This window comes from Emys orbicularis, chromosome 18 (genome assembly GCF_028017835.1).
Source record: "Emys orbicularis isolate rEmyOrb1 chromosome 18, rEmyOrb1.hap1, whole genome shotgun sequence".
Lineage (NCBI taxonomy): Eukaryota > Metazoa > Chordata > Testudines > Emydidae > Emys > Emys orbicularis.
The window spans coordinates 20565337-20636627 of NC_088700.1; the positions used below are offsets into that span (position 1 = coordinate 20565337).

Sequence of the window (71291 nt, forward strand, 5' to 3'; positions counted from 1 at the left end):
TTTTCCACTGCTAACGAGTAAGCCTATTTTCCCTTATCTCAAGTACTTGTGCAGACAGCAGTCTTGTGTTCTGTGTCTGGGGCCTCCAGCTTGCGCTTCAGCGGATGACTGTGATGTGTACATATGCCACTACGAATTCAGTACAGGACTGGTATGGAGTAACAAATGTTGCAACATCTGGAATAATAGCAGACGTAACATTTTGACAACAGACATTTCATTATTTGGGAATTAATCTGACCTAACAGTTATAATTAGGGTTGGAACAGGATTAGATTTTTATCAGTAAATGTCTGCAAATATCAATTTCAATGTACACAAACTGACCAATATTCTGATCAATCAGCATCAAAATGTACAGATAGGAAAAGTGCTGCTTGAGAACTTACCAGTTTGCTTTAAGGCTATTTACTGTGTATGTTTTGACAGTTTGTGTTTTGGCCTTTATAAAGCTTTAACTTTTTGAATCTCAACATCCATGGTCATTAAATAATTATTGTCTGACCCTCCCCAAAATCTCCTACAACTGAAAATTTAAATTGATAAAAAAAAATGCTTAAAACAAACACCAAATAAATACATGTCAAAATTAAAAGAAAATAAAAATTGAATTCTGCCCAGCCTAATTATAGTTTAAAAAGTAAACAGAGAACTCTATTTCTAACCCATTTAAGGTCAATTTAACTCCTCTGCTCTACAGTTCCCATGTGGGGAGCTAGGAATCCTAGGGGAAGTTTTTTCCTGACTTGGTTCTTTTTCTAGCTGCACATGTTAAGGCCGTGCAACCTGATTTTCAGAGGTCCTGAGCGCCTACAACTCCTGCTGCAATGAAAGGGCATTGTGTGCACTGAGCACTTGCGAAATCCTGTCCATTTCTCTTTTGCGGTCCAAATACACTTTAGGGCGCCTGGCTTTATACATTCAAGTTGGGGGGGTGGCCTAAATATCTCTCTCCTAGCATGTTATAAAAGGGTATGTGCCATCCCTGCACACCAGCTCTGCAGGTCAGCCCCACCTTACTTTGCCCCAATTGGGGCATTAAAATATTCCCTATAAAGGATCTAAGCCAGTAGAAGCCAAAACAAACCAAAGTAAGTATGGCTCCTTTAATAAGATTTCAGGGAAGGAGCAATTACTACAAACTGTTCCTGAGGATCCTTGTTCAGGTCTCCCAATCAAAGTCTCTGAATCTGGCCAGGTTAGTCTTCCTGAACCAGAAAAAGAGCTCACCATCTCTTGTAGACTGGATGCCTTTTCATCCTCTCTCCTCGGCCTCTCTGGCTTTGCAGGTTTCCCCAGGTCGCCTTGTTACACCTGCTCCTTCTGAGCCCACTAATCCTTAATGACAGCCCATCTAGATAGAGAGTATCTGCACCCTCATCAGCCGCAGCTGGTACATGCCCAGAGCGGATGGGCCCCAGGCCGCTGGCAAAGGGGCAGTGTCTTGTCTTGTTTAATCTAGTTTCTTTTGTTTAACAAAATGACTTAAGTGATGTGTGTATCAGCTCCAGTTACAATGAAAGAAATGCAAAGTAACAATTCTTCAGGCAAACACAGCCCGACAAACATGCCCTTAGAGTTCCTTCAAGACACAAATCTAGACCATAGAGCCCTTCTAATTTGTCCAAATTAAATTCACGCCATCACACGCAGTCTCTCCCTGTTGCTCAGAGAAGGTTCAGAGGCAATCTCTGCTGGCATTTACACTGGTGTAAAGCTGGAATTACTCTGCAGAGCTCAGAGGAATTAGCCCACATTTACAGCAGTGTAACTATGAGCAGCCAGCATTTGACCCTTAGCATCTGATTGTGGTATTGAGTTCTCACACTGCTAGGACTTTTACTGATACAACATACGCTACAGAAAATACACAGGTCAATTCTCATTTGGCTTGTGTTCAGTGGGGCAGGAAGGCAGGGTGACCTGTCGAAAAGGGGCCCTGGCGGCTCCAGTCAGCACCACCAACTGGGCTGTAAAAAGTCCGGTCGGCGGTGCTGTGGAGCTGAGGCAGGCTAGTCCCTACCTGTCCTGGGGCACCGCGCTGTGCCCTGGAAGCAGGCAGCAGGTCCGGCTCCTAGGCGGGGGGCCATGGGACTTCGCACGCTGCCCCCGCCCTGAGCACCAGCTCTGCACTCCCATTGGCCTGCGGGCGAGAGCAGCGCGCGCTGTGGAGCCTTCTGCCCCCCCCCCCAGCCCGCCACCTAGGAGCCAGACCTGCTGGCTGCTTCCGGGGCGCAGCACGGTGCCCCAGGACAGGTAGAAAGTAGCCTGCCTTAGCCCCACTGCACCACAAGCCGCCCGAGGTAAGCCCGTACCCCAACCCTGAGCTCCAACTCCCTGCCCTAGCCCTGAGCCCCCCCAAACCCGGAATCCCTTCCTGTACCCCAAACCCCTCATCCCCAGCCCAGAGCCAGTACCCCCTCATCCCCAGCCCAGAGCCAGTACCCCCACAAAATGTGCTGCTTTGTTCAGCTAAGTAACAATATAGAGAAACTCCCACTAACTAAAGGGGCAGGAGTGGAGCATGGCTCCATCCCATAATATTCAGTTAACTGCTTTGCTACAAAGCTAAAACAAAAATGTGACCTGCCTCTGCACTGCAGGTTTCCAATTCCAGAGACAGGCGGATGAGTGGGTGGGTTTTTTGCATGACTGGAATTCCTAGAAAGGTTTTGGCAGCTGGCTCTCTGAGTTCTGGCTAGGGAACAACAATATTCATGTGTTAACAGCTCATCAGACCCTCGCTGGATAAGAGAGTCAGCTGGCAGCGAAATCCCTAACCCAGCTGTGAGATTCCACACACATCTGGGCACCCAGCGTTACCGGACAGCTCAGCTCTGTCTCTGGTTCCATTCCTTCCCCCTGCCCTTCCCTTTGTTCCTGATGGCTCCCTCCTGCCTCCCTTAGACTTCAGATCCAGAACTCCATCCTAATCCCTAAAATAACGAGGAGTACTTGTGGCACCTTAGAGACTAACACATTTATTTGGGCATAAGCTTTCATGGGCTAAGGTGGGCTATTATCAGCAGGAGAAAGAAAACTTTTGCAGTGATAATCAGGATGGCCCATTTCAAACAGTTGACAAGAAGGTGTGAGTAACAGTAGAGGAAAAATTAGCATGTGAAAATAGTTTTTAGTTTGTGTAATGACCCATCCACTCCCAGTCTTTATTCAAGCCTAATTTAATGGTGTCCAGTTTGCAAATTAATTCCAGTTCTGCAGTTTCTCGTTGGAGGCTGTTTTTGAAGTTTTTTTGTTGAAGAATTGTGACTTTTAGGTCTGTAATTGAGTGTCCAGGGAGGTTGAAGTGTTCTCCGACTGGTTTTTGAATGTTATAATTCTTGACCTCTGATTTGTGTCCATTTATTCTTTTGCATAGAGACTGTCCAGTTTGGCCAATGTACATGGCAGAGGGGCATTGCTGGCACATGATGGCATATATCACGTTGGTAGATGTGCAGGTGAAGGAGCCCCTGATGGTGTGGCTGATGTGATTAGGTCCTATGATGGTATCCCTTGAATAGATATGAGGACAGAGTTGGCAACGGGCTTTGTTGCAAGGATAGGTTCCTGGGTTAGTGTTTTTGTTGTGTGGTTGCTGGTGAGTATTTGCTTCAGGTTGGGGGGCTGTCTGTAAGCAAGGACTGGCCTGTCTCCCAAGATCTGTGAGAGCGAGGGATCGTCCTTCAGGATAGGTTGTAGATCCTTGATGATGCGCTGGAGAGGTTTTAGTTGGGGGCTGAAGGTGATGGCTAGTGGCGTTCTGTTACTTTCTTTGTTGGGCCTGTTCTGTAGCAGGTGACTTCTGGGTACTCTTCTGGCTCGGTCAATGTGTTTCTTCACTTCAGCAGGTGGGTATTGTAGTTTTAAGAACGCTTGATAGAGATCTTGTAGGTGTTTGTCTCTGTCTGAGGGATTGGAGCAAATGCGGTTATATCTTAGAGCTTCGCTGTAGACGAGGGGTCGGCAACCTTTCAGAAGTGGTGTGCCGAGTCTTCATTTATTCACTCTAATTTAAGGTTTTGCGTGCCGGTAATACATTTTAACGTTTTTAGAAGGTCTCTTTCTATAAGTGTATATTATATAACTAAACTATTGTATGTAAAGTAAACAAGGTTTTCAAAATGTTTAAGAAGCGTCATTTAAAATTAAATTAAAATGCTGATCTTACGCCACCAGCCTGCTCAGCTCACTGCCAGCCTGGGGTTCTGTTCACCTAGGCCGGCAGCGGGCTGAGCAGGGCCTGCAGCCGGGACCCCAGACCTGGGAGGGGGTGTTTCAGGGGTCAGGGCAGAGGGCTGGGGGAGGGGGTTCAGGGCAGAAGGCTGGGGTGTGTGTGGGGGGGGTTCAGAGATCAGAGCAGGGGGCTGGGGGCTACGGGGGGTGCAGGGCAGAAGGCTGGGTGTGTGTTGGGGTGGGGGGGTTCAGGGCAGAGGGCTGGAGGTGTGTGGGGGTGCAGGGCAGAAGGCTGAGTGTGGGGGGGGTTCAGGGCAGAGGGATGGGGCTGTGGGGGTGCAGGGCAGAAGGCTGGGTGTGTGTTGGGGTGTGGGGGGTTCAGGGCAGAGGGTTGGGGGTACAGGGCAGAAGGCTGAGTGTGTGGGGGGGGTTCAGGGCAGAGGGATGGGGCTGTGGGGGTGCAGGGCAGAAGGCTGGGTGTGTCTTGGGGTTGGAGGGTTCAGGGCAGAAGGGTGGGGGTGCAGGGCAGAAGGCTGGGTGTTGGGGGGAGGTCAGGGCAGAGGGCTGGGGGGGATGTGGGGGGTTCAGGGCAGAAGGCTGGGGGTGTGGGGGGATTCAGGGGTCAGGGCAGAGGGCTGGGGGTGTGTGGGGGTGCAGGGCAGAAGGCTGGGTGTTGGGGGAGGTCAGGGCAGAGGGCTGGAGGGTGTGTGGGGGGGTCAGGGCAGAGGGCTGGGGTGCTCGGCTCGTGGGGGTGCTCCCAGCCCCCTGCCCTGAGCGGCTCAGGGCAGGGGGCTGGGAGGGATATGCCCTGTTCCACTCCCTTCCCCCAGACTCCTTCCCTACCTCTCTCTGCCTCCTTTACGGAGCTGTGTGCATGCTGCCGCTCTTCCCCTGCCCCCTCGCTAGGGCCATCAGCTGATTGGCGCAGGGAAGGAGAGGAGGAGGGGCAGGAAAGCACCGCTGGGGGAAGAAGCAGGGGTGGGGGGAAGCTTGGCTGCTGCAGAACCAAGCTTCTGCCTCCTGCCCCCGCAGGGGAGAGCGGTGGTCAAGGGGGCTGGGGGCCGGGACCGCGGCAGGGAGCTGCGTGCCACTCAAAATTGGCTCACGTGCCGTGTTTGGCACGCATGCCGTAGGTTGCCGACCCCTGCTGTAGACTATGGATCGTGTGATGTGTCCTGGATGAAAGCTGGAGGCATGTAGGTAAGTATAGCGGTCAGTAGGTTTCCGGTATAGGGTGGTGTTTATGTGACTATTGCTTATTAGCACAGTAGTGTCCAGGAAGTGGATTTCTTGTGTGGACTGGTCCAGGCTGAGGTTGATGGTGGGATGGAAATTGTTGAAATCCTGGTGGAATTCCTCAAGGGCCTCCTTCCCATGGGTCCAGATGATGAAGATGTCATCAATGTAGCGCAAGTAGAGTAGGAGCGTTAGGGGATGAGAGCTGAGGAAGCGTTGTTCTAAGTCAGCCATAAAAATGTTAGCATACTGTGGGGCCATGCGGATACCCATAGCAGTGCCGCTGATTTGAAGGTACACATTGTCCCCAAATGTGAAATAGTTGTGGGTGAGGACAAAGTCACAAAGTTCAGCCACCAGGTTTGCCGTGATATTAATCGGGGATACTGTTCCTGACGGCTTGTAGTCCATCTTTGTGTGGAATGTTGGTGTAGAGGGTTTCTACATCCATAGTGGCTAGGATGGTGTTTTCTGGAAGATCACCAATGGGTTGTAGTTTCCTCAGGAAGTCAGTAGTGTCTTGAAAATAGCTAGGACTGCTGGTAGCGTAGGGCCTGAGGAGAGAGTCAACATAGCCAGACAATCCTGCTGTCAGGGTGCCAATGCCTGAGATGATGGGGCATCAAGGATTACCAGGTTTATGGATCTAGAGTAGCAGATAGAATACCCCGGGTTGGGGTTCTAGGGGTGTGAATGTGCAGATTGGTTCCTGTGCTTTTTCAGGGAGTTTCTAATTGATTAGTCTCGTTAGAGTTGGTATAGCAACCCCCATTTTTTCATTCTCTCTCTCTCTCTCTCTCTCTCTCTCTCTCTCTATATATATATATATATATATATATCAGGGGTCGGCAACCTTTCAGAAGTGGTGTGCCGAGTCTTCATTTATTCACTCTAATTTAAGATTTTGCGTGCCAGTAATACATTTTAACGTTTTTAGAAGGTCTCTTTCTATAAGGCTACACTATATAACTAAACTATTGTTGTATGTAAAGTAAATAAGGTTTTTAAAATGTTTAAGAAGCTTCATTTAAAATTAAATTAAAATGCAGAGCCCCCTGGACCGGTGGCCAAGACCCGGGCAGTGTGAGTGCCACTGAAAATCAGCTCGTGTGCCGCCTTCGGCACGCGTGCCATAGGTTGCCTACCCCTGCTCTCTCTCTCTCTCTATATATATATATATATATAATCTTCCTACTGTATTTTCCACTGCATGCATCTGATGAAGTGGGTTTTAGCCAATGAAAGCTTATGCCCAAATAAATTTGTTAGTCTCTAAGGTGCCACAAGTACGCCTCGTTCTTTTTGCGGATACAGACTAACACGGCTGCTACTCTGAATCCTAATCACTGTGACAGGAAGTCCCAGGAGAGCCTGGCCAGGAGCTGCCTTTGCCTCTTGCTGGTTTACCAGAGGGTGGTGCTGGAGGAGGCCAAAGCGGGACGGATGCTACAGATTCAGATCTCTTTAGTGGGGGAACAAAGATTTTTTTCACTGAAGGGGATTGTGAGATTGGGGGACTGAATCTGCACTAGAGAGAGAGAGAGAGAGAGAGAGAGAGAGTGTGTGTGTGTGTGTGTGTGTGTTGGAACTACTGATGTATTCTGCTATAGACACCCAATACCTAGAATACCTCTCTGCATGTACAAATAAACACTGGGCCAAATTTTAAAGCCTGTATGTAGCTCCCAATCACCTCCTCCTGTGAGAGGACCCATGGGAGGGGGCTAAAGGGGACAAAAACTCCAGAGGGTTTTAATCATGCAGATTTCTCTCCAATCATTGAGCCCCACGGATCCCCTAGGAGCCAGTGGATCCCAGGAGATAAGTGGGAGGTCAGGGCTTCCACACCAGCTCTGTACCCTCGGTGGCAGCTCTTCCATGCTCTCTGGCAGTGCAGCTCACAATTTTTCTGGAAAGCAGCCCTACTGATTTCTTACATACCTCAGTTTTGCTAATTTTTAGGGCAAAATAGGCATGCAGGGCATTCCCAGAAAGGCAGGACCACCAGGTGCCAAAGGTAAAACACAGACTTGTCAGTTTGGGTTGGTGAATGCCTTAGAATCTTGAGTTCAGACAGCATTTGCAACAATCATCTCCCATGGTCCTTAGGGGGGTCGCTGGGGGTAGAGAGAAGACAGGCCATAATGAATATAAAGGGGATTCTTTATTCCAGCTGCTGGACACACACTGGTTCTGGGATTCTCTCAGTCCATCTAGCTCCCAGACTGACTAATACAGCCTGTGTGGATGCACATGCCTAGCGTGTCCACAACCCGTTGGCCACAACAGTGACCCTTCCAGCCTACTGAGCCGTGCTGCTGGGCTCCAGTTACAGTTCCATCAAGTCCTCCATGGCCAGAAGGGTGGGGATTAAACCCGGTGCTCGGGGCGGGGGCAGCGCGCGGAGCCAGGTGGGTCCCCCCCGTCTAGGAGCCAGACCTGCTGCTGGCCGCTTCCGGGGTGCAACGCAGTGTCAGAACAGGTCGGGACTAGCCTGCCTTAGCCGGGCAGCACCGCCGACGGGACTTTTTAACGGCCTGCTCGGCGGTTCTGAGCAGAGCCGCCGCGACCCAGTGCCTTCCATTCCGCGGCGTAGTACTAGGTCGCGACCCGCAGTTTGAAAACCACTGGGTTAGCACATCTCTGCCGCAACACTATTTCTGATACAACTGGATTGATAGGTCCACATTCAACATTAAAGGCATGGTTGCATTCTCAGACTCCTAAACAGGGCTTGAGATTCTGCAGGGCTCCTGGAAATCTGAAACAATCCCTTGTTGCTGGGATAGAGGAATCTCACACACAATCTCTGCATTGGTTCAGTGCTCTCCATTATGAAGCCTCCTAGAAGAACCCCAGTGTTCCAGTTCCATGACATGATGCAGAAATCCCAGCCTTTCAGAAGAGTGGTTTGCAGATTACCATAAGCCTATGCAGTAACTCTGCTTACATTTTTCTCGTAGGACACTACGAACTTCAGAGTGACTTTGAAAACATCGACTACTTTGCCAAGTATGATTCCATCAAAATTTCAGGAGTGTCTGAGAAAACACAAGGTGATTCTGGGAGATTTTCTTCATGGTAATACCAGTGAGTTACCGGATCACAGAGGAGTGTTTACCAAAGAGAATTTCAGTGATGTTCAGTATTCACAACATACTCTTCCACACGCAAAATGCATTTAAATTCAGGGACCTCCATTAATGCAAAGAGGCAGCAGGAAATGCAAAGATTAAGATGCTTTTGTGTTAATTCGCATGCATGATACGGATTCTGGGCAAAATTTTCAAAATTCTTTTATTCTATGTAGATTCTTAAACCGTGCTCATCACTGTAGTAACCAGCAGATGTGCAGTCAGGTTGCTTAGCACACTGTCATGTGCTGCTTGTTCTCTCATCCTCTCCCCTGAGGGAGAAACATGTGTAGTGAAGTGTCTTGTTTTGGGCTACTCCTGCTGCTTCTCTGCTGGAGGGAGGGAGGAAAGACTAGCTGGAAAAGCAGGGACCCAGCCCCAGGATCTTCTCTTGCTCCCAGTGGCACTGATCTCATGTGCGGCCAGCTGGAGCTCATGAAGTCATTTAGGTGCTGTTGAAAATTGTATCCTGTCTACAGCAGAGGTCCCAAAACTGTGGGGCACACCCCCCTAGGGGGGCACAGAGGAACGTTCGGGGGGCCCAGCAGGCCCAGCCAGCCCCCACGGGGGGGGGGGGGGCGCGCAGAGAGCACCACCCAGCCCCAGTCCCAGGGGGGCAGGAGGGGCACAGACAAGGGTAAGGGGGGGCATAACCCTCAAAACTGTGAAGGCCACTGGTCTACAGCCTGACTAATCATCCAGTATACTAAGTACCCGGGTTAGGTTTTTGCTCTCATTTACCCCTGCAAATCCAGAGTAAAATGCAAAGAGAAATAACATTAGCCTGAGAACTGTCACTTCTGCGTTTTCTCCTTTTTTAAAAATTTTTAATTTGCAGCTTTAGTGTGGCAGCCTTGTCGTTTTTGCCGGTTCATTTCCATGGTACTTTTAAACCACCGGAATACAAATGTTGCTGAGCCGGAGGTGCAGCACAACGGACTCATTTATTTTGTGCAGCACTTTACCCTGCCGCGTCGTGTTTGATACGCAACCCCCACCCTTGGATCAGCGGAGTTACACAATTGTTTCTCCATGATGTGGGGTTTAAATGACCCCACCCCGCCAGTTGCAGGAATGGCTAGTTGTAGCATTCTGGAGTGCCGCCGCAGCAGCTGCGCAGTGCCAAAGAGGCTGCATCCATGTAGTTAAGAGCAACATTTGGTCCATTACCTACTTTAAAATGTTTCAAGCTTATCAAGTAGCTGGTGCTCAGGGAGGACCAGAGGATTAGTCACATAGGAGATGACAAGTTTTAAAGTGGAGCTTGAGTTCTTTGTGCATATATATATATATATCCTAGTAAATTGGGAGAAATGGAGCATCCCCAGGAACAGAGGGTGAAATCCTAGCCCCATTGAAGTCAATGGGAGTTTTGCCATTGCAAAACTTTTCACAAAAGGTCTGTGCAAAATTCTTAAAAGGTAACGGTGCTGGAAAACCCACATCTGCCCTGAGCTACCCCCTCTCCCACTATATGGGACCTCAGAACTGTAATTACCACAATTGGCCACCAGATGTCACTACTTCTCCTTCAGTGACATTTGGGCGTTCTGCTGTTGGCTTCCAATCCCAATCTCATTCAATGCATTAGCAAAATTCCCCTTTTCTCCAGCAGGGCAGGATCAGGCCTTGGGTAAATCATACTGCACACAGGGGTGGGGCCTTTCTGAATTCACTGGAAAGTAGCAAAGCTATGGGGCCAGATGTGACACTGGTGTAAACTGGGTGATGTTCCATTGACGCTCATATGATTAATATTAGATGTCTCTAATAAGATAACATGACTTGATTCACACACACTGGGACCCTCGAAGGAGAGCAGCGATTTTTCAGGTGTCTGGCTGCTGCTTACTAAGCTAATCATAACTGTCCTATTGCTACCTCGTGCTCCCCAGTCTGTCAGTTGGATCCATCTCTTGGCATATACTTAGATCGCAGGGACCATAATTTCATTATATACGTGTATAGAACCTACGCAATTATTTATTATTATTCCCCAAGAAGAATTATGTGGACTAGTTTCGTGGCCTAGGGCTGAGATGGCTGGTCATATCGCTGACCACTATGGTCTTATTATTTCTTTGCGCTCCCCCTTCTGTTTGTCTCCACTGATCTCTGGTCTTAAACTCAGATGGGAAATGCTTTGTTCTGTGTTTGTTATGTCTAGGACTCCTATGCACTACAAGTAATCACCCACCAGTACTTGGGAACCTGATTCTGCAGGGCCTGGAGGCCCCCCTGCGCCTTGACCCTTTTCCAGGGCCCACGACAGAGATTAACTACATCCTTGGGCCCTCTTCAGCCTGCATTCACTAGACCCTTCCCAGAGAGAAGGGAACCTCTCCCCCAGTTCTCCTCTCTATGTAGGCCTCACTGCCCCTTTCACAGCTGGGGTCACTCATGGTAATTAAGCCACCCAATTAGGATCAGCTGGGGGTTAATTGCTAGGGCACAGGCAAGTCTGAGCCTGACTCCCCTTCACGCGTCAGCCTGCCTGCAGCACACCCATAACCACTAAGCAGTGTTTAACACTGGGCATGGAATCCTCCGGTCCAGACAGCATCGAAACCCAAGGTTGCCCCCACGGTCTCTTTCACCTGCATCACATCCCCTTTAAAAGAAGCGTGCCCCAGAATCACTCATCAGTTTGTAATTCTAGCTCTCTGGGGCCCAGCATGTGGCTTTGTCCCCACCTTGGATCAATTTCACCCCCAAGCAACCATTTCCATCCTGCCATAGCTCGCCTGGGAAAAGCACCGGCCCGGAAGAGAACAATAAATAAATAATCCCGACCCAGCCACTTCCTCAATTAGCACTGCAGGCCCTGCCACCCGCTCCTCTCCAGCGCCCGCAGTGTGTTGAAACTGCCTCTTCCAAGCAAGAGGAGAAAAACCCCTTGAAGCATCTGCAGCCACGCTCTGAATGCAAATGATGGGCAATCAGGCTGTGGGAGACACCAGGGGGGAAGAACACCTCTGACGGCTCCCTGAAGCGGAGTCCAAGAGTTGCAGCAGGCTCGCACGGGCATTCCCGCTGTGCTTTGACAATGGCTGCTTCCATCACGGGGAAGCTGTGAGCTGATCACAATCTTCTCCCGGCCCCCAAAACAGGCCACAGGAAAACGCTGGCTGGTGTGACCCACTGGTCAGCGTGTGTTTGCGTCGCCTCTGTGCCTGATCAATGAAGGATATGGGTCTGCTACAGCCCCCGTGACAGAGCCTGGCTCTTTAGATCAAGCTGTAGAGACCTATCCCTGTAACTCCAGAGGTCCTTGGCTTTGGCCAAGACAGCAGCCATCACATAAACAGGGGCTGGGCTGGGATTCAGACTCCCATGAGCCACAGATGCTTGGAATAAGCTTCCTATGTCCAGAGGTGTGTAACCCCCTGTTCAGTGTATGTTACATGCCCCAACCAGAGAGGGTGAGTCTGTTACAGCTCGATCTAAAGCGACAAGGGTCTCCAGCTGAGGGCTGTCAGGCCCACATCCTGGGTGCATCGGGCAGTAGCACACCCGCACCAGTGGGTAACATCTCCACGGCTTTCCAGCTGCAGGATGGTGAGTGGGTTACTCTAGTGATGTAGCAATTCCCGGTCCAGTGTTAGCTCAAGAGGGTTTCACTCACTCGAACACTGAGCATTCCTGGTCTGCCTGACTCTCCATTGCCAGGGCCAGATGCTGGGCCTCTCTGGAAGTCAATGAATTCAACGGGACCAGCATTCGGATCTAAAGGTTTAGGCCAAACAAGAGCCTGATGGGAGCTACCAGGTGCTTGGTGGTTTTGAAAAGGTCACAAAGGGACCCCACCATCTAGTCTGACCTCCTGTCTACTGCAGGCCACCAACCACACCCAGTACTCACACATCAAAGCTAACCACTGAAATTAGACCAAAATATTACAGCCAGGCTGGAGCTGTGTGGAGCAGAGCTCTGGTAAATATTTTCAAACCTGCAGGGCAGAAGCACCAGGGCCTCCCACGGGGCTGAAGCCCCAGGAAATACTCTATGAGAATTTAAGCCCTGATTACAGCCCACCAGAAATATGACTAGATACGTAAACTAAACAGACCAATATGTGCCACAGGCAGAGAACAGGAAGGACCAAGATGCACCAACACCCGAGTCCACTGCAATGGCAGGGAAACAATCGAGTGAGATAGACCCAGATGCGTGATCGTCCTGTGATCATTTGCATTTAGAAAATGGCTGCAGAAACATCAAAGGGTTTTTCTTCCCTTGGTTCTCGGCTCCTCCTTTCCTGCACTAGAGTTCCTTTACACAGCTCTGGCAACTGGCAGGGTGTAAACTCCTTTCACTACTACTTCACCATACTGCACGAGTGGTAAATGAGAATCAGGTGCTTTAAAATCGTGGTCTTCTCCACTTAGCCCAAATGATCGTTCTCATTGGCGAGGGGGGACTGGAGAAGTTGGTCCAGGGGGCTGCTATACCTCCACTCCACTTCAGTTTTGGCTGGAGACAGGAGAAGCCTGTTAGTCCATAACCTTGTGGCAAAACAAAACACATCCTCCCTCTGACTTTACAGGGTGTTCTTGTGAGGGGGCTGCATCTGAGAAAGCAATTAATGCTGCTGTTTGCCATGTATGAGTCAGAAAGCATAAAATAGAAATGTGATTGGGAAGGAAAATCATTTTACTGTTGCTGGGTCCGTTTGGATCAGCCCGGGTTGCCAGGATGGAAGTGTCGATTTGATTTTCTTGGCACGTCGCATGTGTTGTTTTCTTGATCTTCTATCTCCTAAACTAAAGCGAAGGGTCTGATTTAGTGCAGATCGGCTGGCCCCATTACAGAAGGATGAACAGCGGAAGATCTGGCCATCTCACAGTTAAAGCTGTTTTGCAAGTGCAATTTAACTAAAGATTTATAGCGTCAATTACACAGATAAATAGAGCATGAACCATGTGTTTAGATGCCATAACTGACTGAGAGTGGAAACACACAGACTTTCTGTGACACTACTCCATCAACCCAGGAGAACAAAACACACACAAGAGCCTAGGATTGTGTGGGAAAGAAGCACTGGACTTTATTCCAAAGCGGCATTTTTTAAAAAGGTATCGTGATAGAAACACACTGTCCTGTTGGATACCATACATACCCCATGGTCTGCGCCCTCGCCCGCTTCTGTGGAGTGGAGAGTCTGTCCGAGTAGAGAGAAAGGGAGCTGCAGGAGTGGGCTCCTGCTAGGGAACAGAGGTGCTGAGCCTGTGATTAACTGTGACTGGGAGGTGAGTAATGCGACCCGGAGGACAACAGCAGAGCTACCCAGATCCCCCAGCATCATGACTCCCTGATTTCAGCTGGATGTTCCCAAAGAGCAGGAGGGGGGATCAAAGCCAGCTTCCTAGAGACAGATCCCAGCAACGCTCTTCACATCTGGGGTGGACATTCCCCAGGGTGTTCAGAAACAGGGTGTTTGCTTTGGCTCATCTCTAGCTTTAACTCTTTAAACATCTGGAGAGAAATCCTGGCTCTATTGAAGGCAATGGCAAAGCTCCCACTGACTTCAGTGGAGCCACAATTTCACCCCCGATGTCTAGAAAGGACCTGGTTGGCATCAACTTCTCCCTCATTCAGCTCTCCAGAACTGGCTGAGTACCATGATCAGCTCCCAGCCACAGCCGGGCTAGCCTTGCACTCAATCCATCTGATTAACCCTCCCAATGACACCAGCTGGACACCTCTGCTTTGTACAGCCTCAGTGTGTACAAAACATATCCCTTTAACCAATGTACTTCCTTTCCAAGCATCCATGGAAAGACGCTACTGTTCAGAACAATACAATTAAAAGTAGTCGACAATACTTTATTAGACCTTCAACAAAGTTTCCATTCACTTTGTAACTTTCACTGTGGTCAGACCGTGTGCTCCTGACTCTGCAGGAACAGATCCGTCCCTTTCACTTCTATTCCCTTCTCTGGTCTTCGTTTCATTGGGTGAGGGGTTGCTGGGATGGGTTGGGTTGCAGTGAATAAGTGGAGAGCGGGCTCACCTCTGTTCCAGCCCCCCACCGAGGCGCCAGTCACATGGAAAGTGGGCACTTGGAAGGACTGAAGGAGCAGACTGCCTTGGGTGGGGCACACCTACTGCTAGAGGATCATTCATCATGCACCAAGGAGGTTGTTCCGGGAGACGAGGTTACAGGTGTGAGAATCCTGCCAAGACCACCCAGCACTAGCACTGCCCATGCAGCCAAGCCAAGGCAAATAATACAAAGCAACCCACATCCCCCTCTGCTCCAGATCTGTCCAATCTATGGAGCAGGGCCTCCAAACTCCACCCAGTCCGGAATTTAATTGAACTTGGGCACTGAATCCCACAAGGGCCTTTGAAAATTGCAACCTGTACCTTCAGAAGCAGGCCTGTGCCCATGCCCTGCAGCACTCCCAATTAGCAGGGACCAACCTCGTTTTAGACCCACATGTGCCTTCCTTCCATGCCAAATTGGATTCCTCTTATTGTTATTGTTGTTCAGTATTTGCAACAGAGCTCACGCAGCTGGGATTCCAGATGCTGTGGAGAGGAGGCAAAGGGGAAGGTCTCTGCTACTGTTATTAAAGCAATCGAGGGCCTGAACCAAAGCCCACTGAAGCCAATAAATACATGGGGAGGGAAGTGGGGGGAAATCCCAGGGAAGGAGAAGAGCTACCGAAGCTACAGGACAATTTCAGCACAAGAACAAATGGGGGTGAATATTTAGGCTGGAGATCAGAAGAAGGCTTCTGCCCATCAGAGGAGCAAGGCTGTGGCACCGCCTCCCAACAGAAGCAGCATGGGGCAAACGACTGAACTGGTTGGAGCTGGAGCTAGATAAGTTCACGCAGGGGATGATGCGGTGGGGGTGGCCTGCAAAGCAGGGGACAGGACGCAATGACCCAAGAGGTCCCTTCCAGTCCTATGCTCCATGGGACTCTGATCCAATTACTTCAGTGGACTTTGGATCAGGCCCTACATCATTCAGAGCTCTCTACGTTATGACATACCCTGATGTCCCTCCTGTAGGGTCCAGTCCAGCTCCCACTGAAGCCAATGGGAGTTACACATGGACGTTGGATTGGGCGTGGGTCTTGCTCCACAATGTCACCATTTCACCAAATGAAATTAATAGGCAGCAGGTTTAAAACAAATAAAAGGAAGTTCTTCTTCACGCAGCGCACAGTCAACTTGTGGAACTCCTTACCTGAGGAGGTTGTGAAGGCTAGGACTATAACAATGTTTAAAAGGGGACTGGATAAATTCATGGTGGCTAAGTCCATAAATGGCTATTAGCCAGGATGGGTAAGAATGGTGTCCCTAGCCTCTGTTCGTCAGAGGATGGAGATGGATGGCAGGAGAGAGATCACTTGATCATTGCCTGTTGGGTTCACTCCCTCTGGGGCACCTGGCATTGGCCACTGTCGGTAGACAGATACTGGGCTGGATGGACCTTTGGTCTGACCCAGTACGGCCTTTCTTATGTTCTTATGTTATGTTCATACTTGGCCCTCAAGAGATCAAGAGGCACATCCCCTGCCCCCCAACAGCTGATTGTACAGCCTGGCTGCTTTGAAGAGGGCAGGGGGATTCCTCAGCAGGTCTCCTCCTTTCCCACCATGCATCACCTTTGAATAGTTCAATGCAAACCTAGCTATTTGCCTTCTACTACCCTGCACTTTGCTGTGACACAGACGATGCTTGGCTCACACCGAAGATACACAGTGCATATCAATGCTGTTTGTACTGCCAGGCAGTAAAACACAAGCTCCTGTAACTTCCACTCAGCTGGTACAGAGACTCCAAATTGGGAAGCAAGTCAAAGAGCCACGGTCTCCCTCCCAGGCAGAAGAATTAGGGAATCTCACCCCGCTGCTCCTCGGAGCCCGCTGCACAGAAATCCATATTTGCTGAGCATATTGTAACTCTTAAGCAAGAAGTCCCTTGTGTATAAACTCGTCAGCAGCGACACAGAGGAAAATGGAGCCACAAATAATCGTCCAGAAACATGTACGAACTAGTAAATCTCTCGCTGTATGGTGCATCTTTGCTGCATTGAGTATATTTCTTGCAGACTTCCAAATCCTTGCAGTCCCTTGAGAGAATGCAAAACCATTACAACGCTGCCCCTTGTTACCGCAGACGTTCACTTGCACAGACGTCAGTGCCCTTCCCTTTCCCCCCCCCCCCCGCCCCCAGTTGTTTGTATTTCACAGGACACAGAATCCGCCAGCATTTGAAGTCTCTGCATTCGAGGTGCTGCCTTGTTACAGCCTGCAGGGAGTTGCCAGAGCCAAGGAACAGCTGAAAACCCTCATCAGGACATTTACCGTGTGAAACAGACAATAAGAAATGGCTGTGCGTCAGGTTACAGCGCATCACCGCAGTGTGTGCATTTCCCCGCTTGTGCTTCATCGTTTGTATGACGGCCGCGCCTAAGGGCGCCATGCGGGACTGAGGCCCCCGTGTTCAGCCTTACTGTAGAGAAAGGCCCTGCCCCAAAAAGCTTACAATCTAGGGGCAGGCACTTCAGCCGGAGTACTGGGGTGTAGCTCCATGCAATTCAATGGAAGTACACCACTTTAAACCCGTGGTGGAGCTGGCCCTGCTGCTGAGAAATCACTGGTATACAAGACCCTACCATGTGTTAGGAGAAGCCCAGCTCCAGTCAGATGCTGGATTTATCACTTGCCTTTTTTTTAAGTTTACTCTAGAAAAGCGTTTCTGCTAGTTAACCCCTCCCCCTCCTGCCCCTAATTTGGAATCCCTCCCATCTCAGCCCACCCCAACTCCTCCAACTATTTCCCTAACTGCATTTAACCTCCTCCTGCTGGATCCGATCCCAGAAGAAAATAGAACACTTAGACCTTGGCATCCGCAAAGCACGTTAGCCCTTTGATTCACGTACACAACACCCTGTGAGGTGGGTCAGTGTCGTCGCACACAAACACCCACACACGAGGAGATGGCTTTGCACAGGGCATAGATGATTGGCACAGTCTTCATTTCTCCTCCTGAGCCCACAAATCAGATGCTCATGAATCCCCACAATGCCTCAGGACTTGAGCCTGCGCAAATTCCTCCTTCGCTTCGGGTGGGAATAAGCTGTTTCGCTGTGGCCAGACTTCTCTAACCAAAGCCTCCCCATCCCCGACTAACAAATCAATGGGGTCCAACAAAGACGGCTCTTGTCCTGCAGCTCTGCAAAGCACGCCTCTGTCTCCAGCATCGCGCTGGCACGGCCAGTCCCCATACAACACATCTGCCTGGAACGTTCGTTCAGAAACTGCTACGGGAGGGTGCTTTGCAGAGGTAAAAGAGACCCCAGAGTGCTGGGCCTGCATGAACCTGACGATGGGATCCCATTCGCAAGGTTCAGGACACTTGCTTAGGTGCACGGATAAGCGAGGGTTTCCTTTCAGGGAGTGGTAAGGCAGAATCATAAGGTGAGTATTACGGTACCAGGGTCTGAACCTGCCTGTCGGGGAGCGCTGTGTGTCTGCATCGGCCCCTGGAGAGGGCAGCTGGGGATGGACCCAGAACAGTGATGCAGCAGAAGGGGACCTGAGGCGGATCCCAAATCAGCGAAGGCCAGGGCTGCAAACGCCAAAACACCCAGCTGAAACCCTGTCCCGACTGCCTGCATCACGGAGCGCACGCCCCAGTGCCCCGTGTGTGCATCACAACACCACGACAAGGGGCATCAAGACATGAACACAGCCAGGAACTCACAGGGATCTCCCCTGTGGGGAGGTGGTCGGCGTTATCCTGCCTGCTTGTCAATCCGGGGCTGCCGCCTGTGACTGGGCCACCTCATGGTCCCCTCACCAGTGACTAGAAGCCCCCCGACAGACCTGCCTCAGAGCTTGTTGGGATGTATTTGTTCAGTGAGCGACCCTGTCACAGGAGTCTTGGGTGTGTGAGAGCCATGGGAATAAACCCCGACAGTCTAGCACCTGCTGTAAGAAAGCTAGGGCACCCCTGTACCAGACAAAGACCCTCTGATGGTACAGACATGCCTATAACATGGTGAGCACCCCTCTGTTGGTATGGGCACACCTGTAATATGGCAAGTCCCTCTGTTGGCACGGACACGCCTGTGACACAGCAAGTCCCTCTGTTGGCACGAACACGCCTGTGACACAGCAAGCATCCCTGATGCAGCTTTTCCAAAGGTCTATATTGGTTCATTAGTTTCTATTTGTTAAAGCAAATACCCCCATCTCAGTGGAATGTTCCACAAACAGGCATGTTTAACTTCCTCAGCAGCCAATCAGGCTTCCCAAACCATCACCCGCTGTCTACATGAAACCCCCAAATGCTCTGAGCACAACACGGGTTCTTGGACGCTGGCCGGTTTCTAGGAAGGTCACATGACCAGAGACATTACAGAACGCAGTCTCCTCCCAAGGCTACTGGAGGACGGTTTTAAGGCTATGTATTGTAAGGCGACTTTACTGGCTCACAATCTGCCATGCCGCCCCTTCCCCTTTACACAACGCCAAATCCACCACCTCCAGCAATGGCTCTGATGAAGGCTGGAGGGCTGAGACACAGGTAGGACTATGGGGAAGAGGAGGGGGAAAGCCACACTTCTATCCTGGGCTTCAGAGAGCATCCCCAGCTGAGAATCAATTATCCAGCGTCCCCTCCAGAATCTCTCACCGTCTGTATTTACATCAGAAATTAGTATCTTCCTCTTTAAAAAAAAAACAAACAAAAAACCAACCAAGCAAAGACTGCTCAGCGTCGGAATTATTTCTGTTAAAAACCTCAGCTAGAAAAAATCCCTTGGAAATTCCCCCTTTGTATTTTTCAAGCCACACTTTCTCTGTGAGAATGCGAATACGATTAAATAAATACCAGGGCATTACTTTGCTCTTTCACCCTCGCCCTCTTTCTCCTCTCGCCTTTTCTGATGTACGAGTAATTTACAGTTTGAGTCTGACTCCATCAGGGCTCAGAAGAGCCTGGGCAATCATCCGGACAGCTGATTGTCCTTTGGAGCCTCTAAACTCTCTGCTACGTCTTCCAGTTCATCCAGCAGCTCGGAGAAAGAGGGCCTCTTGAATGCTTCCACCTGAAGGGGGGAGGAAGAACGAGAGGCTGAAGGGAATTTCCTACTGGGAGGGGACATGGGGAAAATAGGGCTGTGACTTCCCCAGGGGCTGCAAGCTAGGCTAGTGGGACATCAAAGCTGCAGACCTGACTGGGGTCTCGACCCTGCAAGTCCTCCCATGGTGCACGCAGCACAGCACAATGGCGCTGTGCTCCAGGGCGAGGGTGTGTGGAAGCAACTTGTGGGCACAAGTAAGGCTAGGCGCTAGGCCCAGCCCTGGACGCTGAGTGCTGGGAAGTCCCGAGACCCTCTGCTCCCTTATTCGCAAGGCAGCAGGGTCCAAAAGGAGTAAGGCATGAGGGTGTCTGAGATGTGGACATCACCACGACCCTCCCTCCCAGCTATGCTGTCCCCTCTTTGCCCCTAGTCAGGAGTAACTTCTTAGAGCTGTATTACGTTAACACAGGACCAAGCCCACCTGCTCATCCATTTTGCCTTGAACTTGTTTGCACGATGTGTCGCACCTGCTCTATGGAGGATCAAGCCCCTGGTTACAGCTGACCTTGGCACGGCATTTGCACAGGGGTCTAACAACGTCAAGGACATTGAGGCTTAAGACTCTCCTCTCTCCTGCACCTAGTGTTACTCCAGCGTGAGGGGAGACTCTGGCTCTCTCAGGGAAACTCAACCCCACAGTGCAGCCCTTTGCACCACTAACCCAGTGCAAAGGGACCATCAGGCATTGGAGCTGTAGAGCTGGCAGAGCCCTGGGACAGGGGATGTTCCCAGTCCGAGATCAGGAGAGGTCCTGCATGCTGGTAACGCCGTGCCCCTGCCATGGCAGCAGAAGTGCCAGTGAAGCTGCCCACGGCACTGCACTCACCGGGGCTGAGTGGCTGAACCAGGCCCTAGAGGCACCTGAGCGGGGGCCATGCAAGCTGCCTCTCCTCTGCACGGAGAAGAATCAGCCCAGTCGTGTTTCTAGGACTGGGCCTTGAAACTATTCATGCACAGAAGCCCAGATCCTCACAGATATTTAGGCACCTAATTCTCATTGAAATGGATGGGAGTTAGGTGCCTAGTACCTTTGAGGATCTGGATCAGAATCCAGCCCAAAATGTGCAGGGCCAGGGGATTTTAGGAGGAGGTTTTCAAAGCCACAAAGCAGGCAAGTGCCCAGTTCCCACTGCCTTCCAGTGGGAGTCGAGTGTCTAGCCACCCTTTGTGCCTTTGATAAGCTCCCCCTGAATCCCTCCTGCCACATCTTATCCTGAGCAGGCCTGGCCATGGCTGGCGTTTTGCATCGTCAAGGAGACAGTCCTTGACTTTGCCCTTTGAAGTGCTCTGCAGCGCGAGGCCTTGTATGACACAGCCCAGCTCTCTGCAAGCCGCTTGAATCACCACCATCCACGTCTCCTCGTGTCAGCCTTCGAGACGCAGGAGCTGAAGACACGCGAGTTGAAGCCAGCTACCCACTCTGATTCACCATTTTGATTCTCGAATAAACTAATGACACATCAGATACAGACTAACACGGCTACCCCCTGATACTTGAGCACGAGGATTGTTGCTGCCGCTTCTTTTAATTTGCTGCCTTTGAGTTCCAAAGTAATTAGCTGGAATAGTCACAGAACCCCTCTGCTGTCTGCCTGAGTGAGAAACTGCCTTTGTTTCTTCCTTTTTGAGAGTAACGTGGGGAGTTTTTGCCTCATTTCCAGCCTGCCCAGTAAGGCCTTGCAACAGAGCTGCTCCAGCCAGCAGAGAGAAATAGCAAAGATGCCTCAGTGACATTTTATTTTAAAAAAACGAAGTTAAAAGAAAATGAAAAAGCAAAAGATGCTGTGGTGTGACCGGTGGGTCCCGGAGAACAAACTTTTAAAGGCAGCAACGCAGGCAGAGGGCATGCTCTAGGTCAGGGGTCGGCAACCTTTCAGAAGTGGTGTGCCGAGTCTTCATTTATTCACTCTGATTTAAGGTTTCGGATGCCAGTCATACATTTTAATGTTTTTAGAAGGTCTCTTTGTCTAAGTCTAAAATATAGAACTAAACTATTGTTGTATGTAAAGTAAATAAGGTTTTTAAAATGTTGAAGAAGCTTCATTTAAAATTAAATTAAAATGCCGAGCCCCCCGGACCGGTGACCAGGACCCAGGCAGCGTGAGTGCCACTGAAAATCGGCTCGCGTGCCGCCTTCGGCACGTGTGCCATAGGTTGCCTACCCCTGCTCTAGGTCCTGTCCTGCATGCTCTAGGTCCTGTCTCTCCATCTGCATCCCTGCCATTCGTATATCAGACATCTGTGTACGCCAGCGGCCATCTAACCTTTTTTGCTGTGGGAATCAATTCACTGCACAGAGAAGGGGAGGGGATTTTTGGAGACACTCGTGGGAAAATCCGCCCCCTTTCCTCCATTACTGCCAGTGCAACTCCTGGAACCCTTTGTGGTGCAGCGGATAAGATTGGCAATGATACAAAATCGGCCCCTGTGTTGCCAGCTTCCCTCCAGTTTTCTCATTACTCTGCCGTTGTCACACACAGGCAAAGTGTCCTCCCCCCGCTGCCAGGTCCCTGAGTCACGCAAGTGGCAGAGGGCTGTGAGGAAAGTGTAGGGCTGTTCCCACTGGGGTTGAAGTGCAGTTCGAGTTCTCACACACAGCAAGTGAGATGGGAAAAGTGGGAGAGAGAGAAAGGAAACCGAGGGAGAAACCTACCCGACAGCAACTAGCGGCAAGGTCCAAAACCTGCTTGGGACATTCGCTGATCATTCCTTGGAAAGCTGCAACGTCCAGGCCGTAATCCTGGTGGAGCAGACAGACAACGAGATTCTGGGTCAATGGCAGGCGAAGGAGAGGGGATGGTCTGACTGGGTGGGGCGTGGGCTGTGGGAAAGCACTTTGCACCGAGGAACGGGATTGTGACACCTCAGAACAATTGCAGGGCTCAGGATATGGCGCTTTCCAGGTGGCTGGCCAGGGAGACGGAACCTGACGGATGTTTCACCCTCCCTCTAAAGGCACTTCCCAGTCCCTGAAGCTCGACCCCATCAGTGGACATGTGGACCTCAGCAAGAAGCAGGAGACATGGTATGGAAGAGTCGGGTCACAAACCAACCCCTATGCCCTTCCTTCATGCCTCTCAGGAAGGGATCTCAAAGCACTGATCCATGGATTACGATTCACAACCCCTCAATCATAGCCATTACACTAACAGTTAAGCACACAGACGTACCAAAGTAACAGGCACTTTAGAAAAACGATCGATTGATTGATAAGCAGCGGAGCCAGGAAAAGACTCAGGCCTGGTCTACACTAACCCCCCAATTCGAACTAAGGTACGCAACTTCAGCTACGTGAATAACGTAGCTGAAGTCGACGTACCTTAGTTCGAACTTACCGCGGTCCAGACGCGGCAGGCAGGCTCCCCCGTCGACTCCGCGTACTGCTCTCGCCGAGCAGGATTACCGGAGTCGACGGCGAGCACTTCTGGGTTCGATTTATCGCGTCCAGCCAAGACGCGATAAATCAAACCCGGAAGTTCGATTGCCTGCCACCGAACCAGCATGGTAAGTATAGACAAGCCCTCAGACTCCCAGTTGCTAGCCATGTGCGCTCACCCTTAGGCAACGCTGTTCCTCTAGCATAAATGATTTGAAATGGTTTCAGCAATTACAAGGAAACATGGTCCAGTGGTTAGGACACTAGATGAAGACTCTGGTGACCCAGGTTCAAACCTCTGCTCTGCCCCAAACTTCCTGTATCACTTGGGGCCAGATTTTTCACTTCCCTAGCCGGATAGGGGTTTTAAATGCTCTTTTAGGTGCCTAATTCCCAAGCAGGCACTTTGAAAATTCCACTAGGGGCCTATCTGCATCTTTAGACGCCTACATACCTTTAAAATCTGGCCCTTAAATCTCTGGGTGCCTTAGCTCCCTACCTGTAAATGGGGATGACAGCACTGCCCTATGGCACGGGGTGCAGGGGTGAGGACAAATACATTCAAGATTATGAGGTGCTTAGGTACCATGGTGATGGGGACCACCATGTCAGCACCTGAGCTGGAGATGAGTAAGTAGCAGCCAGTCAGTGGGCTCCATTCTGGGAGGCGATGAGCATTCGCGGTCAACGTGAGATCCAGGCTTTCAGCAGGAGCTCAGCGCTTCGCAGCATCTCAATGTTTCTGTGTCTGTAGCTTCATCCTTTGAAGCCCCACTTTCTGGAGCCTCTGACATAGAATTCTCTTCCTCTTGTGCACACAGATGGAGAGTTAGTCTCTCCCCAGTCTCAGGTTATTTTGAGTTCTTTCCTTCCTTCTTTCATTTCTAAGCAGACCGGCTTGGGAAAGGGCATTTCCACCCCAGGGGAAGTTCCAACATCGCCACATTGGTTTGGACAAAGCCGTTGAAACAGAAAAGAACTTTGTGGAACGGGTGAGCATTTTTGACTCGGCAACGTTGAAACGAACCAACGACGCTGCCGTTTTTAAATCAAAACAATATTTCGCCCTTTCCACACAAAACGCCACAACGTTCCAGTTCAAAACATTGATATGGAATCACTATTTGTGCTTTGAATTGACCGTTCGACTTAAAAGCTCAAACGTCAATTCAAAACGGAATGTCTGGAAGAGAGGTTTGAGGTGAAAACATAGGGGACCAAAATGGCGCTTCAGAAAAACTGATTACATTTGATCAAAGCTGATGATTTTCCCACTGAAAATGTAGGTGGCAACTCAACGACATGTAAAAAAAAAAAACCACCACAACAAACTGGTTATTTGCAAACTTTTAACCAGGTCGGTGTGTGTGTGTGTCTGTGTGTGTGTCTGTGTGTTTTGGGATGCAAACCAAGGCTCTGTAGAGCTAAGAACCCACAGGCACCCGATCTGTTAACTTCAGAGCATGCAGAACCCACCAGTCAGACCTGAGCTGGAGTAATAACTACCTGCGTCCTGGGAAGCACTTCCGGGTCAGCGGGGATTCGGCCCAGTATTTCACACAGGACTATGCCAAATGAGAACACATCCACCTGCAAGAGGGGGCAGAAACACAGAGTGAGGGGGGGCTCTGGTCCGTACAGAAGCAAAGGGTCAGAAAGAGGAGGGCAGACAGAGCGACCCTGCTTTGAGGTCACCCAAAAGCAAGGGCGTGTCAGACGTATGGGCAGGGAAACGTGTAACAAGAGAACAATCCCTTGCCTTTCATTCTCTGCCTGCATTCACCAAGCTGCTCTCTTCCTTTCAACATATAGTGCAGGGAACTGCAGGAGGTGGTGTCTTTCAGCTGAGACATAAAACAGAGGGACTCACTGCAAATGGCCAGACACCCAGTGACACCTCTTTCATAGATTCCAAGGCCTAAGGGATCCTTGTGATCATCTAGTCTGACCTCCTGCATAGCCAGGCCATAGAACTGCCCCAAAATAATTCCTAGAGCAGATCTTTAAGAAAAACACCCAAAACACTGCAAGAGGGAGGGGTGTTAACCCCAGTGTCCTCAGCTAATTCACATGTGGATAACTGCATATGGTATTCTTCTTCCCTTCCTGTCCCTAAAGCTTCGTTCAATGTTGCTGGCACCTTTATAGTGGCTGCTGCATTACCACCCCAGAGCTGGCTGCATTTCAGTGGAGGGCAGAGTGATCACAATAGTTACATAGACGTCTAGTTACCAAACAACCTGCTCAAGTGTTTTCTTTAACAGAGGCTTCACCATCTCTTTCTCCAAAGCAGGGAGAACACGTCCCGCAAGCAGCCATAACTTGACCGGGTCAGTCAAGCATCAGAACCTCTTGACTCCAAAGAAACTTTACTAGGCAAGCGTGCACGGCTCCCTAACTCATTGGAGAGCTGGAGAGAGCAGAGTTGGGATGAAAGAAGGGAGAGCAATGCCCATTATGGGAAGTGGAGCTTTCCTTTCCTCTCCCACCTATCCCAGGGAGACAGATTCTCCAGAACAGCTCCTGTGCCCTCCCGCTGAAGGGTCTGGCCAGAAACCTTACCATGCTGGGTGACACTCAGCCAGGCCTTGGACCCCATCTGGAAGAGAAGCTAACACTACTGATCGTGCGGGAGGCTCTGGAGAGCGAAAGGGGGACCTGACCTGGGCCTTGTGGACACACGAGGGGCAGGGAGGCAGAACTGTACCTTCCTGTCGTACGGCTCCCCCCGCAGCATCTCAGGGGCCATCCAGAAGGCGGAGCCCACCAGGGACAGCTTCCTCTCCGGGTTCTTCATGGGCAGCTCCACCACCTCTCTGGCCAGACCGAAATCCGTCACCAAGGCTTCCCGGCCCCGCTGGGTCACGCGAATGAGGCAGTTCTGAAACGAGCCCCCAGGGCTGCTAGTCTGAGAGTCCCATGCATAGAGCAGCTGAGCCTTTTTCTCCCCTTCCAGCCCCCCACCCCCACCAAACCCCTCTTGCAACGCATCCACCTCACGTACTTGACCAGCTTCCAGCTGAGCTGGGGAGGTACAGAGTGCCCATTAGCATCAACAGGAGCGGAGGGGACAGAATGTTTTCGGGATGCTCATGCGGGATGGAGACTTTCGAATGACCAGTCCCAGCCACAGCTTGCAGCAGCATGTACACAGCCCTGGACAGACCTGAACTGACCCTCACCACCCCCAGGGGGGCCGTGCTCGCCCAATGAAAAACTGCAGCAAGAGCGTTTAAGTGACTTGTCCAAGGCTGCACAGCGAGTCGATGGCAGAGCGAGGAATAGCTCGCAGGAGCTCCTGCCTCCCGCTTCCTGTTCAAACCACTAGCCCAGGCTGCCTCGCCTGTCAGAATGCTCTTTGTTCAGTGCTTACCCCTCCCAAAGAGGGCTCTGATCCCTCACAGCAGGGTATCTTCCTAAAACCAGTTCGGAGTTCCCTGGCAAGGGGCTGCAGAGACAGCAATACCATGGCCAGTAGGCCAGGCTCAGGTCCTGCTCTGCCATCCCTCTTTGCACACGGCTTTCATGTTTCTCTGTAGCTTAACCCAGCAGGAAAGGAGCCATTCTGCAGAACGTTTCCTGCTGCAGGAGAACAACACACGTGGGGGCATGTTCTCAAGGCCCATTTGTCTCACACCCATGAGCCGAGCCCCATCCAGAGCTGCTTGCCCGGTCTACTTGAGAGAGAGAGAGAGAGTGTGTGTGTGTGTGTGAGTGAGAGAGAGAGAGAGACTGACTGACCCCGTCTATCCGCCCAGGGGTGAGGGGAAACCGGCATGGTTTCCAAAGTTGTAAGAACCTTCCTTGCACTTCCATTCTTCCCCACCCCCCTCACATGGAGCCTTTTCAAAGCACAGATGATGCTGTGGGATGGAAAAGACGGGTAGAGGAGGAGATAGATGAAAGGGGCGGAGGAGAATTTATTCAGTGGAAAGAAGCACTTTCTCCAAATCTCTCCTCCCAGCCCACACAGGGAAAGAACCTCCTGCAGGAAGCGCCTGTGGAAGCCACAGGACCCTGTCAGCCCATGGGCCATGACCCCGATACTGCAACTGCAAATCCTCTGCAAACCCGCAAACAACGGCAGTGACGCGGGCCACCTTTCCCTGCTCCATCCAGACGCCAGAATCCAGTCCCATCAGAGTGAAGGCCCCGTTCCTGCAGTGAACTATGTGCTGAGGGCAAAGTCTCTACGCACCATTCTGGCCCCACTGAAGAACGCTTGTGTGCTACTGCTCCCCGTGTGCACCACAGGGACTAGCCAGAACAGGCTCGGGTTCACTGACGAAGTTCAGTGTGGGTAGCAATGCCTTCAGATAGACAGGCAGACTGGACAGTGGCGTTTCAAGAGACGATGGGCAGATACTGTAGTGACAGATCTGCTAGAGATGGACAGATCCTGCCTGAGCCCCCTGCTGATCTCAGCCCTTCAGCGTGGCCCAGCTGCTTCCCCTGTGCAGAGGCAGTGCTGAAAGGCTGGGGTCAGCAGGGGGCTCTGTCCAGCAGGGAGGCCAGAATTCAAGGGGTGCAGCCTTTCACTCCCCTCTGGGCCCCCACCCTTCAGCGCAGTCTTAGGACACAGAGGATGTTTCCAAGTTTACAAAACATTCTTTCCTCCATCTGTTTCGGGAGGAGTGGAAAGGGTATTTACATGTGTCTGTTTCCAATAGGCGAGTGATTGAAAGGCATCGCCTTTATTCCTCTCTAGCAGGTTCTCATGCAATTACCACAAGCCCTTTCACCTGCCATCTCCTGGATCCCAGCCCCCGTGTCCCACCTCTGGTTTTAAAAGAAAATAAACAGAAGGAAACCACCGCATTAAACTTGGTTCATTTCAGCACTCTTACTTTTCTCGACTTGTTGCTTTTTTTCCTGTCCTCCCATCCCCCGATGTTAATCCTGATAGTTACCCAGAAAACTGTGAAGTTAATTTTTTCCACCAATATGCCCCCATTTTTTAATGTTTGTAACAAACATCAGCAAATTCCTGGGAAATTTTAAACAAAATAAAACTTGGAAACGAAGGGCCTTAATTATAGCTCACCAGTCCGAGGGGCGCACATCAATCTCTCAGGAAACCGGTGCCTAGAATTTGCTGCTTCTACAAGAAGCGGAAGGGCTCATTTTTAGCAGTGACCCTGGAAACGTGAGTGGTTTGGGCTGAGATTTTCAAGGCCACCTAAGGGAGATGCATGCACAAATCCCTTAAATTTTTATGAGAATTAGGCATCTAAAATCGAAGCCTGGTTCAGTATTTGTAAATAGAGGAGATGGTCTAAAATCAGCTCCCCCCACAACTAAACTTTGTGAGGGGTTTGATATAATAGGACCTAGTTTGGGTTTTTCAAACTGCACAGTGCGCATACACATACGTACACACACACACACCCCTCGTCTGATGGCAAAGTCCTATAGAATTGGACAGAAAACAAGAACATTTCTATAGGATTTTTGGGACCATGCTGCACAATTGAACAGAGAAATAAACCTCTGCTACAGAACGGTTCATGCAACCTCTAAAAAGCAGATCATTTTCTACTAAACCCTATGCCAGTAGACTTTGGAAAGTAATTCCTACAGAATCCTATTCAATTTCTATGGAAACCTATTGGCTTCATCTCTGTCAAATTCCATAGGACTTTGCCCTATGGGTCTGGTCAGAGTAAGGCAGGTTTGGAAAAAGCAAACAGCTGCTTCAGATGGCTGGATGTCACTAACAAGTGGATTTCATGCCTGCCTCCCCTCCCCACCTTCCCAGATCTAGGCTGTCAGCATTGCAGGGAAACAGAAATTCATATCAGAGCCAAACAACTGCAGGGAGACCCAGATGATGTGCAGTGACATTCTGAAATGTGCACTGACTTTCTGAGCAAGACCAGGGTGGCTCTGATTTTGTAGTGAGTTAATGCAACATGCAGATAAATTTACGGGAAAATACATTTCAATGAATTTTATAGGATATCAGCAAGGAAAGCCACAGGCAGAGTGAACCTGTTTGCCACGCTGCTCCCCACTGGAGTTTGTGTTTTGATGGCTGGTGATTAAGCTGGGCAAACAGCTGTGGGGACAATGAAGCCAAGCTAGCATCCTGTATTGATATTCCTTGGGCTTGTAATGCGTGGCTGGCTTCATCACAGCCAAACTCCATCAATATTTCAAGGCTCCACCGAGACGCTCAGGGAACATCAATGGAGGAGTCACGACACAGTAGCAGCAAACAGATCACTACGTGCCTAGCTTCAATTGCAAAGGATCATAGGAACTGCTGCAGTAAAAGCTCAGTGGACTCTGGTCAGATCCGGGTTTGAGGTCAGACACTCAGCTGGAGTAAATCTGTGTTGCTCCCTACTGTAAATCAGAGTCGCTCCGCTGAAGTCAATGGGAGATCTGATCACGGCCTTGGTGGCACTGCTGTGTTTCCAGGGCCGGTGCAAGGAAGTTTTGCGCCCTAGGTGAAACTTCCACCTTGCGCCCTCTTCTCCCCCAGCCCTGCGGCAGCTCCCCGCCCCCCCCCTCCAAGGCACCCCCCCCCCATGGCAGCTCCCCCCCTGCCCTGAGGCGCCCCCCCAGCGGCAGTTCCCCCCCACCCCCCGGGAGCCGTGCGGCAACTCCCCACCCCAGCTCACCTGTGCTCCGCCTCCTCCCCGAGCACGCCGCCCCTGCTCTAATTCTCCTCCCCTCCCAGGCTTGCGGCGCCAAACAGCTGATTGGCGCTGCAAGCCTGGGAGGCGGGAGAAGTGGAGTGGTGACCGCGTGGCAGCCCAGCCCAGGAATGCTATAAAAAAAAAATTGGGGGCACCGCTTTTTGGCGCCCCCAAATCTTGGCACCCTAGGCAACCGCCTAGTTTGCCTAAATGGTAGCACCGGCCCTGTGTGTTTCTATAAAGCTGCCATCCTCCCTCCCCTCCTCTAACCTTTTTCTTTCTGAGGCCCCCATAACACGAGCGGACTCACCCCTGCGGCGCCTCCTGCTGGTCTCTCAGGGAATTAGCTCGACCCAGCCTCTGGAGCACCCTCTGCAGGGCGGTGATCTGCCTTGCTCTCTACTTCTGGGCCCCGTGTCCCTCCCAGGAGCCCGGTGCCCCTTGCTCGGGGTGCTGCACCCTGGCAGTACCCACACGCTAGGTCTCCCCTCCCAGGGGAACCCCCACCCACTATCCCTACCTCACCTCAGAATAAGGCCACTGCCAGTCACTAACTAGCCCCCGCTCCCTGGAGCACACTGCAGTATAGGCCACTCATCACAGGTAAGGTTGGGTTTGGACCTGCTGCCTTGGACTAGCCCTGGGCTGCCCTCTGCAACCCCCAGTACCCCTTGGCCTATTACCAGGCCTCAGCCTGGGGCTATCCAGGCTGGAGCTCCCCAGCTCCTCAGCCTTTCCCCAGCCCTGCTTCACCCAGGTACCCTGTCTAGTTCCCTGCAGCCAGGCCCTTCTCTCTCTGAAGGCAGAGAGAGACTCTGAGCTGCCTAGCTCCCAGCCTCTTATATAGGGCCAGCTGGGGCCTGATTGGGGCATGGCCCAGCTGTGGCTACTTCCCCAATCAGCCCAGTGGCTTTTCCCTTTGCCCCAGCCAGGGCTGTTTTAAACCCCTCAGGCAGGAGCGGGGTAGCCACCCCGCTACACCCCCGCTAACATGCTATAAAAACTCCACAGCCCACCTGTGCCACAACAGCTGTTTTTCTGCATATAAAAGCCAGGGCCGGCATTAGGGGGTAGCAAGCAGGGCAACTGCCTGGGCCCCCACGCCACAGAGGACCCCACAAAGCTACGCTGCTCAGGCTTCACCTTCAGGCCTGTGTGGCGGGGCTCGGGGCAGCTGGGCTCTGGCTTTTTGCCCTGAGCCCCTGTGAGTCTAACGCCAGCCCTGTTTGGCAGACCCCCTGAAACCTGCTCACCACCCCCAGGGGGCCTTGGATCCTGGTTGAGAACTGCTGCTCTAAGGGAACTTGGGCTGACAGGCGGAGCGGACGAGTTTGATACCAGAGACGGCTCATCCCCAGGTTCACAATTTTGTAAGTGCACCTGCAGAGGTGAGAGAGGTTGGCTTGACAGCCCTGGAGAATGGAGCCCTCTATGAGAGGCACTGTGATCCAGTAACTACAGCCCTGGACTGGAACTCGGTAGACCTGGATTCTATTCCTGGCTCTGCCATTGGCCAGCTGGGTGTCCTTGGGCCAATCATGTCATCGCCCCATGCCTCAGTTTTCCCACCTGTAAAATGGGGATGACACTGACCCTCTTTTGTAAAGCACTTGGAGATCTGTGGGTGAAAAGCACTAGATATTATTATTATTACTGACGCACAGGCAGCACCCAGCACTTGCCAAAGCGTCTGATAACGCTGGGAGCTGATGCCTTCTCTCAAGCCTTCTGCCGGGGGATCTCAAAGCACTTTGCACCCATTAGCCAATGCAGCCAGAGACCCTCCTGCCCCTGAATCCACTGAGCATCACGATTCCCATTCTAGAGATGGGGAAAGGAACAGAGGAGAAGTGACTCATCCAGAGCTGCGGAGTGGGGAACAGACCCCAGGTCTGCTGAATCCCACTGCTGTGCTTAACCCTGACCCACAAGGGCCATCTCTAGGGCCCAGCAGGGAATTCAGCCTGTAGGTCTCTCAGTCTCTGCTCAGCCTCCCAACAAGAGGACCATTAGAGCCAAAGTCATCCTAAGCAAAGCTCGACTGTCGTCAATGGATTTATCCCAGGGTGGATTTGGCCCTAGCTGGGGGAATCTTCCCGCAGATCAATCTGCCAAGGTTAGAGCCACACTGCCCATATAATGCAATGGAGAAACAGGCTCCTCGAGCATCACAATCACCCCACGGATCCGCAGGCAGAAACCATTTCTAATGAGAAGTGTGGATGATGAGCAGAAAAACAACAAAGGACAGCACAGCCCAGAACTGCTCTCTACGCTCAGTACTGCAGGGCCAGCACAACGCTGAGATATTCTGTTCCACCAGTTCCTGACACCAGAGTCTCGGTTAGTGTGGTGATGGCTGTAATGCGATGCCCCTGTGGAGGTCATCAGCATAGGGCAAAATCAAACCTGGGACCTCTGGAACTGAAAGCACGAGCGTCTACTGCATTGGTCCCCAAACTTTTCAGGGTTGTGCCCCCCCTTGCCCCTGTCTGCACCCCTCCCCAGCTGGGGACTTGGCTCCCGGGGCAGGGATGCAGACAGAGGTAAGGAGGTTGCAGCTGGGTGTGGGGCTGGGACCAAGGCCAGAGCCGGGAGCTGAGCCATGGCCAGGGGCCAAGACTGGGGGTAGGAGTGGAGCTGCAGCCGGGCCGCGATGGGGGCCAGCAGCCAGACCCACGGTTGGGTGCGACTCCACTCCTGGACCTGGCCTCGGCCCCAGGCCGGGAATGGAGCTTCTGCCACTGGCCAAGGCTGGGGTCAGGAGTGGTGCCAGAAGCAGGCCGTGGTGGAGGCTGGCAGGTACGGAGCCATGGCCGAGGCTAGGGACAGGGACAGGCCGGGAGCGGGTGGCACTGCCCCCCACCCCCCGTGGGTGCTGTCCCGGGCCCCACTGCGCCCCCTGGAATGCTCCTCTGCACCCCCCCAGGGGGTAAGCCCCACAGTTTGGGGACCTCTGCTGTACTGCCTGAGCTAAGAGCTCGCTCCATGAGCCAAGGCTGTAGCAGGCTCCTCAACCTCTATGTTGTCAGTCACTAGAGGGGGAGAGATCATCAGGCCGTGTACGGGTGGGTCACTGGGATGGGATGTACAAACCCCACACTAGGCAACAAGGGAGTGAGGGATTATATTGGTCTCAGCCAGCCCCACCCCGCCACACCTGCAGCAAATGCTCCATCTGCTGGAGGAATTAAAAGGCCGGGAATTAGCTCGTTTGGGTGGCAGAGCCAGAGGTGAGCAGACCGGCAGCCCATAGCTCCAGCAGAGCAGAGGGAAGCGTAAGACTCTAACACAGCTGCCTAAAGGGGCCCTCCAAGAGGGAAGGGGGGACCCACCCCAGAGACAACTAGAGAGGGAAGTACCCTGTGACATTAGACAGCGGTAACCCCCTCTTAACCTAGTGTGGTTTGGGTTTCCCCACCAGGGGAAAACCTTGGACTAAGCTGACCCTGGGGGGGCGGGGGGGTGTGGACAGTAGGAAGAGGCCCAGGGAGGATAGCCTTAAGCAGCCCTGGTTGCCAAACTTCTGGTAGCCCAAAGGGCCCTGGGTCAGAGCCCGGTGGAGTGGGAGGCGCTGGGCACATCCCCACAACCCCCTTGGCAGCCAGGAGTTGCAGCTGTGACCGCTAGGCTATGCTCCCCAAGTGGGAACCGTTACAGCTACACATATAAAGCAGAAAGAGTTCAGGTGGCAGGGCAAAATAACTCAATGCACCTTGTCCCTCCCTGTTATCGATGGCTCGCTGCTCTTTTCCCTTGTGGAGCTCGTGGTTAGAGACAGAACCCTGGGTTTGATTCGCAAGTTGGACAGGGGACATCTCGCAGCCACGGCGGGAGAAGAAATGTGGAATCCCAGCACGTCCATTTTTACCCGAGTTGCTTTTCTGACCGTAACTGTGCTTTGAGGAGTCTATTTTTAGCTCTTCCAGCGTCTCCTGCCTGGTACATAACTAATGTGCCATAATGACAGGCTATGTCGAGGAAGCTTTCACAACTCACCCTTGGTGGAGAGGATCAGCACCTGGCCAAGACACCATATAAGTCCCACCATATAAGTCCCTGTGGGCTCAAGTGGGACTTATGTGGTGCCTTGGCCGTGTAAGTGGTACACAGGCCTAGCCCTTTGCCCGGGGATGGTGAATGTCAACCTCTGAGCACAGCCTACCTTGGAGTTGAGATCCCGGTGGTAGATGTTCTTGGAGTGCAAGTAGATCATCCCCCTTGTGATGTCTGAAGCCAAGTCCACCTTCTCCTTCCAGCTGAGGGTGATCTCCTTGCTGGCCAGGAGCTCTTCCAGGCACCCACCGTTAACATACTGCAAAAACGAGACAAAACAGGGAGCCAATGGAGGCCACGCTCTGCTGGAATGGAGGTTCTGCAAATACGCCTCTGCAAACGCTCCGGTTCATCTCTGTTTGGGAATTGCTTGATCTCATCAGCCCCTCTCTCGTGATGCTGGTGAGTACTGCAGCAGCGCCCAGTGGCCCCAAGCAAGATCAGGGCAGCAATGTGCTGGGTGCTGTACAAACACTCCCATTAAAAGAGAATAATTGATTGCGGCGGTATCCGAGAGTTTTCCACCACAAGGACTATTGCAGTTTAAGCAAATCATTACTGTGCAGTACAAGATTGCAACAGCACACCGGGAAAGTACTAGCGTGCAGCACCGGATTAACCCCGGGAGCCCCAGCACTCCACACCCACTCAAGGGCCTCTCAGTTTGCAGTGCCATGGGGAACAGCAAGGCTACACACGTGCTGGGCAGGAGCCCTTTTGCCTTTGTAATTTAAACCTGAGTGAGTGAATTTCTGCATGGGGCTCGGCGCTCTGACGAAAGTCAGGCTGGTGCGTGGGTGCGGTCATGCAACATTCCCCCTCCAACCTCTGCTGATGCAGCTGGATCATGAGCTACAGCACCCATGGGCCTTTCCCAAACAGCCTGTCCATAGTGTCGGAGGTCAGTGCTGTCAAATGCTGCAGTGTTTCTACTGCTTTCAGGTACTTGCTCTACTTGGCCACCTCTCGCTCTTATTCCCCTCCTTCCTCATCTAGCAACAGCCTCCTCTCTGCCCCTCAATATTATCTTGACAGTGTTGGTACAAGAGGCTTCTTCTCTGCAGATCCTCCCTGAATCTCTCTGCTCACTCTTCAGCCCACTCCAAACAGCTCTGGTTTCCCCCCTTTCAGTGTCATTTGTGTGAGTCTAGTCTGAGACGCTGTTTTCTCTGTAAGACACTGTTCAGAGTATAGGCCTGATCCTGCCCTCTTTAGTCAGACAAGACACCCATTGCTGTAAATGTGAAGTCTGCCCGAGAACGCCGTGCAGGATTGGGCCCTATAACTGTGTTATGGAAAACGTACTGTCTGCATTTATAGTGCAATTCCGCTCTGTCTCCTTCCCTGCAGTGAAAATGCCTTACGCAATCTGTGAGCAACACCACCCATGTGCCAGGGCAGAACCCAGGGTCTCTGGATCTGAAAGCGTGAGTTCCACCTGCCAGAACTAAAGACCAGCTCTGTTAGCTCAGTGGCAATAGGAGACTCGTGAACATCTACATGTGATCCAGCCACTAGAGAGAGGAACAGCGATAGTGTGGGTTACCTGTTCTTTACAGGTATCCTCTGGAAAGCGAGACTGCAAGAGTTCATCCCCTATGACCCTGACTGCCCTCACAATTTAAAGCAACAAGCCTTTACCTCCAGAATTGGGTACAGCTTCTCATCCTTCACGCAGATCCCCAGGTACCTACAAGGCAGGACAAAAACTCAGGTTTAGGTTTCTTCCCATAGCACAAAAACTACTGGAAAGATGAAGCCAAAGATTCAAACTCTGACTCTTGACTTAAAAACCCAGGCCTGGCACATCTACCGGCGCCCTCTTCCCTAGCCACTGCCTCTCCTGTGGCGCCACCCACCTGACAATGTTCGGGTGGGAGAGCTTCTGCAGCAAGCTAATCTCGCGCACTATCACCTCCTGGTCCACGTCGTTCTTGTAGATTTTCACCACCATCACTTTGCAGGTCGCACTCTGAGTCACCTGGAGCAACGTGAAAAACGACAGTGAGATGCGTTTTATCCCAGTAACGTACGCCAGCCCCCACAAGGAAAGGAAATCCTTCCCAAGATCACACAAGGCCTGGTGCCACGCTTGCCTTACACCTTGTGCAACATGAGGGCTAAAATGCTACCACATAGATTCATACCCGCTTTGCACAGGTGTAAGTTACTGCACAAGGCGCAGGGCCGTCAAGTATCAGGCCCAAGCTCAGGAGCACCCAGGCCCAGCAGACCCAAACGGGACTACTCCTGCACGTGAAGTTAAGCATGTGCTCACGAGCTTTGCTTGGTCAGGGCCTACATCACAATGCACCACCGAGTCACTGAACGAACCGTGGAATCTGGGCTTCCCTCTCCCCGCCACTCTCAGATACATGTTAGCAGGTGGTTCAAGGCAAGGCTACTCTCCCATGCACCTCCTCAGTAAATAGCTAGAGAAATTGGTTTCCCGGGCTTCCCGCCAGCAGCCATTTCTCAAATTCAGACACAAAAACAGAACATTAACTTCCCCTTAAAAACGTAACAAACGTAAATAAGGCATTTTTAGCAGGGATCTCTACTGCCCCCGGTGGTAGAAACAGGGCTTGACTGTGATGGGCAGCTGGACACTGACAGACCCTGTGGTTCTCTGCAGCTCTGTAGGTCCCAGATTGATAACAGAGACTGTGCTGCCTAGTGTCACTACAAGGGGGTCTACCTAAAAAGGGAGGGATAGCTCAGTGGTTTGAGCATTGGCCTGCTAAACCCAGGGTTGTGAGTTCAATCCTTGAGGGGGCCATTTAGGGAACTGGGGTAAAAATCTGTCTGGGGATTGGTCCTGCTTTGAGCAGGGGGTTGGACTAGATGACCTCCTGAGGTCCCTTCCAACCCTGACATACTATAATTTCTATGAACTCCTGGGCCAGCCCCACAAGTCATAGAACAAACTGATTAAATGCTGATTTGTCAAAACTGAAACCATTCATTCCACACATTTCCCAACTGGAAAAAAATTGCAGGAAAAAAAAGTTTCAAAATCATCCAAATGTTTAGTTTTGACATTTTTTAAACAAAAGACCCTGATTTTCCAGTTCAAAATGACTTTTCATTTTAACATCTAAGCTCATTTTGATTTTTTTTTTAAAGGTTTAAAAAAGAAAAAAGGTCAAAATTGAAACAAAACATTTCTAAAGTGTTGAAACAAAATGTTTCAGGTGAACCAAAACAAACCAAAAACCCAAACAAACCAGTGTTTTGATTTGCAAATATTTTCCAGCTTGGAACCTTTCATCAGGATTCAAGACAAGAAAAATTTAGAACTCTCAAAAATATTTGCAGGATGGGAAAACTATTTCTTGCCCAACTCCACCTCTGGCCAACTGTCCCTTTCATGTTTTATTTTTGACCAAGGTAATTGTTAGGTGGAGGAAATCAGCTGGTACAGCCTTGATCAGTCTCTTGACATTACGGCTGGGGCTATCAGGGTGAACCCAGGCACGCTGTTTAACTTTCTGCCCTTTTTGTCATTTGTTCAAAGGACAAAACCGTTTAAACACAGAATGAGCTGGCACCATGACACCACTCAATGCCCCAAAACGTCATGTGTGATGCGGCTACCTGCACGAGCTACCTTACAGATAAGGTTACCACCCCACACAGCAGGTGGGCTGAACAAAGAGACTCACGTCACTCCAGTTTGGATTGAGAGCGAGCGAGAGGAATGCTAATTATAACTAGGGCTGCAAGATACAATAAGCCTTGGGGCAATGTTAACTCAGGTCCTGCTCCCTGCCGAGAATAATGCAATCAAATACCCATGACAGGAATAACCCGGCCTGTGTTTAAACGGATTGCAAAGCCATTTTGGATCGGGCATTACCCAACCATGGGATTTACTAATCTATAACCAAACTTTACAGTGTGCATTATTATTACATACACCGTCATTACAGGAGATGGATAGAGATGCACTGTAAGAACCTAGGACCATGAGGGTTCTGGGCTGCCAACACTTCCACATCACCACTGGAAGCTTAGGCTGGGTTTCTGCTAGAGGACACCGTGAAGCTAAGCACTGCAGGAAGTACCGCACAGCAGGGCCCTCACAGCCCACTGAGTGGCTCATGCTGGTATAGAAACCAGGAGCCATCTTGGGGAGCTGTCTGAGCAATGACGCAGACCATCTGCTTGCTTCCACTCCTGATCATACTTTGCCGCAGACCCTAAACTCTGGCTCCTGACCCCAGCTTGACCCCGACTCTGCTACTTGTCTGTAACCTTACCTGGTACCTGACCCTGACTTCCTGGTATCCTAACCCAGCTCGGCCCCGACCCCACTACTCATCTCCTTACTGCACTTGGTAACTGACCAGTTCACACAGACCGCCCTGACGTACTCCGAGTGAATGACATTTTACGCCACAGGCTGTGGGCTTCCTGAAATCTGTGGCTGTGCAAAAGGCAGAGAGAGCATTTAAGATGTCCACAGCTGTGTGACACCTTCTCGGGGCACCCAGGAGTGCGGGTGACCTTGCCACCCGAGTGAGAGAGTCCATCTTGTGGCAGCTGGGCGTCGGCTCCTGGACAACATCCGCCTCCCAGGAGTCCAGCCCTCTCCTCAGGACTCTGCCAGCCCTCACTTGCTTTGCAGGTGCACCGCAGTCACATCCCCCTGCAGTATCCAGCCCCTGTCACGGGACACCCACAGTAATCACCGGATAAGCTGTCCCCAAAGAGACGTACAACAGGAGGAAGGCTGCAAGTCAGGATCAGGTCCTTTATAACAATGCAGGGCTGTGAGCTATTTACCGTGAAAACAAATATAAGTTTGTTAACAAAGAACAGAGATCCACTGATTCCAGTGAGTGTGGAATAAGAATAATGGAAAAGGCAACGGTTACACGTAAAACACAAAGATAACCCACTTCCCCAAGCCTAGAACGTCATTCTAGCAAGCTAGTCTTATCTAAAGCCATTTCTCAACTAAAACCTCTTCTGCAGACCTTGCTGGGTTACAGTCACACCGGGATCCAGATTTTCATGAGTCCCCTACGCCCTTCAAGGTCGGTAAATCGATAACAAAGGGGGTTCTTTTTCCTTCTTCTTATAGTCCAGTAAACCTTTGAAATGAATCCTTTTGAAGTGTACCCCCAGTAGGGTGACCAGACAGCAAATGTGAAAAATCGGGACAGAGGGTGGGGGGTAATAGGAGCCTATATAAGAAAAAGACCCAAAAATTGGGACTGTCCCTATAAAATCGGGACATCTGGTCACCCTACCCCCCCAGGCAGGACTCTTCTCTCCGGGTTGCTGGCTCTCTGGTGTGCTGGCACCAGGCTGCCTTCACATCACCATGTTAGTTTGTTTTTCCCGTTTTGTTTCCAAATGTAACTCCCATTGTATTCGGTTCACAAGGCTTCATTTACATGGAGACGGATATAGCCGCACAGACATGCTTCTGTCTGGCAGAAGCCCTGTTTGTCCCCTCGGTCTCATTGACTTCAAAGCATAATATCAGTAGATATAGATAATTCCTCATATAGGGTTAACACATGTATTTTATGATGATATTAAGGACCAGGGCGTTACTGGCTTTCACTTGATACCTCACAAGACACTTTCTGGATAAACACTATGAAAGGGGAGTGTTGAGTGTAATTAGTTTGTCAGGTCTGACTGGAGTTGCTGACAGCACAGCGAACCCGTTGCCAGCTGGCACTGAGGGGTTCTTAGACTCACAAGCTGCAAGTTCTAAAAAGCTTTAAGAAGAGCTACCATATCGTTCTGGGGAGGTTTATTAGCTTAGTAGAGTGCAGAGAAACGGCAGCTGAACAGAAACGTGCGGACCCATTATGCAAATTCCACCCTTATTTTCTGTGCAAAATCAACAACGGTGCCAATTATCTTCCATGCCTGTGCAGCACTTCTGGAGACATGCCACGGGAACACCTCACCCGGGCTTCTGAGCAGCCCCATCCTCCTCCCGGCCCACCTCTGTCCTAAATAGCCGCGTTGTGGTGGCCAAGCTGTTGAAGTCCTCTAGACACACATTACACCACTTCAATCGGATGCAGGATTGCAGAGCAGCCTTTCAAAACTGCTGGCACAGAGTGAGTCACCAGGGATTGGGTTTCTCGCTAACATCCTTTATTATATAGAAAGGTTTTGCTGTCAGGGCTGCAACGTAGTGCTTAATAAGCTGGTACCATTTCCACTGTCATTCATTTAATTCCTTTCCTCCTCCCCCTCTCTCCACCTCCAAAGCTGGGTCGGTGCTGGCAACATAACGAAGGGAAAGGAGAGCTTGGCACTGCCCACCTCACTTCGGTCACAGCTGGCTCTTTACCAGGCTGCTTTATTGCTCAATAACATGACTCCTCTTCCCCTTTCCTTCTGTCTGCTTATCCTGTTACACACGTTATTAGTTTATGCTGAAGGGTAGGAGCTATTGAGGTGGAAATACAGGAGATAACGACTAGCATGAGACCACCAGACCTGCTTTAGATGGAGACCTAGCCCTGAATTTGAACCCAGATCCCTGAGACTGAGAAGACCGGGACATCAATAATCCTTTGCCTTTCTATGGGCCAGATCCCAAAGGACATGGGGAGTTGCCCTAACCAGCTTCCAGGGATTCCCCTGATATAAGGGGGATCCCCAAGTGGTGTACAGTCAGCACAGTCAGATCTGTGCCATCTGCTCTCCACCACCTGGCGGAGGGGACATTCCTAGGTGGCTTGAGGGCGTGGCTGGAGCACACAGCGCGCCCCAATCCCTCCCAGCAGAGCAGTCCCTAGCCAGCATATCTTAGAGCAGCCCTGTGGCTGTTAATTTATGCTGGGGTCCAGTTCTGCCCTGGGACAGCCTGAGGATCAGAGGGATGGAAAGGTATCTCCAGGGCTTTCCCACCACTGAACACGAGCTGAAAAGTGATAAAGGGGCTTGAACTGGGCCTAAATCAGGGGACAGAGATGAAGTTTAAACTCTGCTCATCAAAAAGGAGGGGCATGACAGGGAGTTGTGAGGCTCACTTAAATTAAGGTCCGTCAACAAAAGGAGCTGTAGAAGTTCAAAGTCTTATCTCCAATTGTATCTAAAACCTGGACCAGCAAAAATCCATCCATGGCTTTGCCTTTAACTAGCGTCATCATCATGGAATTTTAAAGTACTAGATAACTATTCAAGAATCAAGGCTCATGAACACCCTGAGCCTGAATACCATGTCACAAATGGTGAAACTGAGGCACTCAGAGGGAAAGGGACCTGTTCCATGGTCACAGAGCGAGTCAAGGACAGAGCCGGGCACTGAACCCAGATCTCTCGAGTGCTGAAATCCAAGTAGAGTCTTCCTCTCTAGCCACCTTGCGTGGTAGCCGTGTTAGTCTGTATCAGTAAAAACAACGAGGAGTCCTTGTGGCACCTTAGAGACTAACAAATTTATTTGGGCATAAACTTTCATGGGCTAAAACCCACTTCATCGGATGCATGGAGTGGAAAAAAAACAGTAGGCAGGTATATATGCACAGTATATGAAAAGATGGGAGTTGCCTTACCAAGTGGGGGGGGTCAGTGCTAACGAGCCACTTCAATTAAGGTTGAAGTGGGCTATTCTCAACAGTAGAATACCAAGGGAGGAAAAATCACTTTTGTACTGGTAATGAGGCCAATGTAAACAGGGTGGCCCCTTTCAAACAGTTGACAAGAAGGTGTGAGTAACAGTAGGGGGAAATTAGTTTTTGTAATGACCCATCCACTCCCAGTCTTTATTCGGGCCTAATTTGATGGTGTCCAGTTTGCAAATTAATTCCAGTTCTGCAGTTTCTCGTTGGAGTCTGTTTTTGAAGTTTTTTTGTTGAAGAATTGCCACTTTTAAGTCTGTTAGTGAGTGTCCAGGGAGATTGAAGTGCTCTCCAACTGGTTTTTGAATGTTATAATTCTTGACCTCTGATTTGTGTCCATTTATTCTTTTGCGTAGAGACTGTCCAGTTTGGCCAATGTACATGGCAGAGGGGCATTGCTGGCACATGATGGCATATATCACATTGGTAGACGTGCATGTGAATGAGCCCCTGATGGTGTGGCTGATGTGGTTAGGTCCTATGATGGTGTCCCCTGAATAGATATGTGGACAGAGTTGGCAACGGGCTTTGTAGCAGGGATAGGTTCCTGGGTTAGTGTTTGTGTTGTGTGGTGTATAGTTGCTGGTGAGTATTTGCTTCAGGTTGGGGGGCTGTCTGTACATGAGGACTTACACAGTTGCCTGCTTGTGTGAGATGAGAGATAAATGACAGCAGCACAGACACTACAGGCAACATTTCAGTGCCTAGATCAGAAATGTGGGGGATTTTATGTTGAGAGGTTGCATTAATGTGCGTAAAGCTCTCTGGAGGAGAGCAACTACCGGTAAAGAACTTCAAAGCGTCATCTTCAACGGTACTTAAAACCAGGAGCAGCAAACATGCCACAGTTACAGGATACAGGGTCCAAAGGAGACTACCAGACCTACAAGGAAGATGGGGAATTGGGAATGTAAACAATCCGCATGCTTAGTAACCGTAACACTTGAGTCTCCAATCAAATGTCAAGTCCCAGTGTAGGACAATAGCCAAGCCCCGTCCTTCTCTGCATTCCACCTCTCTGAACCAAGCATCTCATTCAACCTTGATTTTCTTATATATTTGCTTAACAAAAGTTATTTTATCTTCATTCAAACTGTGTCTCTCCAACCTGCCTACTGCTGGAATCCCATTCAGCAGCGGGACAGACTGGAAATGTCACGCACAATAGAAACAGCAACTGTTACTACGGCAATTTGCTAAAGAAAGGCAGAAGAGAAAGAGAAGAGGCAGTAGGCACTCAGTGGAGGTGGGGATGAGTGATTACTCAACCAAGGCTCTTGTGAGAAGTGGGGAGGGGCATTGCACAGGCTTGAAAAGAGCTACTCTACCATTCGGGCTAGAGATACCCTTTAAAACAGTCTCTCTCTCTCTCGCTCTCCTCCCTCCCTCTCCCTCTCAACCAGAAATCCACCAAAACTTTATACAGACACGGTGCCCAGATACCACAGTGATGGATGTAAGATAAGTTAGCACCTTGAAAAGTCAACACACAGTTATACTTCCAATTAACTGCTAAATTTTCTATACTTTGAGGGGCAGATCCCCCGCTGGTGTAGACCAGCATGCCACCGTTCGCTTCAACAAAGCAACACGGACGGACGCCAGCTGAGGATCTGGCCCAACGTGTCTATATAGGTCAACCCACTGATCTGGTGGTAGCATCTTGCGCTTGCATGGAGAAGACCAGAGGTTACTGTCTTGTTCCCAGGGCTAGCCATTCTATAGCGTCCCAAGGAACAGAGTCACACCAAAATGGCTCTGACCAAACTGCTGGACCCATGAGCGATTTGTTTCCGTCCAATGTACGTGTCACATCCCCATTAACAAGACTACTGTGAGCTGCAGAGTTCTGGAAGGCTACTGCAAAATAAAGTAGTAGAGAAGCAAATTTGGCTGGAAGGTGGCACTGCGAAAGAAGCAGAGGAAAGGAAACGGCAGCCTCTCCTGGAGTTGAAGGTCTGAGCCGCATTCCCCTAAAGAAACTACCCCCCCCCCCGGGGGCAGTGGATATGGAGACCAAGTAGGCAAGGGGGAGTGGGACATCCACCCCCAAACTAAGCATTATTTACATATGATCCACTGTCACGTGCATGCCACACCCCCTGCACGAGATGCTCCAAGCACTCTGTCATGGGAGAAGGTGGACAGGTGATATATGGAGAGCAGCACCCAGGAATTTGCACAGAGAGGGGTTTCAACAGCCTCCCACTTCAGCTGTGACTGATGCAGCAAGTGAATCAGAAGCTCCTACATGCAGAACACAGCGGTAACCCGCTGGTACGATGCTACGCGTCATCCGCTGGTATGTTGCCAGGTGTCACCCGCTTGTACCTCACGAGGCATCAAAGACCAGCCTGCCATGATCTATGGGATTCCTGCCCATCCCAATCTGACTGCTCCATACGACCCACCGGCCCATAACACCAGGCCAGCTAGTCTAACGCACTGTGACGATGCCTCAAGAGACAAGCGCGTGGGCTGGAGCTTCCAGAGGAAGTGGGAGGCTGCTACTTTGGGAAGTGTGTGGGATTTAATTTTAGATTCTTTTTCCCTATGCACTTCGGTTTTGTTTTCAACACCAAAGCTGTACACAGTGTAAATATCTTCAAGCCTTGTACCGGCCAGGACAGGGTCACAATCCTTATCTCCTCTATGGCTCCCCTTTTATCTGAGGATCTCAGACCGCCTGGCAGCCACTGACAAACTAGGCTCCTCCAAGGGGAATCTGAGAAAGAGGCAGCAGGTCGCCCACGGTCACTCAGTGACATGGGCGCTGACTCTGTGGGTGCTCTGGGGCTGGAGCACCCATGGAAAAAAAACAGCAGGTGCTCAGCACCCACCAGCCCAGCTGTTCGGGCAGCAGCCGCTGCTGATCAGCTGTTCGGGCGGCTGGGGGAGGAGCTTGGGGGAGGGTGGAGAGCAGCAGGCGGGGCCTCGCGGGAGGGGTTCGAACAGGCTGGGAAGAGGTGGGGCGAGACCTCAGGGAGGGGCAGATTGGGCAGGGCAAGGGAGGGGGCAGAGCACTCCTGGGGAAAAAAGAAAACTCAGGGCCTGAGTTGGGGCCAGTTGGAGAGAGACAGTCTGGGGCACAGTCAGGGACAGAACTCCTGGCCTCCAGTTCCATGCTTCAGGCACAAGACCGTCTTCCCCCTCATCATAAACCAAAGCGACCCCCTCAGAGCTTCTATGAAGGGGGAAAATGGGGTCAATGTGGGGGGAGGTTCCTCTCCTCCCCAACTTCAAGCAGTCTCACAGGGTGAGGTCGGAAGAAGAAAGTCTGGCAAGTAAGATGGCGGAGCAGAGTCCTGCCAAGAAAGACGCTAGGAGGAGGAGTTCTCCGCATGGACACATTTATCCCACACCCTGCATGCTGAGAGCTGCTCCATGTCCCAGGGCAGCTCCTCTCATGTTATGTCAGGCCACCCCTGTTGCTTTACCTTGTACACCTTGGAGAAGAAGCCGCTGCCTATCAGCTCAGCATTGAAGTTTTCCCAGAACTCCAGCTTCCTGACGGCCGTCCGGAGTTTCTGCCAGCGGTCAACATGGTAGTAGGTGTCGGAGGACTCTCCGTAGTACTGCATCGGGCTGGAGGGCTCCGGGGAGATCAGTCCCGTCTCGCACATCATGGGGACGGCTGCTAAAACAAATCACATTGCACCATGGACGCTGGAGCGAGACAAATTCAGACTGCAAATAAAGCGTCAATTTCTAACAGTGAGAGTAATGAACCACCGGAACAATTTACCAAGGGGCCTGGTGGATTCTTTAATCGCTGACAATTTTTAAATCAAGATTGGATGGTTTTCTAAAAGATCTGCCCTTGGCATGATTTTAGGGATGTTCTGTGGCCTGCGTTATGCAAGTGGCCAGACTAAGATGGTCACAATGGTCCCTTCTGGCCTTGAGCTAGGGGGACAACAGCTGTGGCTAGTACAGGTAAGACAAGAAGCTACGATGGATTCAAGCATCACATCCTTTTAGGCTCTCTCCTGAAATGGCTTTTCTCCTCTCAAGTCTTTGCACTTGAGGTGGGAGAGGGGGGAGGGGACTTCCTGTTGTTGTTATTAAAGCCTCATCAGTTCCTGGCGCTGGCTTTTCCTGGAGGAAAGCTAATTGCTCCGGCCCGGCACTTGGACGGCAGGTGGCAGGAAGATTGCCGCTGGGAGCAGCCTGGGGAGAGCTCAGCAAGTCGGCATCATGCCGACACGCAAAGTGCAAAGCCTGAAGTCTCCCCACACTGGGACTCCATGACCATTCCCCACCCAGCCTGGGAAATTACAAGGCTCTTCCCTCTCCTGCAATATACAGATCCAAGCAGCAGGCAGGAGCCGAGCCGGCTCAGGCGAGGGGAAAGGGGAACAGCCTGCCTGATGGAATAGTAACCATCTGCTCTACTGTAGCGCCTTGGAGCTGGGCATCTCCAAGCACTCTCCAAAAGGTGATTAGTGCCTGGGAGCGGTGAGTGCCCTGGACAGAAGGGTCTGTACAACCAAAACCTCCAGGCGATGCAGGAGGGGTAAGCCCAGTGCACTAACTGCCAGTGGATCAGGCTCATCCTGCCCTGCATGAACCACACTCTCCAGGACTGTCCAGCTCTATGCAAAGCACGGCAGCCTCGGGGAAACAGCCCCGGAGCAATGAACTGACTGACCCAGAATCACACAGTAAGTCAGCGGTAGAGCTGGGTACGTAACCCAGGAGTTCCGACTCCCAAACTGCTGCTCTAGCCAGCCGGCCACCCAAAACTCTCGCACCCAGTGGGCTTTCAATGCCTTCTCGGTGCTACTGTGAGCTTTGGGGTCACGTGTTGCTATGCAAGCAATCCAGCAGGGGATTCCCCTGTTCCCCTCCCGGCCTAGTCAGACTTTGTCCTGCTCTTTGGGTGCACTGGGCACAATAGCTTAAGGGACAACCGACCTCCCGGGAGGTGGCTCTTTTACGGGAAAAGGCTTCCCTTTCAGAGCCGCTCCGCTCAGCTTTTTCCCACGTACCATCTCTCCCCGGGCTGACTTAGTTCATCAATCACCCCTTTGTATGCAGGAGGATTCCAGCAGCATCCTCAGGGGGCTGGAAAGGGCCCTCCGCATTATTCTGCAGACTGGGGCGGATTTTTTCCCTTTTGATATAAATGGGGCCGTTTGTCCTCGGATTACTGCCGACATGTAGGGTGGAGGGAAATGGCCTTTTAAAATGCCAAGATTGATTTGAAGGCCTCCTAGGAACCTGGGAGTGCTTGGAGCAGCGTCTGCAGGAAGATCGGGCGATGGAGCAAAGCCCGAGGCCGAGGGGGGGGGGCAGGGGGAGAACACATCATTGTATCCCGATAAAAGTTTGTAGCAAACAAAGTTGTGCTATTGTGTGAGCAGATTCAAGGGCTCTGTGCCTTCCACTGTACCCTTGGTGCTCCCAGCACGTAGAATTCATTCCATCTGGAATTCATTTCTGTCCCGGGAGCAACAGGGCCAGACACATGAGCAGGAAAACAAGTTGATTTGGGGCCGGATTCTTAGTGGGCGTAATTCACCACCATGCCAGTGAGCTCCAGGGAGTCATGTCGATTTGCACCAGCTGAGGATCTCGCCCCCTTTAGGAACTTAAAATAATAACTTAGAAGACGTCGTTGTCGTGTCACACTTGCTCCACCAGTTGGGTCCCTTCTGACCTTGACACCATCACTGGCAGTTGGAGCTGAGCTGGGTATGACAGAGGCATGAGAAAAAAGGAATGGGACAGACACAGTAGATGGCCACTCTTTACTCTCTCATACTACAAGAACAAGGTGACATTCAGGGAAACAGAAAGGCAGAGCATTTAAAGCTGATAGAAGGAAATTCTGGTTTTAACACAGTGCGTTATTCACACATGGAACTTATTGCCACAAGAGATCACTGGAGCCAAGACCTTAGCAGGATTACAAAATGGATAAGGGACATCCACAGTTACATTAGTTGGGTCACACCATTTTTTATTTATTTATTTTTTTAAGAGAAGGGCTACAAAAACACTCATGCTTCAGGGCATAAAGCAGCCACTAAGTGACAGAGGTTAGGAAGCAACTTCCCCAGGGAAATTCCACATTTGTCCACCACACTAACCCTTCCCATCAAGGACCATGCAAAGAATTTTTTAAAATGGTGGCACTACCTTGCCATTTGCTGACCCTCACTCTGCTCGTCTGTTCTATCCCTATTCCCTCCCCTTTGCATGACCTGTCTACTGAGATTGTAAACTCTTCGTCTCCCATTTATGTGTCAGTGCATCACGCAGCACGATGGGTTCTTGATCATGGCAGGTCTGTAGGCACTACCACAACACAAACAACCATACGTTAGACCAGCAACTGGTATTCAATCTCTTTCTTCCCCATATTCTTTCTGAACATCCCATTACACGGTTAGCCCTCTCTGACATTGTGATGCATTTTCAACCATAATAAGCAGAATGTTCCTAATCCGAGACACTTGACTGAAAGGCTTTTCCTGTAACGGGCCAGCTTCTGAAACAAGGCACTGCATCTGCTCCTGGGGTGTGGCTGAGATGAACAATACCCTTTGCTCTGAACAGTCAACTTCTGTTTTAAAGCAGCAATGCATGTAATATGTAAATGTCTGAGATGCTCCGAGATCACCGCAAATGTCTTCTCCGGAAGTGCCCGGGCCTGTCAGGCACTCAAACTTCCCACAGAAAACCTCTTGCTACCCAAACAGGGGTCACGTATATTCCTCTTGCACCCAAATGCATATGCATAATAATTCCCAGCAATTATATCAAACATTGCAAGTGCCTTAACAAAACGAGGCCCACGTTGGCAGAACCCTCCCTGCCAGACAGAGAACAACAGCCTTGTCTGCAAAGCTGGATATTTTGTATTTGTTACAGCATTTTAAAATATGTTCCCCCCATACATTTCTCAGCAAACCCCCTCACAGCCAAGCACTACCCCCTCCTCCCCCAGACATATCCCAGAATGCAACATTCAGACCCCTTCCTCCTACTTCCAAATTGTTCTGGTTTTCAGTGTTCACTCTCTGTGGGCTTGTCTATGTGGGGAGGCTATTGCAAAACAGGGAAGGGTGTGACTTTAATGCACAATAACTATTCCACACTAATTCCCCACGTGGACGCTCTTATTCTGCACTAGAGAGTGTCTTTGGGTGGTTTAGCTTAATCTACTTCCCACAGGAAGGTAGCATTTGAGATAGCAATTCCTGGCTACTTCCCCATGTAGACAAGCCCTACGAATCTGGAGTTTTTAACAGCTCCCACTACAGGGAGCTTTCCAGAGGAAGTACAAGCTCTGTGGCGGCCCAGCCAAGAGCCAGGCCTGGCCAGCAGCTCCCACACAGTCTTGTGAAAGAAAGACTCTCATGTTTATTAGCAGTTCTGACAGGAAATCTTACCGCCAAAGGTGTCAGTAAAGAAAGGGAAGTAGGGTAGTAAACCAGAGGGAAAAGATCAGCCCAGCACTGATGTCAAGGGAGAGAGACTCCAAATGCCTTTTCACATAGCTTAAGCTCTCACAGAAGGCTGTGAGAAGAGTTGGGGAGGCAGTTTCCTGGTCAAAAGAGAGAGACGACAGGAACGGGGAGCTCACCTCTGGAGTGAGAGCGGAGGTGCTCGGGAAGCCCCTTTGCGTAATACGGACCTGTGCAGCCATCACCCACCCAGCCCCTGAAACAGCCACAATCCAGACACTCGTCAGCTCTGGGAATCAAAACCAGGCCTGACAAGGCCTTTGACTGATACAAAAAACTAGATGGATATGACAAGCCACATCTTGCTCCCTGCTTTTTGCTCTCTCGGTTATTGCCACTTATTCCATTACTTCCGTTTCCCAACAGGCACCAGCTGTGGTTTATTCCCTAAATGTAGTAACCAGGTTTTCACGTCTCCAGAGCAATCATCTCTCACCTGCATCCCTCCGTCTCCTCTCCACTGGTTCATCCTGCTCTTCACAGTGCATATGCTCTTGGCCTCAAGGGAGAATCAGGCACCACTGATCTGTGACCCTCCTCTTCTGACACTAGAAGTGAACATCCTTAGCACATTAAAAACTCAAAGCTGTCAAAGCTATCAGCAGATTGGAATGGGAAAAGCTGCTGCCCACCCCCCATATCACTGCTACCAGGATTTTCACTGCATTCGGACAGGACTTAACTAGCTGTGAGCTTCTTCACAGCCAAGGCTCTTTTGCCACTCATGAGGAGGTGGATTAATATGATATTTGAGTAGCTATGAAAAAGAGGCCATAGGTGGGGGGGAATGGATGGCTCAGGGATTTGCTCATGGGCTATAAAGCCTCTAGTTGATGGTTCAAGCCTAGCTCAGGTCAGTAGTGAGCAAAGATCATCACCATCTCAATCCTATTTACAGACAGGAGCTGTTGGTGTCAGTGCATTTCCTAGTGATCACGTGTCCCCACTGCAAAATCCACCAAGGTGATTAGTACTAGCTGACATGCCGAGGGACCATGGCAGGGCAGCATGTGCTGGTTCTGCAGATAGAGAGAGGACTTCAGGGTGGCACCTTTCCTGCCAGACATAGAACTCTTCCATCACTACTTCTGGGGGCTAAAAGTCATGTTTGTAAACAGGACGCTTTCTAGGTCTGTTGTCCTTACACCTCCCTCTTGGGAGGTGGACCACATGGTCTTTCCCATCTCTTACTACTTTGATTTAGTTCTTCCCCATCCCTACCATTTCAGACCTGATTCTCCGCTCTCTGACAGCAGGGTGGACCCACTGAGTTCAATGGCACTACTTCTTTTACATCAGCGCCAGGGAGAGGAGAGACACCTCCTTCAGCCTGTCCTACCCCCCCACTGCCAGCCCATCCGCTTCTCCCTTTACCACAATCCCGACGCCTGTCTGGAGGCAGAGCTTACTGATGACCCGGGCGGGATTTGGGGATCCTAGGAGCAGTGCTCTGGCAGGAGAGGGGGAGACAAGTACAGTCCGTGCAGCCAACGCTCCTCCTCATTGCTCTACACAGCCTCCCAGCCGGGGGGGAGGTAGATGGGGGGGGGGGAAGACTCCAGCAGGTCATGCCTCAGCCTAACCCAGTCACCCTCTGCGTCTCCAGCTTCACTCTGCATCCCCTCCAGGCCTCTCCTAACGAGCCCCAGGAGAGGACGGTTTTAATTGCATGTGCCAGCCGCATGGTGCAAACACTTTCTGCTCCTCACCTAGCCACCTTCCTAGATGGATGGAGCGCGGGATCCCGCCTTTCACACAGTGCCCCATCTGCAGGGAACAGATTCCATCAGCCCTGGCCCTATTTAATTAAACCCAGCCCAGCTGCGTGGCCACAGCTCTTAGCACGTGTGGTTGTTTTCGTAACCTATCATCAGCCGCCCAACCCTGGCAATGGAAGCAGAAATCCGGGGCGAGGCCAGAAGCCACAGACCCATTAGCCTTTGGAAACCAATTGTGTGTTTCTAGGCATTTCGCATTTGCAACAGTGCCAAGTTGAAGCAGTATATAGCAGCAAGGAAAACAAGGGAGTATTCATGTATGAGCAGGGTTTGATCGATGGATTCGCTCTGATATTCATCTGATCTCCCTTCCTCATCTCTCCTGCCACTTCTTGTTCCTCCTCTCATAGAGTCACAGATTTTAAAGTGGGAAGAGACCACTATGATCATCTAGTCCAGGGGTGCTCAACCTTTTTCTTTCTGAGGCCCCGACAACATGCTATAAAAACCAGCTCTAGGTTTTTTGCCGCCCCAAGCAACCTCCTCCAAGAGCACAACTGCCGAAGCAAAAAAAAAACAACCTCCCAGAATACCGCCCCGGGAATTGTGCTGCCCCAAGCACGTGCTTGGTTTGCTGGTGCCTAGAGACGGTCCTGCCCATGGCCGCCCTGTGCTACAATTAATGGTTTTCTGCATATAAACGCCAGGGCCGGCGTTAGGGGGTAGCCCCAGGGGCCCCCATGAAGCTACATTGCTCAGACTTCGGCTTCAGTCCCGGGGGGCGGGACTCTAGGCCTGGGCTTCAAATCCATGCAGCAGAGTTTCAGCTTTCTGCCCTCATCCCCAGCAAGTGTAATGCTGGCCCTGCTTGGTGGCCCCCCTGAAACCTGCTCCTGGCCCCCCAGGAGGCCTCGGACCCCTGGTTGAGAGCCACTGATCTAGTCTGACCTCCTGCATAATTAGGGTTACCATATTCAAATATTTAAAAAAGAGGACACTCCACGGGACCCCGGTCCTGCCCCCAGCCCCGCCCCAACTCCGCCCCTTCCCCGCCCCCATTCCAACCCTTTCCCCAAAGTCCCTGCCCCAACTCTGCCCCCTCCTCTGAGCACCCCACATTCCCCCGCCTCCCTCCCGCTCTGATCTTGGTTGGGGGTTGCTAAGTGCTTCCCTGCTCCCCACTCGCCCTGCAGCCCCTGCATCCCCCCCCCCGCTCTTGCAGCCTCTGTTCCCCCTGCTCCCCACTGGCCCTGCATCCCCTGCACCCCCCCCCACCCCTGCAGCCTCTGCACCCCACCGCCTGCCCTGCCCCTGCGCCCCCCTGCCCCTGCCTGCCCTGCTTCTCCTCGCCCTGCAGCCTCTATGCCCCCTGCTCCCCACTCACCCTGCAGCCCCTGCACCCCCCCCGCCCCTGCAGCCTCTGTGCCCCCGTCTGCCCTGCCCCTGCAGCCTCTATGCCCCTGCCTGCCCTGCTCCTCCTCGCCCTGCAGCCTCTGCACCCCCGCTCCCCCAGCAGCCTCTGCACCCCCCCGCCTGCCCAGCTCCCCCACTCCCCCGCTCCCCCGGCAGCCTCTGCCTGGCGGGGGCTTCGGATGCTCAGCAGCGACCGGGGCAGCGCGGGTCCCTGCAGCCCCGGCACACACCGCACTCCCTGCCCCGCGCCGCAGCCTCCTTCCTGCCGCGCGGGGTGATGGGGCCACAGGAAGGGTCCCCCAGTGGCCGGGGAGTCCCCGCCCGTGAGGGAAGCCCGAGCCATTGGCTGGGCCCGGCCTCCCCGTGGTCCTGCAGGCTCGGCTGGGGCGCGAGCTCGCTACAATGTAGCCGGGCGGCTGGGCTGCGCTGCGGACCCGGCGGGTCGTGCTGGGGCCAGGCGGACCCTGGCTTATGCCTCCCTATTTCCCCGGACATGTTCGGCTTTTTGGCAATTCCCCCCGGACGGGGATTTGAGTACCAAAAAGCCGGACATGTCCGGGGAAATCCGGACGTATGGTAACCCTAGCATAATACAGGCTACAGATCTCACCCAAGGCCAGTAGCAGAGTTGGGATTAGAAGCAGAACCCTGGATTCCTAAATCCCAGTTCCATGCTCTAATCGCTAACCAGACTGCCTGTCTCCAAGCCCCTGCAATCCTATGCCTCTCTTCTTCCCTGTCTCAATCTGCTGCTACCCTATGAACAATATATTCTCCAGTGGCTAATTGTGACGTGAGTAGTAAATCACTCCAACCTTCCACCACTTTTCTACTCTTCCACTTCCTCCCTTGAGATCATCAATAATTAATTTGCATACTGCAATCCTATTGGTTAAAAGGATTAGTCAGTGGGGGGGAAGGACACAGAAAAATAGACTGACAGATGTTGGGACAAAGGTGTTGCTGAGTTCCACCTGTGTAAATACAGAGGATGCTCAGATACCATGGTGATGAGTGTGGTATGGATGGATACAGAGGCTTCAGCAGTTACTCTTGAATTACACTCGATTTGTAAATGGGAGCAGATTTCGGCCCATGCTGGCTTTTTGATACAAAGATGCCAGTGAGCCTTGTAAAATCATAATAGAAATTTACCAGACCAGGCACAAATTGTACTTGCCCACCCATACTATATTGCTGACTATTAAAAATACATATCTTATTTTGCTCTCCTGTCAAAAAATATATATATATATCTGCCCCAAACAGGTAAGCAAAAGGCTGTAAAAAAGGATACAGGTATACCAGAACTCCATGTACTGTGCAGTGAAAATAACACTCTCCCTTGGATAAAGTTATACTTCATGAAACCAGGCTTTTAACCAAGTGTGAGAAAATCCCCAAACAATCCCTACAGCACTTGAACCAATAGGATTACAGTATGCAAATGTACGCATGATGATTGGCTGAGTTTCCACAGATCTTGCAATTACACCAGTGGACAATTCGCTTTTCTTAAACGTCTTGAAATCACACTAAAATTTTTATTCTAAGCCTGTATTTTTTCCAAGCTAACTTGGTTATGCAGGATCGATTTCTTCAGTAACTTAAAAAAAAAAAAAAAAAGTTCCCAACCTCTAACAACCAACATCAGGCCTTATGCACACAGAAAGATAAATTAAAATCAGGTTATGTTAGAGCACAGAGAGCTATTTTGCATCTGATTTTAATACAAATATATTTTTCATTGTTAAAGTGAAGCAAATAGCCTTCAGATGTATAAAACACAAACAGGAAAAATGTTAAATAAGGCTGAAACACCTGATCAACCCACTCTGCTCATGTGTTTACCACCGTGTCCTAAACAGACATAACTCTGAGCCATAGGGCTGGTCTACACTGGGGGGGGGGGGGGGGGATCGATCTAAGATACGCAACTTCAGCTACGCGAACAGCGTAGCTGAAGTCGAAGTATCTTAGATCGAATTACCTGGGGTCCACACGGCGCGGGATCGACGGCCGCGGCTCCCCCGGCGACCGCTACTGCCACTCGCTCTGGTGGAGTTCCGGAGTCGACGGTGAGCGCGTTCGGGGATCAATATATGGCGTCTTAACGAGACGCGATATATCGATCCCGGATAAATCGATTGCTACCCGCCGATATGGCGGGTACTGAAGACGTACCCATAGAGCCAGGGGTGAAATCTTGGTTCCCGTGAAGTCAATTGCAAAACTGTTGACTTCAATGGAGCCCAAATTTCACCTTGGATTGTGATCCAGATCCAAACTCTTCCAATGTCTGCGAAGGTTAAGATCTAAGGGTTCTGATTTAGGCCCATCTTTAGTCACAATCAGAAAAGAGCCCGAAGAATTATTTGAGGTCTGGAAAATTTGCCTTACAACGAGAGACTTAAGATGCTCAATTTATTTACCTTATCGAAGGAAGGTTACAAGATAATCTGCTCACAGGGAGTACGTTTCTTACAGTACAGGTCCTTCAATCTAACAGATAAAGGTATAACAAAGAGCCAAAGGCTGGAAATTGAAACTAGATAAATTTAAATAAAATCAGCTGAACATTTTTAACAGTCAGGGTAATTAACTAATTTTAATTAGGGTAATTTTTAAATCAGGGTAATTAACCACTAGATCAATTTCCCAGGGAATATGGTGGATTCACCATCATTTGAAGTCAAGAGGAGATGCTTTTCTGAGAGAGATGCTCTAGCTCAACCAGAGGTTATCGGCTTCATACAGGAATCACTGGGTGAAATTCCGTGGCCTATGCTCGGCAGAAATTCAGACAAGAACCTAAATAATGGTCCCTTCTGGTGTTAAAGGGTAAAATTTCCCAGGGTCTCAATGACTTGGCATTGTAAGTTCGATTTTCAAAAGTGATTAAGACACTTAGGGCCACATTATAGTAGTGCGGCAGAGCCACTACAGCTAGGGTTGTGTCATGACTTCCGTTTAAAGGTTGACCTTTCTAAGCCCTCTAAAATCGACATGCTCAGTCAGATTCCTCTGACAGTTGCTGTGCCTCGGGAGGGTGCAGGAAATGGTTGGGGACATAAATTTGGAGACATTTCTGCTAGGGGTTCTGGAGAGATATGCCCCCCCCCCCAAAAGTTTCTAGTGGGGTTTTATTTGTGTGTGTGCGCGCGCACGCACAGAGCTAGAGATCAAACTATTGATATGATACGGCTCAAAATAGACTCAATCTGTCGAGTTTTACCCAAGGTAGTGCATAGCATGTAAATTTTTTAGTGTGCACACGCCAACCCAGAAAACCAGCTGGAAAGTTTCCATTCCTGCCATTGTACATGCTTTAAAGTTAGACTCAAGAGGGCACAGGATAAGGTTAGTGATCCAAATTTGGGGTGATTTGATCAAGGGGTTCCCAAGTTACAGCTCCCTCCTTCTCCCCTCCCCCCCAGTTTCCTTCTGCTGCTTTGTACTTTTATGCTGAGAGGGGCTAGTGACTAGTTGAATCACAGGCCTTATTGAGAATGATGGGTGTAAACTCACCCTTCAATTAACATAACTAAGGATGAGTTAATCACAAGCCCCCACTTAAGACAAAAGAAGTTTTGGAATGTGTGCCTGGATGTTGCTACAATTTGTGAGTCACTGGTGGCAACTATATTTTGGGGAAATATAATAAAAGTATTTTTTGGGGAAAAACAGACATGTGAATGCTTGCTGGGAAGGTGTGGCACTCTACACCTAAAAGTAGTACCCTGGAACCCCCATATTCACCATGGTGATATGATTATGATATGTTTTGTACAAAGTATACTTTGTGAGATATCATGTTAAAAGTCTTGATCTGTTGAATATTAATATCATGTTGGACTGTATGTGAAGTTATGAAGTATTACTATATTTGTTACTGAAATATGTTGTGAGGTTGGGAACACCCACAACCATCCTTTCCAGTTACAACAAAGGAGCATCCATCAATAGCAGGACAGCATTAATGACCCATCAACATTCATCAACTCACAATCCACTATCACAGAGACTTCTCGGAGGAGGCACGTACAAAATAGGGGTGGACTAACCCACCTCACAGCAAAGATCTTTTCAGCAAGCTGGAAAAAAATACAAGAGAGAGACAGTGACATCATTTCTTGGCCTCTCTCTCTCCTTCCCTCCCCCCCCCCCCCCAAACACCTGGAAGAAAATCTGGAAGGCAAAGATTTTGAACTGGGAAAGATTGGACCCAGGCTGGAAGTTAGCCCCAGCCTATGTATCGAGGAACTGTAACCTGCTTCTATCATCTGTCAGGGTGAGAAAAACTGTATGATTCAACTCTTGCTTAGTCTAAAAGTTTAGTATTTAAAATGCATGTTTCTCTTTTTATTTCTTAAGTAACTATTTCTGACCTTGATGCCTACCATTTATAACACTTAAAATCTATCTTTCTGTAGTCAATAAATCTGATTACTTCTGGGGGAATTCTGCGCCACTGCGTATGCACAGAATTTATGTCCCCCGCAGATTTCTTTGCTTCCCTGCAGAAAAATGACTTTCTGATGGGGAAGCAAAGGGAAGCCACAAAAGCAGTCATGCGACCCTCCTCAGCAGTCAAGTATCAGGGGGTAGCTGTGTTAGTCTGTATCTACAAAAACAACAAGGAGTCTGGTGGCACCTTAAAGACTAACAGATTTATTTGGGCATAAGCTTTCGTGGGTAAAAAACCTCACTGCTTCAGATGCATAGAGTGAAAGTTACAGACGCAGGCATTATATACTGACACTTAGAGAGAAGGGAATTACTTCGCAAGTGGAGAACCAGTGCTGACAGGGCCAATTCAATCAGGGTGGATGTAGTCCACTCCCAATAATAGATGAGGAGATGTCAATTCCAGGAGAGGAAAAGCTGCTTCTGTAGTGAGCCAGCCACTCCCAGTCCCTATTCAAGCCCAGATTAATGGTGTTAAATTTGCAAATGAATTTTAGTTCTGCTGTTTCTCTTTGAAGTCTGTTTCTGAAGTTTTTTTGTTCAATGATAGTGACTTTTAAATCTGTAATAGAATGACCAGGGAGATCGAAGTGTTCACTTACTGGCTTTTGTATGTTACCATTCCTGATGTCCGACTTGTGTCCATTTATTCTTTTGCGGAGGGACTGTCCGGTTTGGCCAATGTACATGGCAGAGGGGCATTGCTGGCACATGATGGCATATATAACATTAGTAGATGTGCAGGTGAATGAGCCCTTGATGGTGTGGCTGATGTGGTTGGGTCCTCTGATGGTGTCGCCAGAGTAGTTATGGGGACAGAGTAGGCAACGAGGTTTGCAACAGGGATTGGTTCCTGGGTTGGTGTTTCTGTGGTGTGGTGTGTAGTTGCTGGTGAGTATTTGCTTCAGGTTGGGGGGTTGTCTGTAAGCGAGGACTGGCCTGCCTCCCAAGGTCTGTGAGAGTGAGGGATCATTTTCCAGGATAGGTTGTAGATCGTGGATAATGCACTGGAGAGGTTTTAGCTGGGGGCTGTATGTGATGGCCAGTGGTGTTCTGTTATTGTCCTTGTTGGGCCTGTCCTGTTGTAGGTGATTTCTGGGTACCCGTCTTGCTCTGTCAATCTGTTTCCTCACTTCCCCAGGTGGGTATTATAGTTTTAAGACTGCTTGATAAAGATCTTGTAGGTGTTTGTCTCTGTCTGAGGGGTTGGAGCAAATTCAGTTGCATCTTAGGGCTTGGCTGTAGACAATGGATCGTGTGATGTGTCTTGGATGGAAGCTGGAGGCATGTAGGTACGTATAGCGGTCAGTAGGTTTCCGGTATAGGGTGGTGTTTATGTGACCATCACTTATTTGCACTGTAGTGTCCAGGAAGTGGATCTCTTGTGTGGACTGGTCCAGGCTGAGGTTGATGGTGGGGTGGAAATTGTTGAAGTCAACAATTTCCAACTCATCTAACAACATTGTCAATCTTTCCAACCACACACTTAGCCCAGCAGAAGAGTCTGTCCTATCTCGGGGACTCTCTTTCTGTCCCACCATCCCCACGAACACGATACAGTTCTGCGGTGATCTGGAAGGCTACTTTCGTCGTCTCCGATGACAGCTTGGGTGAGAGAGGAATATTTTCAACGCACCGCAACCACTTCAGATTTGGGGACAACTTATACCTTCAAGTCAGTGGCACTGCTATGGGTACCCGCATGGCCCCACAGTATGCCAAGGGACAGAAGGCAGGGGGCTGGACTCAATGACCTTTCAGGGTCCCTTCCAGTTCTATGAGATGGGTAAATCTCCATATAAAAAACCCCAGCTCTGCTGCGGGATGAGTCGCTTCCCCTCTCCGTCCTGTTTCCCCATCCATCAAATGGGAATAACGATACCCTTTACTAAAGGGCTCTGAAATCCATGCATGAAAAGTGCTAAATATTGATGCCATTGTCTCTATTTCTTGTCAGGACTGGCATTGTTGTTTCCTAATTTTAATTCTATTTGCTGGTTCACTCCAGCATGTGTCATTGATTTCTTCAGACATTTTACTAGTTGTCCTTGAGAACTGATCTGATTAGAAACAGCCACGTGTGATTGCGCTGCAGGGTAAGTGGGTGGCTCAACAGTAAGCAGCACTAATCGAGTGCTTTACGTTTTCAATGAGCCATACGAAAGTAACGCATTTCACTTACTGGCTGTTTATGGAAGAATGGGATGAGATCCCTTTGAATTCTATAGACACGCGCTGTAACTTTTCTTAAACATTAATTTCTACCTCAAACCGGGTTTATTTCATCCCCAAACCATCTGGAACCAGTGGGCTTCTGCCAGCTTCTGTTAATGAGTAACTAGAATGTTAAACACCAAGTGATGAGACACGGGATGGAAATAATAATGTTGCCCCTTTTTGATCCAAGTGGTTAGCCAATTTTCAGGGGTCTAACACAGTGGTTTTCAAACTTTAGACTGTGTATCACTTCCAAATAATTTAGTCTACCATATACCCCCCTCTGAGATAGGGTCATAATATACCTATGATTAGACTTAGGGTTGCCACCTTTCTAATTGCTGGTAACCAGACCCCCAAGGCCCCACCCCCTGCTCCGCCTCTTCCCCCAGGCCCCACCCCCTGCTCCGCCTCTTCCCCCAGGGCCCAGACCCATCGCTTGCTCCACTCACCCCCTCCCTCCATTGCTCACTGGATTGTCTCAAGGAGCCTGCCTGCAGGTAGCAGGTGGCCCCGGCTGAGCAGGGGCTGGCATGGGTTAATGACGCCATACCACACCCTCTCCTGCCGTAACCAGACTTTTGGTTGAGGTATCATTTAGTGTTGCCAGGTCCCCGAAAACCAGGCACCTGGCAACCGTAAATGGCACCCGGACACAGAAGCCAAAACCCAGACTGTCTGGGTAAAAACCAGATGGGTGGCAACCCTAATTAGATTGCCAAGTCTTAATACAGTGCTTTGTCCGCCATGACAGGATTTTTCTCACGTACCCCCTGAAGAGAGCTCGCGTACCCCCGTTTGAAAACCACTCATCTAGCTGATTGATTCCTACTGTGTTCAGGGAAACAGGACTTTGTGCATCCTTTGTAGATTAACAGGATTGCATCAGAGAAATTCCTGGCTTCACCGTCCATTTCTCCTCCTAATAAAAACAAACAGCCGCAGACAGTTCCTTTGTACACAGATCCAAGCCGCTTTCAGTCAGCACATCACCCAAAAACTCACTTGCTCTCTGCTTTTTTTCCTAAGGGCACTGACACCCAAAGGGCTCCTCTCTGGCTGTGTCTGGGGCTTTTTTACTCCTTCTCGGAGTCCTTCTATGTTTCTGCTGCTTGCTTCTCTCACACAGACACAGGCACACACCCCTCCACCAACCAATGCCCCAGCCCCTGTGTTTGCAGTCAGTCCCACGAAAGCCCCTTGGGCCACATGGTTCAGCTTCTATTCAAACTTTGCCACGTGCCTGTGTTTTGGGTGGTGGTTACTATTGTTTCCGCTACCTGGTCCATAAAGGAGCTTGATTGTTTCTTTATCCTTTATCCATGCAGTAGTTATGCCCACCGGCTTTCATGAGATTTCACCCAACCCCCACTCTCAACATGAAGTGCCCACCTCTTCTGTGACACTCTCAAACTGCTTTATAGTTAACGAAGCTCCACAAACTGCTCTGGGAGATAAGTGCTATTCACCTCATTTTACAAGTAGAAAAACGTAGGTGATTTGTCTAAGGTCACCCAAAACATAGGGAGAGAACCCAGGAGTCCTGAGCGCCAGGGCCCCACTCCAGCTCTTTCTCCACAATCACACAGCGGTGGGCAGGGGAAGGGGAAGGAGAATAAGGTTGACAGAATCTGTCTCCTATTGATTCATCTCTGTAAAGTAGGGATACGAAGAACAGGAAAAAACTTTCCCGTCACTGCTTGCTTCAGGGCCTCTTGTCCCATCATTTTATGCAGCTGTCTACTTCAGAGACAGGACACTGGACTAGATGGACCACCAGTGGTCTCATCCACTCTGCCACCTCCTAAAATGATACAGACCTGCCCACAGGAGGCTGGGAGGCTCCATGAACTAATGTGGATAAAATCCATTGAGATCTTCAGAAGGAATACACCAGAGCAGTGCAAACTGTAAGACTAAGATTAGTCTAGCCATGGGATTACTTGTGTTCTCTCTCCAGCCATGGGAGACCACTAGAGAAGAGGCAGCATGGCCCTGCGGATAAGGCACTGGCCTGGAAGTCAGGACACCTGGGTTCGATTCTGACCTGCTGGGTCTCTGTTTCCTTTGCCTGAACTCTTTAGACTGTAAGCTCTTATTATGCATGCGTCTAGCACAATAGGGTCTTGATCTTGGCTGGGACCTCTAGGTGCTACTGCACCCAAAGAGTTGATAACAATAACAACGTTGTGCTAGAGCGGATATCAGTAAGTCCAAAACCTAAAAGGGGCTTTAAGTTTGGAGCAAGTTAATGGTTAATTCCTCTGCATTCCTTATCCTCTCAATACTGAGCTAGAGGGACCTTTGGTCTCACCCATTCTGGACGTTATGTTCTCTGAGCAAACTTTGGTGTGCAGCCTCTATCCCACACATTCAATCGGTCTGAGCCCTTCCAAGCTTCACCCCATGCCCGATCAGTGGCAAGCGAAAGACATCCAGAGCTTGAGATAATAAACCATCCACAGTGCTTGATGAAACGTCTTTTTCCTCGAGATGGCACAAAGTAGGAAATGAGCCCCTGTCATAACTATAAAGGGAAGGGTAACAATCCTCCTGTGTACAATACTATAAAATCCCTCCTTGCCAGAGGCACCAAAATCCTTTTACCTGTAAAGGGTTAAGAAGCTCAGGTAACCTGGCTGACACCTGACCCAAAGGACCAATAAGGGGACAAGATATTTTCAAATCTTTGGTGGGGGGGAGCTTTTGTTTGTGCTCTTTGTTTTGGTGGTGGTCGCTCTTGGGCCTAAGAGGGACCGGACATCAATCCATGTTCTCCAAATCTTTCTGAACAAGTCTCTCATATTTCAAACTTGTAAGTAACAGCGAGGCAAGGCATATTAGTTTATCTTTGTTTTCTCAACTTGTGAATGTTCCCTTTGCTAGAGGGAAGTTTATCCCTGTTTTGTGGTAACTCTGAAACTAAGGCTAGAGGGGGTTCCTCTGGGCTCTTTGAATCTGATTACCCTGTAAAGTTATTTTCCATCCTGATTTTACAGAGATGATTTTTACATTTTCTTTTTTATAAAATCCTTCTTTTAAGAACCTGACTGATTTTTCCATTGTCCAAAGACCCAGGGGTTTGGGTCTTTGATCACTTTGTAACCAATTGGTTAGGATATTATTCTCAAGCCTCCCCAGGAAAGGGGGTGTAGAGGCTTGGGGGAATATTTTGGGGGAAGAGGAACTCCAAGTGGTCCTTTCCGTTTCTTGTTAAATCACTTGGCGGTGGCAGCGTACCAGGTTTTAACCTAAGCTGGTAGAAATAAGCTTAGGGGGCTTTCATGTGGGTCCCCACATCTGAACCCTAGAGTTCAGAGTGGGGAAGGAACCCTGACAGCCCCTTACGCAGCAGACAGGGAGGCTGGCGTTGAATCAACCCAACACGTCAGCAAGACAGGCCTGCACGCGTCTTGCTGGGAGGGAGGGATTGGAAAGAGCAGCCTTGCAGGATGGTTTTTGCTGAGCAACGTATTTGCTGACTTTGGCTTACAAAGGGGAAAAAACCCACACTCTTTCATTTCTTGGAGCTGATGCGGCGTGCCGAGAGCCTGGGATGTCACACTCGTGTGTGTCGGCAGATGCCGCTGCAGAGCGGAGACCCAGTTATCACTGGGTCAGTTGCACTCAGAGGGGAAACAAGCAGCGGGCTTCTCCTTTGCTCTGGCAAAGCAAGGCTCCACGTCATAGGCCTTTATCCCACCTCCTCTTCTGACCCAACTGCTCCATCCACCCCAGGACACAGCGAGCAGGAGGGAAGGGGGCATATCAAAGCAGATCAGAGATGGCTTCACAGCATGAACCACACTGGTGGCTTCTCTGCAGCTGGACCTGTTTAGGGGAGAGAGAATCAAGCACCTGTTGAGCTGACGTGACAAGTACTGTCTGCTACTTTGGCTTGAATTTGAGCTGCAAGGCTGGGATCTAGGTTCAAATCACCCCAAAGGCTGCAGGGGGGTTGGGTCAGCCCATTACAGACACACAAGCCAGTTGCGTCACAAGGCTCCAGATCCACACACCCCAACAGTTCAGGCAGTGCTGGATCCGGGTTTCTCGAATGGCAGTGACTCCATGTTTGGGGTGATGGGATGAGAAAAGCCAATGGGGTCTGGGCGAGCCTCGCTGTGGTATCTCCACGCACTCCTGCCACGCAGGCCACCAGAGTTCACAAGATGACCAGGGAACAGGCACTTTCTACTCTTGTTCAGGCTCCCTGTTGTATCAAGAAACAGTTTAACATGGCGCTATTGTTCCCTCTCTTTTTAGTGGGATATAAATTGGAATCAAATGGGCTCTCTCCAACCACTCCCACAGCATTTAATTTGCGAGCATCTAAAATGCCAAGTGCAGGGTTCACTCTCCAAATGAGCACATAAGGGACAATTGCACCAGCTACTCCAAAGCAGAGAGCAATTGTGCTGCATTTAGAATTAAACTACAATCCATTTGAGACCCAGCACATTAGACCACGATGAGGTTTAAAACGAGGGCTATAATGCACCAGAATAATTCACTAGAGCCTGATAATTCCCACTCACGCCAAAAAACACAAAGGGAAAAGGATTTTTTTAAAATGCCCTGCTTGATAGGAGTGTTAATTTCGCTGTACTGTCTCCCTTATCTGCACACCTTAGCTGGTGTCGGGGCATTCTCTGTAGCACAGTTCCATGCCTAACCAGAAAGTGAGAATGGTGTATGAAGTGTCATCTACACAGCCACCCCTTGGGCAACAAAGAACAGATGCGATGAGACCATGGGCCTGATAGGGGAGAGGGAGATCAATGTGCATGGATCAGCACACAAGTATGGGTCCAGGCAGACATAACATTGATTCTAGTCCAGTACTGAAGGGCATAGGTGTTATGGGCTGCTTGCAAGAAAAATCAGCAATCCAGGCAGAAGCACAAGGTTTGTCCATACCTAAGTGCAAAATGGCAAGCGTCACATGGGAATGGAAATCAGCGCCAGTACTTTGTACCTTGCTATCGGATAATCTCAAAGTGCTTTACCATCCCCTTTTGACAGAAAGGAAACTGAAGTACGCAGTGGTGAAGTGTCTTGCTAAGGGTCACACAGTCAACCGAATCCTGAACATAGGCGTGCGCACAGGGTGTGCTGGGTGTGCCCGGGCACACCCTAATGCCCATGGGCCGGATCCGGATCCAGCCCCTCAAGGCTTTGGATCCAGCCCACGGGATTTGCCCCCCGTGATGCCGCAGGCCCCGCGCTGCTTTCAGAAGCGGCCATCAGGGGACCATGTCTCTAGGGCCAGGGGGTTGCTCCAGGCACCGCCTCCCGAAGCTCCCATTGGCCGGGAACGGGGAACCGCGGCCAATGGGAGCTTCAGGGGAGGTACCTGGAGGCGTGGCAAGGGCAGCGTGCAGAGCCCTGTGGTGCCCCCCCCCCCCCTCGGGGCTGCGCGGACATGTGGTGTGCGGCATGGGGCACTGGCAGGCAGGGAGCGCGCCGCTGCGGGTAAGCGGCGCCGGGCCGGAGCCCGAACCCCTCCTGCACCCCCCTCCCTGCCCTGAGCCCCCGGCCTGCACCCTGTTGAGCCGGGCTCCCCTTCCCCAGGGCCGGGCTGGCTGCTTTAACAGCCCCATACGCTCGCTGGCAGCCTCCCACCCGGCAGCACCAACACAGCCGCTTAAGGTGGCCCGCGGGGCTCGCGGGGGTGCTGCCACAGCCCCCCACCAAGGCAGCTGCCCCCCTCTAGCGCCCAGGGCCCCAAACCCGCCTGCAGCTCCCCGCGCTGGCCGGGGGCCCGGGCACCACCCGGGGGGGGGGGTCAGGCCGCCCCTGAGCCCAGCCCACCTTAAGTGGGGCCCGGGAGACAGCAGGCCCGGGGCCAGGGGCGAGCCCGGCCCACAGGCCCCCACGCAGCCCGGCTGCGAGCTCAGCTCCCCGGCGCTGTTCAGGGGCTCCGGCCCGGCACCCTCGGCCTTGAGTCCAGCCCTGGGAGCAGCCCGGCTGCCTCTGCCCGGCCTGGCCCCAAGCGCCCAGCCCAGCCCCCTCTGCCCGGCCCCCGAGCCTGCCTGCCGGGACGGGGGAGCCCAGATCCCCAGCCCCGGGCCTGCCTGCAAACAGCCTACCCTCCTGCACCCCAACTCCCTGTCATGAGCCCCCTGCCTGCACCTCTCACCCCAACCCCCTGCCCTGAGCCCCCTGCCCCCCAACCCCTTGCCCTGAGCCCCCTGCCTGCACATTGTACCCCTCCTGCACCCCAACTCCGTCCTGAGCCCCCTGCCGCACCCCTCCTGCACCCCAACTCCCTGTCCTGAGCCCCCTGCCGCACCCCTCCTGCACCCCAACTCCCTGTCATGAGCCCTCTGCCTGCACCTCTCACCCCAACCCCCTGCCCTGAGCCCCCTGCCTGCACCCCAACTCCCTGTCCTGAGCCCCCTGCCACACCCTGCACCCCAATCCCCTGCCCTGAGCCCCCTCCTGCACTCCGCACCCCTCCTGCCCCCCAACCCCCTGCCCTGAGCCCCCTCATACACCCCACACCCCTCCTCTGCCCCAATCCCTTGCCCTGAGCCCCTTCCTGCACACAGCACCCCCTCCCACACCCCGCACTCCCTCCCACACCCCAACCTTTATGATGTTCGCCTTTAAAAAAAAAAAATTCCCTGGGTGCACACCCTACTGAAATGTGCTGCGCACGCCTATGATCCTGAAGCTCTGTCTACACTGCAGTCACGAGGGGTGATTGCAGCACATGTACACACATACCCAAGTTAGCTTTGACTGAGTTAGCTCTCAAACTAGCAGCAAAGGCAAGGCAGCATGGATTAACCACCCACTACATGCCCAGGGCCTGGGATGGGCTTGTAATGGGAAATTAGCCTGTGCTCCAATGGCTTGACTGTAATTTTGGGGCAAATTAGTTTGGGTACACCTACACATGCTGCAATCACTCTTCCTGAGTGCAGTGTAGACACACCCTTAGTCTTCTGCACTAACCACTAGCCACTACAGCCATTTTGAAAATAGGGACGTAGCAATCAGCCGAGTGTCCTTTGAGCCAACTGGGGGAATTATTTCAAAGATGATCTGCAAAGGATTGTTCCTAACTGGTCTTGTGGCCTTTTTCGCTTCTTTATGATGAAGAGTTGAAAAGAGAAACACAATTTGGTTGTTTTTTAATTGAAAAAAAATATATATATTAAAAATATCAAGTCTGGCCTTCCCTGGTTTTGCTGTAGGGTTGTCTATGGTGAGCTCTCACACTTTAATGGGGGGGGGAGGGGGGTATGACTCTTTAACAAAGAAGCCCTTTTCTCAATTGTTGATTAGACATTGAGTTAGAAAGGTGTTAATACAGAGTTACAAATGGTGTTCTCCACTCAGTTGCTAAGGCTTCATTCGTTTGTTTCTTATGGTTTCGTAGTTTCACAAGTTTCCTGCCATTATACTGTCCTCCAGGCTACAATGGCACAAGCCCAAATTCTTCCCCCCTTCCCATGTCTCCTTTAACAGGGAAACATTTGTATGTAGAAAGGCTCCACACAGAACCTACAAAATCTACTCTCCCTTCTGCATAAAGATAAAGAACTGCGTGGAGCAGCAGCAGCGCAGTGCTCATCCCACTAGCTGACTGACTGAAATTTAAAACCTGCATAACTCAGCAATGGCTGGATGGATTTTACCCAAACTTCCGAACACTTTCTCCGCTGCATTACAGCCTTGTCCACACAAGAAAGTTGCAGTACTTTAACTTTTTTAAGATTTTTAAGCCAATGTAGTTCAAGCGGTGCAAGACCCTGTGTGGACACTCGTATTTCAGTCTGAGTAGCTTGTTTCAGTTTGCTTAAACCTGTTTCTAATCAACTTACAACAACTCAAAATAAGCCGCCCTCAAACCAAACCGAGAGAGGAAAATGGTCAGGTGGTTCGGACACTCGCATGGGACGTGGGAGACTGGGTTCAATTCCCTGTCCTGCCCCAGACTCCGTCTGTGACCTCGGACAAGCCACCAGGGCCATGTCTACATGGTGCGTTATGCTCAGTAAGCCTAGCAGGTCTTTCCATCTCTAATTTCAACCCTCTCTACAGCCTCGCCACCCTAATGCTGTCATAACAATACCCAGAGGTGAGAGCAGCGATGTGGGGAGTCTGGGGGAGGACAAGCCTGCATCCAAAGTACCACCGTGCTAGGTCACTCCCACAGGTGCCCCACACTTTGCCACTACTAACACTAGCTGTGCTCCAGCCATTGCCACTGGCATCAGCAGCAGTCAGTGCCCCATCCTCTGCCACCACCACCGTCAGCAATGGCCCGACCCCAGCACTCATCGGCAGTGCCCTCTAGCACTGCACACACCAACTCCACTCATGCCTCTTCAAGCATGGGTAGTGTCCCGCCTGCTGACCCTGCCGCTGCCAGCCTAACCCACCCACCCCCCGCCCCCATCTTAGCTGCCAGCACTCACACCCCGTTTACTGCAGGGTCCCCTCTCCTGCCATTTCATCCATAACAAGCCCAGTTGCCAACACAGACACTTCAGACGTTCGTGCCCCATCCCTGGCTCATCACCAACGCCGCGCCCAGAGATGCAGCCCACAGGACAGAGCTCTGCATTGCAGTCTGGCAAATCTGCCCACTGGCGCTGGGCAAGCGCCAAAGTGACACTCTCCGTGCCCGAGCCACACTGCCAGGTTCAAGTATCTAAGATCCATTCCTCACCCTCCCACCCCCGAAAACCTGGCTCACACTAAGTGGCAACTCATCAAAATGCAAACGTGTCTGTCACAGCAATATATGTTATTCTTAAAGCCATTTTCAGACCCGGGAGTGAATTTAGTTCTCCCGAAAATGAAGCATTAATTGTGCTGTTCTGATAAAGGAACAGCGTAGGGAAGAGCCGTGCTCACTTCTCGCATAGATCTGTGCCAATGAACCTCAGTCTGGTCCTGCAGCCTCACCGCTATTCCAGTCCTGGGCACCTCAATCCTGCAACTTCTCCTGCTATTCCACCCCTGGATTCTCCAGACAGCTCAGCTGGTGCATCTCAATCCCAACTCACAGCCCCCCCACCCAAATATTCCTTTCCTGCACCCCCCATGCCACACTGCTAATGCACCTCCGCTGTGCCCCACATCTTCTGCCGTTCCAATCCCAGGTCTCGGCGGAGCAGAAGCTCCACGCCATGCTGTGGATCTGTGACAGGCACAAATGCAGATGATGGCGAGACCACAATGCAGATTCTCTCAGGTGGTACAAATTAGGATCTGAACCCTAACTCCAGTAGTGGAAAGCTGGGGGGTGGATCACATCACCGGTATCCCCATTGACCCCTATATTCCTGGGGCCCAATACTGGGCTTCAGTCCCCACTGAAGGCAATGGGAGTTATGCCTACGTAAGGCCTGAACAGGGGCAGTGGAAAGAGCAGAGGATGAGTCATTTATTAATAAGCAGACAAGTCAAACTGGACCCTCTCAAACTACAGGGAACTTTCGATCTGCATGAGAAGGCACCAGCGGCAGCAAAGGAATCACAGAGCCAGAAAGAGGAGAGAGAAAAGCCGGCAGAAGGTGGGCAGAGAGGAGTCCAATATCTCTATCACTGTCTCCTGGCTCAGAGCCGTTCCAAGGGAAGGGTGCGACAGGTGGCTGCTCTGTCCCAGAACTGAGCCACACCCTGTCTAAATCTACAAAGTCAGAATCAGACCAGGCTGACTCTAGAAGCTGCGGCTCAGCTGGTTCCTGGACAAGCGAATGCTTCCCCCTAAACTAGACCCCTCACGGCACGCTGGCAGAGGGGCCACAGTCCTGCAGCCAACAGCAAGGAGAGACGCAGGTCAGGGCCACAGCAAGTGAAACATGCCCAAGAGAAGGAAAAACCTCAACCGAACGAAGTGGATTTTGTGGTGGTGAATGGCGCTGGGTCAACAGCCCCAGGGAAACCAGTTCTGTGCATTCACAGAACTGGCAAAGCCTGGGCAGCTGGCTTCCCTCCCACCGCCCTGCTGCTGTACCTCACCCCGGCCTACACAGACGGCTCTGAGGGCACAAAGGGAGTTCGGTCAATGGCCCATTCAGCGCTTGGCCTCTCTGCTGAGGCTGCCAACAAGGGGCCTGGTTAGTGCCATCTGTGGGGGTGCTTTCTCTGCTGCTTCTTGCAGATTCCATCCGGCTCTCCGGGCTGTGTACGGTTACCCCGGACTCCGACACGAAGTGCTCGGCCGACAGGAGTCAGAGCGGAGAGGGACCATGTTTCTAGCCTAACAGAGCCATGGACCGTTCACACCACACTACCTAACCTGCAGCTGCAGAGAGGCCCCGCCTCCCGGGACGGCTGAAATGGTACCGGGATCTTTACCGCTCATCATTCTGAAATCATCATGAAATCATGAGGCTTTGTGCTGACAGAGTCCTGTGATGATGATGCCTTGAAACCACCTGGGGAATCAGGGCCTCTCCTTTCCACGTTTCTGGGGACACGCTGCCAGCTCCGTCCTCTGTTTAGCAGGAAACCTTCACCCCTGAGCCTCACTACAAACAGATGCTCTCTTCTGCATCCCCACCCCACCACTACTTAATTTGTAATGAAAGAGAAGCCGGAGCTCAAGCAATTAGGTGCTGGGGCTCAAGCAATTTTTTTACTTTCATAACTGACACGGCAAGCCCAGAGGTGTGGGGCTCAGTGCTAGCAAGCCCTGGCACAAATTAAACAATGCACCTCACGCAACCCATGGCAGTTTGGTGCAGGGGCGAGGTTCCACCCTGAACCTTGGGCCTTGTAATGAAGAGGCCCAATCAAATGGCTTCCCAGGAGCCCCCATTTGGATTGAGATGTTGCAATATGTAGCACACCTTTGTGACAGGGTATTCTTCCGTCACTGAGAAAGGAGGAAAAATAGTTCCCCAGAAAAAAATCCTGCTGCAGATGGATCTCTGCTCAGGAGCATCACTGCCACAAACCAGCATTCTGCTAAGGGCGCAGGGGGGCTTTAAGGGCGTAAGCCAGTCTCATTGTAACCCTGTTGGCTTCACATGGCTTACACCAGGGAGGAAGCTTACCTGCTGGAACGCTACGATCCGCCAGGCCATTTATCAAGCCATGTGCGGTTCCTTTTGCAACCCCGGTGGAACGGAGATAAACTCTAAGCAAAGGAAGTTAATCGCCATCTAGAACACTTCAAAATATTTATAAAGAAAACTGGAAAATGGTCACAATAATTCTCACTTCCCAAGTTGAAACTATGGCTCCTGGGTAGTAAATGATTTCAGTTTAGATGCTGCTCAAAGGCACAAATTCAATAAGGACAAAGGATTTGGTTTTTTAGGCCAATTTCTCTGCTACTACGTAGGGGTGAGAGAAGGAAAGCACTCCGCAACTTAGCATTTCCCCTGCAAAAAGCTACAGTGCAAAATTGTTCTAATAGATCTCCCAGAGGCTGTTGTGTTTTGGACGTTTTTCAATCCTAGAAGACACATTTTCAAAGCCCCTTTTATTGAATTATACAACTCATCCTCACAAGCAAAATGCCCGCTCTTGCAATATAATGACGGGGTTGGAGCTTAATGAATCCTATTGAATTCAAGATGATTAAGGAGTGTTTAGTACAGCTAGCACCTATCTTTAGGAATCCATCATACAAACACTCCTAGTTATTCTCTGACACGATAGCCAAGTGCACATCCATCCTATGCTTGTTTCTCTGACAACAGAGCTGGGTCAGCAACGCAACTCCAAAAATATGGATTCTAATAAAGGAGAGAGTCCAAGATTCCAGGTGTAGGCCTTGCATGAACAATGAAAGAAAACAGAAGTAAGGAAACAGAGGTTAATTAATGGAAAGAGCATGAATTCACAAGTGGCCTTGAAAATAACATGTAGTTAGTGAATAAAGAAATAGTAAGAAGAGTAAGTGGGATAAGTTTGCAGCTGCAGCTTTGCTTACTAGTATATTTTGTAATTTGTAGACAGTTTAGGATCTATACAGGGATTGGTTATAAAAATTAGTAAACCAATTATAAAGTGTGATGCAATGTAAAAACGCAATGAGTGGGCATTAGTCTTTGCATAGAATCTGATTGATTATTATGTGCTTTTGCAGTTGTGGTGCACCCTAGCCCAACCTCCTACACCAGAACCTCAGGTGTCGCTTTATGAAGGGACAATAAAGAAACCTCAGTGATGAGTCTGGATTCCAGAGAACTGGATAAAGTGTCTCCCACAACCAGACGAGGGGATCCAGATCAGCCAAGTGGAAAAGGTCTCGGAGAGAATCCCAACACCAGATCTCAGCCTTAGTCCAGTTTCTGGATTCTAAGAATGTGTTTTGGCTTTTTTATACAACAGATTTACTCTCCTTCAAAAAACAAAATGTGACTTTGTGCCACTCTAAAAAGCAGCTAAGTGGTGGTGGGGCCACTCAATGAGAGAGAAATGAAGTTATTAGTACTGCACTTTAACACATGGTGATGGCTTTAAGCCCACACTGGGTGAGAGAAGCTTTGCCCTTTTGCAGCTGCTCACAAAAGCAATGTGCATAGGCACATGAACTGCTGAGAGAGGGTGCAGTGGTTAGGGTGGGAGAGGTGGATTCAGCTCTCTGCTCTGCCACAGGCACCCTGGGTGACCTTGGGCAAGTCACTTTTAGTCTCTCTGTGCCTCAGTTCCCCATCCGTACACTGGGGATAACTGCACAGCCCTGCCTCACA

The 71291-nt window shown here is 50.7% G+C and overlaps 1 protein-coding gene across 1 annotated transcript; it reads right to left on the minus strand.

The window, feature by feature from the left end:
- Positions 1–19518: 19518 nt before the first annotated feature.
- Positions 19519–46628, minus strand: LOC135891440 (dual specificity testis-specific protein kinase 1-like). The gene is made up of 9 exons (XM_065418995.1): positions 46613–46628; positions 44768–44964; positions 35592–35713; positions 35374–35422; positions 33842–33991; positions 25740–25913; positions 24539–24622; positions 22310–22396; positions 19519–19620 (listed from the first exon to the last, which is right to left on the minus strand). The coding sequence occupies exons 2-9, from the start codon at positions 44954–44956 to the stop codon at positions 19519–19521; spliced, it is 957 nt and encodes a 318-aa protein (XP_065275067.1). The 5' UTR covers positions 44957–44964; positions 46613–46628.
- Positions 46629–71291: the final 24663 nt, after the last annotated feature.

Excerpts from the sequence above, each read along its gene's own strand:
- LOC135891440 (XM_065418995.1), bottom strand. The coding sequence starts at position 44,956 with ATGATGTGCGAGACGGGACTGATCTCCCCGGAGCCCTCCAGCCCGATG. Across the intron at positions 35,714-44,767 it reads TCTTCTCCAAGGTGTACAAG|GTGACTCAGAGTGCGACCTG; the intron begins GTAAAGCAACAG and ends ACGTTGCTCCAG. Across the intron at positions 19,621-22,309 it reads TTGCCGCTAGTTGCTGTCGG|GTGGAAGCATTCAAGAGGCC; the intron begins GTAGGTTTCTCC and ends TCCCCCCTTCAG.